Consider the following 71,670-nt stretch of genomic DNA (forward strand, 5'->3'; position numbering starts at 1 on the left):
TTCCTGGATGAAATACAGTGGGGCCTTGACTTACGAGTTTAATTCATTCCGAGACCGAGCTCGTTAAGGAGCTCGTTAACTCAAATTACTCTATCAACTCAATGCAAAAAATCGGCCGAGAGTCAGCTGGTATCTCAAAAAACTTGTTAGTCGGGATACCACCATTCCTGGATGAAATATCAGGCGGTTCCCTCAGCTTTTCTGGTCCCTTTCAATGAATAAGAACACCAGCCCAGGTTCATTCAAAGCTCCTGATTCTCATTCCAGGTGAGACAACTCCCAGCACCTTACATGGGCCTATCTGAGGCGTAGAAGCCTGAGGGGGGAGGGATCATGGTAAGCTCCTTCCATTTCTTTATTCTATGCTCATCCTTGACCTCTCAATGGAGCACATGTCCGTGCTAATTGTTTTCTCTCAGGTGTCACTTTGTGAGGTTTCTGGAGCCCCCTCCCCATCTTTGTTCTCTTGATTTGGGCCCTTCCAGCCAGGCAATCCCTCGAGCTCCTGGCTGACAGCAGTCCACCCCTCTGTTGGGGACACCTTTTGGACAGGGTACCTTTTAGGATCCCCCAAGTCCAGGTCCCTCCAAAGGACCCATGTCTGGTCCACAGGAAACCTGTGAATCGTTGTCCTGCCATTACCATGGTAGCCCTATCTGTACCTGCTGTAGACAGGGACAGTGCCGGGCTTGAGGCCATACTAGTTCCTCTATTGCCCAAACTCCAGGTAACATGTCAAGCCCTCCAAGGGTCTTCTTCTTTTTTTTTAATATATATATTTTTATTGATTTCAGAGAGGACGGGAGAAAGAGACAGACAAAAACATCCATGATGAGAGAAAATCATTGAGCTGTTGCCGCCTCCTACACACCCCCCACTGGGGATTGAGCTCACAACCCAGGCATGTGTCCTGACCAGCAATCGAACCGTGACCTCCTGGTTCATAGGTCGAAGTAGACCACTGGGCCATGCCGGCCAGCCGGGCTACTCTGTAATTTTTAAAAGTCTTTCCTAATTCCGAAGACTCAAACGGAAATCATCTATGAGACACAATAAATTTTCAGACTTAGAACTTCCACCTGAATGGGTTATGTTCCTCTCCTTCCCCCCAACCCCTGTAAAAGAGAAACCGGAAATGAGTAGGTTATGCCCATAGGGTCCTAGGGAAACAGATCAGCCTTTGAATGTGCTCCCCTCTCCCGCTTCAGAGCGCCTTCCCTCGCCCCGTACGTGTCTGCACAGGCAGGTATTCACTCCTTCCTCTCGCCAGCAAACACCAGAAGTTGAAAAGTGTGGAAAGGAAGCTACTGCTGCCCAAATGCTGCTGGGAAAACAGTGACTGAAGAGAGCAAGCCCCACGACCTGTGACCATGGAGATGGTTTGTCATCAGCAAACCGAGGCCCTCGCCTTCCTTCCTTCTCTGGGCATCCAAGACATGGTTGGTTTAGAAACCCTGAGCCCACAGACTATTTTCCAGCAACAACTGCATAGCAACCGGATTAACGTGCTGTAAACTTAGCAGTCAACAGCTGCCCATGTCCTGCTTATCGAAGCCGGAGTTATGATAGCAGGACACGAGGCTGCTTTTTCCACCACGGGGCAGTCTCGATATCCTGAACTACTTTCTCCACTGAAACTGAAACACTGGATAAAATTTATAAGCATCTTCTTAAAAAAACACACTGCTCAGCTAACACACAGAGGCCAACATGAAGTGAACGCAGCAACTGTGGGGCGTAAGCAGGTGCCAAAGAGCCTCTTTGCCTGGAGGTACGGTTTCAACAGCTGCAAGGACTTGGGCCCATCAGGTGAAGCCTGAAATCGCACGAAGGCAGAGTCTTGGGAGACTGCAGCCCAGCCTGGCGCCCCTTGCAAGGGCCACACCCTCCAGGTCAGAGTCGACAGGACATAAACCCTCAGGCGGAAGAGGACAACAAGGAAGTGGGCATGTTTTCACCTTGGTGTTGGGGTAGCGGGGAAATCTTCCCTGGAAACTTGTGGCTACAAGCCAGCCTTTGAATGGGTCTGAATTAATAGTCCGAAGTAGTGCCTCCGAGATGATTTACAAAAAGCCAAGAAAATTCTCTCTGAGGGAATAAAACCTCAACTGAGGACTCAAAGAAGTGCCACAATTTTCCAAGGGGAAAAAGGAGCTCAGTTTTGAGAGAGAGGGAGAGAGAGGGAGAGAGAGAGAGAGAGAGAGAGAGAGAGAGAGAGAGAGATCACACAATACACAAGTAAACAAGACACTCAAATCAACAGGCAGAAAAGTCCACAGGCAACCAAACAGGTCACAGCGAGTTCAAATACTGGCATTAGGAGATATAGGGGAAAATTTTTTTACAACTTCTGCCTATTTTCTCCGGCCTCCAAAGGTAACCCCCCATCCGTGTTCTGACTCTGGGCCCCTTTCTATTTCCTCAGAAACTCTGCTCTTGCTTTTCTTCTTCTTCAACCTCTTTTTCTCCGTGGGCTCCTTCCCCAGGACTAGGAACACGTCCAAACCTTTCCCATGAGAGGAAGAAAAGACAGAAAAAAGGGAAAACTTGCTTCCCCCTCGTCTTGCTTCACCACTTGTGCAGCTAAGCTTCTTTAACTTTTTTCCCAACAAACGTGTAGATTTATTTTAGCTAAGCTTCCTTTAAAGATATGTATTTTTTACTAAGTTTAGACAGGGAGAGGAAGAGAGAGATAGAAGCATCAATGGTGAGAGAGAACCATCGATGGCGGGCATGTGCCCTGACCGGGAATACGAACCGCGACCTCCTGGCTCACCGGTTGATGCTCAGCCCCTGAGCCAGGCCGCTGGGCTTCCGTGAGCTTCTTTAAAGCCTCTGTCCCACCCCCCCTTAGCCCCGCCCATTACCCCTACAGTGGGGCCTTGACTTACGAGTTTAATTCGTTCCCTGACGGAGCTCGTAACTCAAATTACTCGTATGTCAAATCAATTTTCACCATTACAATGAATTGAAATGCCATTAATCCGTTCCGGACACCCAAAAAACGAAGTTTTGCAAAATAACTGCAAGCACAAATGAGAGCACAACACTGATGCTTCAACTAAGAGCTAACCGCTTAAAGTGAACGAGTGAGACACGTGATGCTGGGCTGAAGTTGTGGCGTTCGCTGTGACGTTCGCTGCGCCAACTAGCGGTGGGGTATCTGAAGCTGGCTCGTAACCCGAATTTTAGCTCGCAACTCAAAGCAAAAAATCGGCCGAGAGACGGCTCGTATCTCGAAAACCTCTTTAGTTGGGACACTCGTAAGTCAAGGCCCCACTGTACTCTGCCCTCCGCTTCTCACACCCCCTCCACCTCCCCACACTGCCCTGCCCAGGTGGTGGCTGTCGTAAATCACCGTAGGCTCACACTCACTCAGCCACCATCTCACCTGCTGTCACCAAGGGATTCGCACTGTGGCCATCCATTCCCTCCGTTTAGGAACTGATCCCTCCTTCAGCCGCCGTGACACCAGTTTCTTTGAATTTCCCTGGCCTCCCGTGAGTGTTATACCTCGTCAGGCCGCTTCTTAAACTGTTGCGGTTCTAACGTGTCTGCGCCCAACCCTTCTCACCTTCTCTCTGGCGGCAACAGAAGTTTGTTGCCACCAATCTCAGGTTGACAGGTGTCCCCAGTCCAAGGTGCGGGAAAGGAGAAACTTTATTCAGGTAAACAATTTGCAAACCTGAGAAACATGGGCGGAAACCCAGCGTGCGCTCACGGGAAACAAAGAACCTGCCGCGTTTTTATAAAGTTCCCGCCCTGGTTCCTGATTGGTCCATTTTTATGCAAATAAGAAATCCAAATTTACACATTCTGATTGGTCCAAAACGCAGTGTCCTGATTGGTTGCCTTTGTGTAATCGGACTGGTCATTATGGAGTGCTCTGATTGGTCAGTAAATATGCAAATTAGGATATTCCTGCACAGTTCCAATTGGGTGGGGCAGGTCTCAGTCCATTGGTGAAAATACAATGTGTGTGTGTGTGTGTGTGTGTGTGTGTGTGTGAAGTAGTTTTTCTCATAATTAATATTAAGGGAATTTATATATTCATTCGGGGATACACAAACTAGAAGGAAAAAACCCCAACCTCACCAACCTCATTAAGAGATGCATTTCCAGTAATATTTTACTTTTATGTTTAATGAGTATTTATTTAAATTATATTTGTTATTTTAATCAAGTGTGTACTCAGAATAATTTTAATTATAACAGTCTAGAAGAAATTAATTAACACAGAGCCTTATGGTCTCAGGAGGAGAATTTTAATTTATTTTAATAAACATAGTAATATTTGTTCAGACAACTATAAAAGGACATTCAAGAAAAATCTTTCAAGTGTAAAGATGCATTACTTTAGGATTACATTTCATGGAAAAAGGTTAGTGGAAATACAAGTTCAAGAAGAAAAGGAAAGATGCGAAAATTTCACCCTGTTAAAACGAATCTTGTCCAGGTATTTTTTTAAATGGGTGATGGTAGATAGCAGATCACGCTGGCACTTCGTTACTATTTGATACATTAAAATGAGTGATGTGACCATCTTCTTTTAAAATGTCAATATTTAAAAGACATCAGAAATGGCATCTTTTGCAAATACTCAAACTTATAATAAAGAAATTGATATGTTAAGTTAAAATATATGAAGATAAATACTGTACATTCCATTTATATGACATTTTAGAACAGGCAAAATTAATCTATAGTGAAAAAAATTAGAACAGTGGTTGCCTTTAGGAGGAGTAGGGGTCTTGATTGGTAAAGGGTACAATGAAACTTTTTGGGTGATAATAATGTTTTAAACCTTAATAGGGTTTGGGATTAGAAAATCAAAGCATTTATAAAAAATCCTCAAACAGCACACTTAAAATATGTACATTTTATTGAATTAAATTTTATCTCGGAAAAAAAAGAAAACCGCCCTAACCGGTTAGGCTCAGTGGATAGAGAGTTGGCCTGCGGACTGAAGGGTCCCAGGTTTGATTCTGGTCCAGGGCATGTACCTTGGCTGTGGGCACATCCCCAGGAGGGGGTGTGCAGGAGGCAGCTCATCGATGTTTCTAACTCTCTATCTCGCTCCCTTCCTCTCTGTAAAAAATCAATAAAATATATTATTTTAAAAAAGAAAACCTGTAAACAAATATTTGAACTCTACTTAATGTTATGCATGCTGAAGAGTTTAGGGGTAAAACATATTAATGTCTAAAATTTATTTGGAAATGCATTAAAAATAGATTGACAAATGGACAAATGTAGAGATAAGTAATGTAACTAAAGCAAAATGCTTACAGTAGAATATGGGTGATGAGTATATGGTGTTCACTGCTTAATTATTTCAACTTTTCTGTAAATTTAAAAATATTCACAATAAAATATTGGGGGGGGAAGCAAGAGGGGCCTATTTTTTCATAAGGATAATATACTTTTTCAAAACTCTTGTAAGGAATGTGTGGGCAAAAGTTTAAAGACCATTGGTTTCTATTATCTCCATTTGCTAATGAATCTTTAACCTAAACTTACAGTCCAAATCTCTCAGAATCCCAATCATATTCCCATCTGTCTCCTGGACCCTTCCATCTGGATTTCCCATCAGATCTAAAACTCAACAGATCTAAATATAAATTAAGTGTCTTCCTGTGTCAGTTAGAAATATCATCAGCTACAAGTAAGAATACCAGAGTCGAACAAAACAAGGGTTCTTTTCCTACAGAATAAGAAACCTGGAGGTAGGTGGATCTTGTTATTAGTTCAGCAGTTAGTTCAACAATCTCCTGGCTAGCAAGTCTGCAATTCCCTTGGCCTTTGCCCATAGTCACAAAATGTTCTATAGCTCCAGGCATCATGTCTGACTTCAAGATGGGGGGAAACAGGGAAGGGAGCAAAGCCAGTAACAATTGAACCTTTTATTCAGACACTTCCAGGTTTTCCAGAAGCCTCCCAGCAGAGCTCCACACAATCCCATTAATCCAGTGGTTCTCAACCTTCCTAATGCCGCGACCCTTTAATACAGTTCCTCATGTTGTGGTGACCCCCCACCATAAAATTATTTTCGTTGCTACTTCATGACTGTAATTTTGCTACTGTTATGAATCGTCATGTAAATATCTGATATGCAGGATGTACTTTCATTGTTACAAATTGAACATAACTAAAGCATAGTGATTAATCACAAAAACAATATGTAATTATATATTCCATATGTGTTTTCCGATGGTCTTAGGCGACCCCTGTGAAAGGGTCGTTCGACCCCCAAAGGGGTCGCGACCCACAGGTTGAGCAAACCGCTGCATTAATCAATGTGTCATATGGTGACCCCTAGGTGCAAAGGAGATCAGAAAGCACTTAGCTTTCCTATCCTCTACATTGGAGGTAGGATTGGGGGACAGGCGAGCCCACTTACAGTATTTGGAACAGTCTCCCCCAAACCCGCTCCATCTTCTGTATTCCATATCTCTGTTAATGGTTCCATGGTCTGCCTCATTATCCAAGTAAGAAACCCGGGGGTGATCCCTTCCTCTTTCCCCGTCTATTCCTCATCTCCACTCTACCTTGACCTTTCATCAGTCTTTTAGCTTTCAAATCTCAGCCTCCTTCCTACACCCACTGCCACTGTCTTGGTTCAGGATCTCATTTCTACCTAAACTGCTGGAATTAGTCTCAAGACTTAACTTTGAACCACTCCGGGGCCCCAGCTTGACTATTCGAAAAATAGAAATCTAACCATCTTCTCCCCTGCTGAGAGCTTGTCAGTGGCTTTGTATAACATCTGGTTCAAAGGCTAACTTCCTTATTATGTCATTTAATATAATTCCCTGCTTTCATAATAATGTGCTCTTGGAAATGTGTTAGTTAGGATAACTAGTCCTGTCAAGGGTCAGCTCCCCCAAGACACAACTTTGTGCATGGGGGTGGGGTGGGGGAGAAGCTGGGGAAGCTATACTCCAAATCTGTTATGCTGGGCAGGCAACCATCTATCTCTAATGCATGTGTGCTAAAATTGTAGTATGAAAGAACAACAGATTTATATGTTATAATAGGTGTTCTGTTCCCAGAGAGTGTAGAATCTGTAAATGGATTTTGTCCTAGAGACCTAAAATTCAACAATATATTTGAAATATAGTATCACTGTTGTTCATTCAGCTTAAAGATTTATTGAATGCCTACTATGTACTAGACACTACTCTTACATTTCGTTTTTCCCTTTATAATAGAACAGATGACAGATGTAGAACAATCCGTATTTGATTAAAGCTAAAGATTTAGCCTCTTTCTGCATACCCAATGCCTTTCATCTCTGTCTCTATTTCACTATTTGAAACCTATGCTTATTACCAGAATCGGCACTTTCATTGTTCTGTCTTCTACTCATTTTTCATAAATAAAATTCACTTTGGATGCTCAAACAAAATGTCCAAAGACACAGATGTAGGCAAAGATGGCAACATGGTAGAAAGTGATTTGTCGACAGATACAATATAGCAATGGCCAATATAGCACTTACTCTGAGCCAGGCCAATATTAACTCATTAATCTCCACAACTCTACCAGATTTGTACTATTCTCTCCATGTTGCAGATGAGGAAACTGGGGCCTGGAGATAGTTTTGTGCTTTTGCCAATTGGCTGAGAGTTGTGCCCTAGCATCTTCCTGGCTCACCTCTTTCTCTGCTCCACTTGGGCTGTCTACAGGCGGTCGTGTTTTCCCGGCCCGGTGCCATTTGCACGCTCTACCCTATATGCCTAGACTGCTCCTCCCCTCTGCTCAGACTCACTCTTCCGGACCAGAGCAGGCCCGCTCTCCGCAGCTAAACCTTCCCTGCCCGGTGCACTGAGACCAGCGCCTGGCTCGCCCTCCTCGCCCTGCAGTAATGATTTGCTTACAGATCTGTCTCCACCACCAGACACGGTGCTACCAGGCCCCGCTGTCTCCGCAGCGTCGAGTCCCCGGGCTTGCGGCTAGGCTGCCTGGCCTAGAACAGGCACTTAAAGTTTTGCTGGATTAATGCATAGGCTCCCTGGAGTTTACGCGTTCGCCTCGCCCCCACACTGTCTGGCACCGCATATCGTAGACACTTAGTCAACCAGGCAGGGTGGGAGCCTCATTTCCCCACCAGCAGCCTAACTTAATAAAACAAAGCAAAACAAACCCTCCCCCCTTAACTCCATCTCCACATCACAGTTAATCCCCGAGGGTTTGGGCCCGTTTCCAAGCCCTCCCATTGGTTGAATCCGGCCGGACCCGGGGAGTCTGACGCCCCCTCCGCAGGCCAGGCTGAGCAGGGAGGGGAGCAGCCACCCGGGCGGGACAGCCGCATCCCGCGCCTACCCCGGCTTCTTGCCTATTAAGGTAAGAGTCCTCGGGGACGCGGGAGGGGCCGTGGGAGAGTCCCCAGGAAACGGCCTCCGCGGCCAGTGTGCGCGTCTGGCCCCGGAGAACCGCAGCCTGCAGCCGGGGTGCCCGGGACAGGTCCTGCCAGCGTCTGGGCGGCCTCGGGTCCCACTGATCTCTCTACCCTAGGCCACCCCACCCCCCTAGGTTTCCATAGCCACCGGGACGCGTCCTGATCCTCAACCATCACCGCAGCCTCAAATGAGTCTCTGCGCAGGGCGCTGAGGAAGTGGGTCTCGGGTCCCCAGTGGTCGCTCCTTCCTGGCAGATGCTCAGATAACCACATGGCAGGGCGCCCGCGGGGCACGTCGCTCGGCACCGGGAGGGTAGGAGGCGGTCCCTCGTTCCGGGGAGAGCGGGGAGGTGCCCTTACTGGCCGCACGGTGCCCCCACCCCTCGCCAGCCTCACAGCTGGGGTCCTCCCGGGCCCTCTCGCGCCCCCTGCCGGGCTCCCGCCCCGCCCCCTGCAGGTCCGCCCCCTGCAGTCCCGCCCCCTGCAGACCCGCCCCTCCGCCCAAGGCCCCGCCCCCGCCCCGCGGGCCCCGCCTCCAGCCCCTGTGGCCCCGCCTCCTCCCGCCGGCTCCCGCTGCTCCGGGCGCTCCATCGCCGGCCTGGGGACTTGGGATCCCGCCGCCCGGCCGCAGCATGGGGCGCTTCCGCGGGGGCCTGCGCTGCATCAAGTACCTGCTGCTCGGCTTCAACCTGCTCTTCTGGGTGAGGCCCTGAGCCGAGGGGCCGGGCAGGGGCGGGCCGGGCAGGGGCGCGGGGCCGGGGTCCCTGGAGGATGGATCGCTGCGGGCGTCCGAGCCGGGCTCCAGGGGAAAGCGGGTTGTTCCGCACGGCAAATATGAGAAAAAGGCAGGCGGCGAGGGAGGGGCGGGATGGAGAAGGACAGAACGGAAAGATAGGGATTGGACAACGAGAAATGGTGAGAAGGGGAGACACCGTCGGCTCTTCCCTTTGAGGAACCTCTCCGCCGGGGTGTCCCTCTCGCAGCTGAGGACTCCAGGTGCGGGGACCTCGCTCTCCTCACCTCCTGGGGGCTCCCTCCCGCCGTGCGCACGCCCCCCTGGTCGCGCTCCTTCCCCCTGGAGCCTGGGCCCGGCCGGGGCGTTAGGAGCGCGGGGGGGGGGGGGGGGCTTAAATGGGGAGCTACCCCATCTGAGTGTGTGGTCTCACCACCTGGCGTGATGGTTTTGGCAGGAAATTGGGGGTAGGAGAGAAAAGGGTTTGGGGAAGGGGGAGAGGGTGGTCCTTTCCCTGAGCATTAGGGAGGGGTCCGGCTGGATGAGAGGAGGTGGTGATGCTCTCTGTGCAGGGGAGCAGCGGAAGGGAGGGGCCGCAGCATCGCCCCCAACCCCCAACCCGCAGCCTCTGCTACATACTAATGCTCCCAGGGATGATCTCATTCAACTTTGCATTGAATGAGCTACATGCCCGGGATTCGTGGTCCACAGAGAGAAGGGCCATGACCCCTGTCGCCTATATTATTGGAGCAAGACTATGGCTAGGCCATCCCTAGATCCCTGGCCACCCTATCTCAGGCCCTAAGGGACTGTGGGACAAGGTCTGAACATTGTCTGCTCCGCACATTCCCTCTTGGGCTTCCTGGAGAGAAGGTCGGCCAGGATAACTGCTCGGATAGACCCAGACCGAAAACACAGATCGTGCTTTGGGTGAAGAAGTTCTTAGGGGCAGGAGGGAGCAGCAGGGCCTGGGTGCTTTGAAACAACGGGGATGGGAGAGGTGGGGGAGGTGGGGGAGGTTCTAACTGCTCTGGGGAGGTTGTCTTCCCGTGCCTGCAGCTAATCAATTATTGAATGATGGGCTCTGCTCGTGTCTGCCAACCCATTAGCCCAGAAGCCTGGGTGACTCCAGCTACTCCAGCTCTCGGAGGCCATGTAGCCATCCTCAGCACCCTTCACCAGGGAAGGTGTGAAGGAGGTAGCCCGAAGACAGCCCCTGAGCTTTAAAAGACACATGGCTTTTGTACACCTGGGCGTCTGCACCCAGCGTACTACAGGGGAGGGGTAGTATTTCTACAGGCCCTTTTGCTGTGCTTTTGAATAGTCTGGCTTAATTTCCAAAGCTGTTCATGATCAATGTCGTGCTTCAATAACATCCTTCGCTCTCACTGCTTACAAATCGGAAAGGAGCTGTATGTGAGCCTGAGAAAGAATGCTTCAGCTGAGTTCGGTGCCTGTTTAGTGCTCGACGTTGAGCCAGCCTTCCCAGGGATGAGAGGAAGCGTTCTTGATTTTTTTTTTAGTGTGTCGGGGCAGTACTATGCACGTGGCGTCATTATTACCTTTAATCCTCACAACAGTCCTCATGTGCTTACTGTTGTTGTCCCCAGTTTTACAGATGAGGAAACAGGTTCAAATAGGTTGGCTTGCCCGAGGTCACACAGCCAGTGAGTGGTGACTCAAACTCAGCCTACTTGCTGCTCAGCCCTGTGGTACATTACACTCCTAACCTGCGGTTCTCCCAGTGGTTCCTGCAGCAGCAGCATCTCCTGGGAACTTGTCGGAAATACACATTCTCAACCCAGTCCCGGCTGCTGAAGCAGAAACTCGCGGGGAGGGATCCGTGAGCTCTTTTAACAAGACCTCCAGATCATTCGGATTCGTGCTCAAGTTTGAGAGCCACTCTGTTAAATAATCCTTAAACAAGCCTTATAAAGATAATTTATACATGTATACATAGATATGTAACTTATCTGTAATAATAAAAGCGTAATATGCTAATTAGACCGGATGTCCTTCTGGACGTCCTTCCAGACAACCTTCCAGATGAAGCCGAGGCTGCGAGGGAAGCCCAGGTCCCAGGTGCTGGCAGCCAGGGAAAGGAAGGCCTACTCTTGCATGAATTTCGTGCATCAGGCCTCTAGTAAATATATATAATTTATAAATATGAAACACTGTTCTCTAAGCTGCTAATCTAGTTGAGGACGGGAGACCGATGCCTATAGGACAACAACGAACAAAACGGACAGGATAAAGTCAAGTGAGTAATGTCACACTTCTGACCAGGAAGGCCATAAGGAGGGGAAGTAGGAAGACAGCGATGTCTGAGGGCCTGGTGGGGTCAGATACCAGCTTTCATGCCTGTGATCTAATGAAGGAGATCAGCACAAGGTCCACAGCAATAGTGAGGAGTCAGCACAGTTCTCCCGAAGAAGGGGGATGTCTAAGCTGAACCAAAGGGCTGGAGGCATGGAGGTGGGCAAGGAGGAGGGGGTGACACCGCCTCCAGCTGAGGAACAGAGTGAGGGAGGGTTGACCACCATCTGGCGAAGGGATCAGGCTCGAGTGCCGAGACCCCAGGCAGGGTGCGCTTGAGCAGTGTGCCTTCTGACTTCCAGCCCTGTCTCCTCATCTGCTCCGTTAGGGGAACGGGGCTGCTGAGAGGACTGAAAGGGAATGGGGACCGTATCTGAGCTCACCTTCCTCAGAGCCTGGCACAAAGTAAGTGCTCAAAACTGTGATTACCGAGTGCCTGGCACACAGAAGCGGCAGTAGAAGTTGGCTCTCTTTCCCTCCCTCCTCCGTGTGGGGGAAGAGTGTGTGCTTGCCAAGTGACTTGCAGCTCGTCTTCGCTTTAGGATAACCACACATCTTCAGTCTGTACTCGTGGACTTTCCCCACTGGAACTGAGAGCACGCTGAGAGCGGAGATTTTTTTTTTTTCTGTTCTGTTCACGGCTGTATCTCCATGTCTAGAAAAGTCCCCCGCACACAGGAGGCACTTGGTAAATGTCTGCAGCATGCATAAATGAGTTGCAGGTTAGAGAGCTCGGTACAAGTGGACTTCCCAATTTGCATGGATAATGGATTCTCGACTTTATCCAGAGGACTGAGGCCCTGTCTTACTGCTTATTACCGATTGGTTTGTTCTATGCTTGCACAGATTGAGCCCAGGAGGGGAAAATGGGGCCTTCCTGTCTCCTAATTCCATGGGGGGGTAGGGGACTGAGGGTCCTGGAACAGCAGCTGCCACAGGCAGCCTCCCACATCTGTACTCGCACAACCAGAGGCAAAGGGGCGAACTGGAACAGGTACCTAATGATTTAGGAAAAGGGATAAACTATCTAGATCTCTCCCTCCACGGTCACTGAGGGAACCTGATTCCAGAGAAGCCCCACCCCAGTTTCTGAAGTTGTTTTTTCCTGGTTAGAGGGGTTTGTGGGAGGTTTGGGGAAGGGGCGGGGGGCGGGGGACAGCTTTCCTGGAAGGAGAGGCTTCAGCTGGGACTCAGGGTCATGTGTGCACACACCCTTGGATGCTGTGTGCCTGCCCTTCTGAGGCATAAGGTCCCCGGTGACAGCACTCCTTTCCTGCCAGGAGCTCACCGGGAGGCGGCACCGAGGCCCCGGCGGGGTCTGCTTTGCGGATCTGAAATTTAACCAATCATTTGCACCCTCCTCAGGCAGGTTGGTTGAAGTTTCCTTAGACAGCGCTCCTGATTTTATAAGCATTCAACTAGACCCGGCCAGGGCTGGCCCAGCACTCCTGGCCCAGGGCCACTGGCTGTAATCACCATTGGATTTAAAAATAAATAAATAAATAAAGCCTAGCCATGAACCCCACTAAATTAATTTCTGTTATCATGGTTGGTGTCTAACATTAAAGAAACCCTTCGCAATACCTGTCGGGTCTAAATTTGGACGCTGTAATCAAATTGCATAGCATAGTTCCATGCCCTTCCCTGAAATCGCCTTTATTTTTTCCCCCGTTGCATAGCAATGTAAGTAACACACCGCAGCCCAGCCAGCCACACACGGTGGTTTAGAGAGAAACCTGGGCATGTTTATTCCTTCGTTTGTTGTTGTACGCTTAGCGTCTTCCTATCATTGTGCTTTCGAGCTGCTCAGGGTTACCCACCAACAGGAAGCGGGACTGTTCATTGTTGAAAGGCAGATGCCATATAAGGCTTGGGTGAAGTCGCTTTCTTTCCTTCTTACCATGATTGATGCAGCTTTGGGGTTTCGCTGGGTGATGCCTGACAGGTGCTGTTAGGAGAGACGGTGTCACGTGGCCTCGGGAGTGGAAAATGTTTGAATAGACGGCAGCTTACAGGGGTTGCCTCCTCCTCTTCCCCAAACTTCTTTCAAACTATAACTTCAGAGCTCCGGCCTGTTGAGAAAGACTGCTTTAAAAAAAAAAATACCTGAAGAAAGTATTCTTTGGGGTCCACCTAAAAGCTAGGCCATCCCAGGAGGCAGATAGGAATTTCCTGGGCCTTGTTGCGGGATAGTCTTTATTTCTGGTTTTTGTCAAGGTGGGAAGAGAGTGGGCTGGTGGCTTTACATTTTGGATATTTAATCCTCACAGTGACCCTCAGCTGTCACCCCCAGTTTACATGTGACAAAACAGGGGGGCTTGCTCAGGGACTCGGAACCAGCCAGGACGGAGCTGGGCTTGTGTGTGTGGCCAGACTCAGTGGTGGTAACCACTCCAAGGCTGCAGACTAAGGGGAGAGAAGCTCGAAGCTGTGATGAGCACGTGCATCTAGACCTGCACTGTCCAACATGGTGACTACGATCCTACTCACACGAGGCTGGCAAATTCAATTAGTATTCAAAGAAATCTAATATTCAGCTCCTAAGCCGCACTAGCCACATTTCAATGCTCAGTAACCAAGATGGCTAGTGGCTGCAGTACTGGGCAGCACAGAGAGAGAACACATGCATCCGTATCACTGGAGAAAGTTCTATCGGATAGCTCTTGCCTACATATAGTTATTCTTTCTCTCATAACTTATTTTCCCTGTTTTTCTTTTATTTGGGTCTTGTAAACACTAAAACCAAAGAGAGAGAGAGAGGAAACCGTGCCTGGAGGGGGCACTGGCACAGCGAGGAGGTTTAGGACACTCAGGGATTTCCGTGTGTCATGGGAAGAGTGTGGAGCGAACCTCAGAATTAGTAGAGGAAGCAGCGGAGGGCCAGGCTGTTGGTGCCTTGGGAGTGGTGTTTCGTCTCTTGAGTCAGGTTCCGTTTCGGTTTGAATGTAACATTAGCAAGCCTGCCAGCATAATAACACTAAGCGCTGGGCGCTCGCCGCTCTACGTCTGTAATGTGAACTCGTTTAATCTCGTGGGGAGGCACTATTACTACCTTCACTTTGCAGTCGAGGAAGCTGAGGGTGAGAGAGGTTAAGTGACTTGCCCAAGATCACAGACTAGTACATGGCAGAGCCCGATTGGAACCATAGAGCAGGAGGCCGTGGAGCCCCTGTGGTCATCCCTCCAGCTGCTCAACACCACAGCTTGGTGCATGCGCGTGTTTTTGTTAAGATCCTGTGTAAGGGCGTCGCTATTCAGTGTGAACACTCAGAAGAGGTAAAATTTCTAGAAGAGCAGTTGGCAAATGTTCCAAAGAGTGTGCCAAGCCCTCCCCTCCCCATCATAGTGGTGATTGGGAAGGAGTCAGCTGATAAGCTGGAGAGTCAGGCAGGGCTGGCCAAGTCCCGCTGTGGGCAGGGGCAGGGGCTTTGGAAGCTGCTGCCACTCACCCAGGAAGCCCCTTGCTCTCCCTGTGCACCCTCCAATCTGTCCAGTCCCCTGTAAATGCCCGGCCCTCCCTGCCTTCATGCCCGCAGTGGTTTCTGGTAAAATTGCTGTTAAGAACAATCTCTTTGGAACACCAAACTAGCCTTTCATGATTTCTACTGGATTCCATCCAAGCTAACATTTTAATAAATAAAGTGCTGTGGCTTGTCCGAGTCTAACCTGAGTTCTGCTGAAACATTTGATTCTCCCATTGCCTCTCTGTAACAACTAAAATTGGGTGATGATCTTTGTCATTGACTGATATTTAAGAATCCTGTTTATCTGCTCAAAGAGTAGTTCTTGCAGACTTTTTCTTTAATCCTTACCCAAGGATATGTTTTACTGCTGAGAGAGAGAGAGAGAGAGAGAGAGAGAGAGAGAGAGAGAAACATCTGTGTCAAAGAGAAACATCAATCAGCTGCCTCCCTTACGCTCCCCAACTGGGGATCGAACCCACAACCTAGGTATGTGCCCTTACTGGGAATCAAACCAGCAACCTCTTGGTGTACAATATGACACTCCAAACAACTGAGCCACCTGGCCAGGGCTCTCGAGCTATCTTGAAAGATATTAGGCTATTAAGTAAATATTGTTTAATGTCCTGTCTTTGTTGACATAAAGCTCCATAGAGATGAGATGTCGCAGTAGTCAGTGTAGCCCTCAGGTAACTGTTTACTCAGTGGCTGAGCCTGGGACAAGAGCCAGCTGGATGCTGCAAGGAAGAAGTCCAGAGAACACAGAAAACCATTGTTGTCCTCCGGGAGCTCATCTCCTGGGTGAGGGAAGGCAGATGTCACGTGTAAGCCACTTGGGTGACCTGGCGGGTTAGGTTTTAGTTCCCTGTGTATTTGATGTTCACTTGATAAAGCCATCTGCTCCCTGGAACCACTAGCCCATGGTCTGTGACATTTATTTTGCTGTTTAAAGGAAACTATGCAGCTATCATCTTTCTCCCAATTCTTACTGGCCCCTCCTTCCCCTCCTCCTCTCCCTATATTTCTCTAGAGAAAGCGCATTACTAGTATGTGTAACCATGGAATAAATACAACACACTTTCCACTATTTATATTTATCAGCCTCATCATTCACAGCAAGCTTTTCATCAGGTTAGTTTCCTCCCCTGAGCGTGGTATCCCCCCAGCACCTCTCTACTGTCTCCTGGCAATGCCACTTGATCCACGCAGGTTACTTCATAACAACCGAAACAGAAGAAGGTATGTTTAGCACAAATACATAACCCGAAGTTCTCTCCAAGATGCATAAAACTCTCGGTGTGGTCGTGGTTTGGAGTGCGGAACCCTTCCATCAGTGCACAGAATTAAGCACGGATTGATTTAAAAACAGAGCCTTACCTGAAGGAGGTCTTTCAGGAATTCCTTAGCATGCGCTGTTCCTAGGAAATTATGAGGAGGAAAGTCCTAGGGGAAATCAGAACCACGGGTATCTTACGATTAGCCATCTCCTCACCCCTGCCAGGGTCCGGCCCCCAGTTCCACCTCACCTGGTCCTGACGTTGAGACAAGGGCAGCCAGGGTCCTCGGGGTGCTTGTGCACGGATGTCCTGTGGCATTGGGCTCCTGTGTTTCTTGACAAAACCCTCAATTCTGAGAACGTGCCGTCTGAATCCTTGCCTTGGCTTTCACTGGGATGAAAGCGTTGGGAGCTGGCTTTCCTCTTGGAGGAAATTAGCATCGTCTTCCAGACCACATGCGCCTCTGCCGTCCGCCTGCTGAAGGGCGAGACCACTGCCCTGTGTGTCAGGCTGGTGTGCAGTCATGTCAGGAAGCGTGAGTGCTCGTCACGTGACTCCATCCGGGGTGAGAATTGCCAAGAGCACATATCAGGTTAAAAGCCTTTAATGGCAGCTGTGGGGTTGAAGTGTCATTTCCAACTCTGTGTGACTTCATCCCAAAGAAGAGAAATGCAAATGAGTTGGGTCCTGTATATACATGGCGTTCACCCTGCAGAAGCCAGAATCCAGTATGGCCTTTGTCCATTCTTACATCTGAGTGGAGTGTGCGTGTTGCTATAATGGTGTTAAATGCTCATATGCTCCTGCCTGTAAAAGGCATGTATAAAGTTACTCTTTGTGTCCATGTATGATGCGAAGCACACATCCCCGCAGGTTTAGGAAACATAGAACTGACACACGTGCTCTAGTTTTGTCTTGTTTTTCTGTGGGGAAGTGTTTGCTGTGTATATTCCAGTGTGTTCACACTGCCTTCCGAGGTGTCTGCACAGTGTTGGTGCAAATGAATTTGAAAACAGTACTTGGCCAGGTATTCCCTGGAAGGGCTGTGAGGGAGGTCCTGTCAGCCTGCCAGAGCTTTCCCTTCGGCTCCTCACTGTGTCTGGCATCAGGCGACCCTCCTAATGGTTCCCACAAAGGGAGTGGCTCCCATCTCCCCTCCAGGCTCAGCCATGGGCTCTCCAAGCTGGTAGCAAGCTAAGTAGAAGCCATGAGCCACGGTGGCCCCAACTCGCCTCTGAAGTCCCAGGCTCTAACCTCCCTCAGACTCCTCCCTCCCCAACACAGTGTTCCAGGTAAGGAAGCGAAGTCCTTACTCACACTGTCCACTCCTCCCTCCAGCCCTTCCCTGCTCAGGGACTTCTAAGTCACTCTTCCAGATGTAAATCAAAATGGAATGGCTTGTGCGGAGCACTGGTTGTCCCTGGACAGTGAGAGCTCACTGCCTGGTGTACTGCATTGGTTAGTTTTGCGGTTACCTTCCCTGTTAGGGTGAGTCCTGTCCTTTTCATTGCTTCCCTAATGCCTAGCACCGTCCCTGGCCAGGACCATAGCTGATCCCCTAAAAGACGAGGAGGAAGTGAGAGGCGATGTGGCTGGGGACAAGAGAAGGAAAGGGACTAGAGGAGGTCGCCCCGTGTTCCTTATTTGTTCTGACATTGGCTGGGGTGCAGTGTTGTGGCGGAGACTGAAAGGAAAGGAAGTATGGGTGGGGGCTGGGGCTTTGTTCTAGGAAGGTTAAAACATAGGATTCCAGGGGGCTGCAGGCTTCTGGCACATCACTCAATGAACCTCTTCCAGGATGGGGGACCCACAGAGCGATGGGACTCCATGACAGTGGACTCGCTCACTGTGTTCCTGGCTGGGCTAGACTTGGTGTGATTTTTTTTCAAGCAATTTCTAGTAGAGCTACCCAAGCCCAGCGAACACAGTCATTCAAGAGCCTTACAGGAACGGGGAGTTTAAAAGGACCCTTTTGGCGACATGGTCTCTGTCGATGCCACTTTCCAGAGCAGTGATCGCTGTCCTGAGCAGCCTCGGGCCTGGCCGGTCGTCCCCAGTGTCCCTGCCGGCGAGCAGCGGCGGGCGGGAGGATTCCCTCCACACAGTGATGACATTCAGCTAAGCCACAGTTTCCTTGACTCAGGAGGAAACCCGTGTGGTTTGGGGTTTGGGGGGGCGTGGATGAGCAAAGTGCAGATATTTTCTCATTGTCCCGTGGCTTTAAATTGCAACCTCTCTTTTCATTTTCCATTATGCATCAAACACATCTGTGCCAGTCGTGGACAAATGTATTCCATCTGGGGGGATGATCCAGACAGCCATAAATTAGAGTCTGTGTATGGAGTTGCCAAAAATGTGGCCGCGGGGTAGGGTGTCCCTGGGACCAGTCCCCTCCCCCACAGTCTGCTGGGTGGCTGCAGGCCTTGGCCTGACGCCTCTGTCAATAGATTTCACTTTGTGTTTGGAAACTCTTTCCATCAAGTCGCCACGGAGGCGAGGCGGGCAGGGGTGCCTCCAAGGCTCTGCTGGGCACATCCACCCCTCGGCCTCGGGTGCTCCTAGGACGAGGCTTTCCCAAGGCATCACTCTCTCTCCCGCACCTGAAACAGCAATGACCTTGAAGCTGGTTTCCTCCCAAACTAAAGCGCGACCTAAGAGAAACTCTCCCCCTTTGTCTTGATTGAGCAAACTACCACATTATACGTTTAAAAACCACAACATTTTAAAACTTAGAAGCGGACTAGGTGCTTACTGCAGAAGACTTAGAAAATAGAGCGAAAAGAAAAAGTCACCTGCAGTCCAACCCTTCAAAGATAGAGATTATTACTGTTTTAGCTTGATTTCTTCCAATATTTTTCCATGCGATGTTACCCTTTTTTTAAATAAAAATAAAATCCTTTCAAGCTGGTGGAGCCCAGTGCCTGGGTCTGCCCTCACATTATCCAATTAGTGCTTAACTCAGCGCTGGAAACTCTTAGAGACTCCAGCTGGTCGAGCCGCCCTCTAACTCCTCCTCGCTGAAGTCACGCCACGCTTCTGAGGACCCGGCCACCGAGGGAGCTGGCCCAGAGGGGACAGAGCGCGAAGGAAAGATCCTCAGATTAAGCCCAGCCAGCTGGCCCCAAGGTGGTGCCGGTCTTACAAATAGCCCCCCGGATAGAAGGATCCTGTGGACAAAAGGCCCTGCCGGCCCCTGACTTTGATATTATTTTTCCTTATTAAACCTCGACCTCGCTGACCACGTCCTTGTGTCTCCCTGTGGGGGAGGGACAGCCTCTAACAGCCTCTACCCTGTTCCCAGGTGAGAGGCCAGGGCAGCCCAACGCTAACTGGAGGGGTTGGCAGAACCAGGGCTACTTTTACATCTCAGCACCCTTGCCCCGGGTGCCTTGAGTCCCGAAGGTGCCCAGCGAACGTCTGTGGGTAGATTGATCCGATGACATTCCAGATGGGTGTGTGTGGACAAGGGGGCGCGGGGCTGGAGCCTGCCGGGGCATTGGGGACCGTCCCAGCTTCGGTGGGGAGCCCCACGAGGCCCTCAGAGTGGCCACAGGGAGCAGGCGATGACCCTGCCAGCTGCCAGCCTGCCCGCCGCTGCCCGCGCCAGCCACTCAGCCTCTCCATGAGCCGCACCGCACGGCACACAGACCAGGCTTTTTCAGAAAATTATTTTTTCCTTTCTCACTTTCCATGGAAACTCAAAATAGCAACCAAAAAAAAAAAAAAACGGTCAAGCCCCTCCCAGCCTGCAGGGCCGTGACCGTGACCGAGGAGGCCCCAGGGGAGGGGAGGGGGGTTCAGATGCCTCTGAATCAGCTCTCTCACTGGGCACTGCGCGCCCATGGGGAGTGGGCAGGTCGGAGGTGGTGTGTTTGCTTCCAAATTAGAGAAGCGTGTTTCCCCCGGGTCTTGGAGTTCATCCTGCTCTTGGTGACCCAGGTCTGAAACACTGCCCCCTCTCTGTGTGGCTTGGTCAGGAGGTCCAGAGTGCCCTTAAGGGACAGGGGGGCAGGCACCGGTGCCTTCCAGGGGGCCGGTACTGGAAAGTTCTTGCTGAGCCACCTCCAGGCTGCCCAGGGCTGGGTATGCCCATGACCCTAGGGCAGCCTGCAGAATGGGGGAAACTCCAGTTCCAGCGCCACATCAGGGACCCGGGGGCTCTAAGCACTTCATGTCACCTCCTCTGTGAAACGGGAAGGATGTGGCCTTCCAGCCCCCAGCACCCTGGCCACCGCTCGCTCCTGGGTGCACGCGCGTCCCTCACCTTCTTTATAAAGCTCTCCTGCTTGCTTTTCAGCTGGCGGGGTCGGCCGTCATCGCCTTTGGACTATGGTTTCGGTTCGGAGGCAGCATGAAGGATTTCTCGTCAGGGGACAAGTCCCCAGAGTACTTCTACGTGGGTGAGTGACGTGCTTCCCTAAGCTTTAGCCAGGGCTGCCCCAGAGGCCTGGGGAGACCGTCCTGGACTCCTGGCGAGGGGAAGGGACAGAGGGAAAGAGAAAGGAGAAGCCACGCCCTGAAGACTGCACCTGGGCCTGCGGTGGGCAGTGCGGTCACATGGTTCACCCCTCTGCTCTCCAAAATCCAGGAAGACCAGTGGGAGGACTGGCCCAGGGTCCTTCTCTCAGCCACTTCAGGAAAAGCAGCCCAGAATGTAACTACAATTCATTTCCAAAGAATTTGGACCTCCCTTCTGCCCCAGTGAAGTGGGTATCCACGCTCCATTACTCACTCGGCCATCTGGAGGGATGGGCCCTGCAGGGTCAGGGTTCTACTTCGTGGTCTTGTATTCTAAATTGTCTATGACAAAAACAGAACTCAAAATGAAGAGACAGCTTTGGGCAGGGTTTGGAGGTGCTAATGTCAGTCCTTCTGTGACTAGGGACTGCAGAGAACGGGGTGGGGGTAGGCAGGAGAGAGGATAGGAGAGGGAGGGTGGGGAGAGAGGGCAGGGCTGTCCTGGGAAGGAGGCCTCAGTGGGAGAGGAGCAACCGCTCAGCTCCCTGCAGCTGTAGGAACAGGGTGAGGGGCATGGGGTAGGGTGTAGTTTCCCATTCACAGACAACGTGCTAAGCGGGCTGAGCTGAGCCTCCCCCTGGGTTTAGAGCTCCCTCTCTCTCTCTCTCTCTCTCTCTCTCTCTCTCTCTCTCTCTCTTTTCTCTCTCTCTCTCTCTCTCTCTCTCCTTCCTGGACTCTAGGTTTCACACACCTGAGACCATTGTCGGTGCAGGTGATGGCCCTATGCCGCCGCCCCTTTAAGCTCCACGCCAGCGCAGAGTGCACTTCGGTGGCATGTGGTGCCTCTGTGCTTGGGTGAGGCCGGTTTGTGTGCCCCAAACCCCAAGAAGAGCAGGGCTGCTTCCAGGGAGGGACCACGTCCAGGCCCCTCGCAGAGCCAGGGACGTCCTCACGAAGGGCCGCTCCCAACTGTGTTCCCCCCTCTTCCATTGCCCTTCCCACCCCACCCCTCCTCTGAGGAGAGCAACCAGGCTCATGAGGGCACTCTTAAGGGAAAGTAACAGCAAACCTACTAAAAGATGGACAGCGATAAGGAATCCCACGCCTCATCAAGTCTTAGATGCAGCCTTTTTGTAAACACCCAATTATTTTCAGTTCCACTAAGAAAAGAAGAAACGCTGCCATTGTGACTAACAGGCCATGAAACATGCATCCTAATTTCAGAAAGGTTAAAATGTAAAATGGATGGAATGTGGGGAAAGAAACATGGGGGTGGGGACATTCCAGATTTAGCTCAGGGTTCGACACAGTCATCAAGGACACAGGTATTTCTCATCTCTCTACTCGCCACCCTCGGGCCCTCACAGGTCCCCTCGGATTGTAAGACAGCTGCTGTGGCTCCAAGCATCGGATCCTCATACAGCAGCATCCAAAGGAGAGGAAAGGAAGTTTCACCTCATGCGGCCCTTCTCAGGAATGAATCAAACCTTTGTCAGGAGTCCCCAGAAGGCTTCTCCCTGCAGCTTGGGCCAGAACGGCACGGTGTGTTCATGCCTAAACCGTCACGGCCAAGAAGAGAATGAATGACGAATGGGAGTCCCCCTGGGCCTGGAAAGGGGCCCGGGCTCCCCAGAGGGCCTCTGACACTTACACTAAATCCGATTCTGTTACAAGGAAGAAGCGGAGGAATCTGCCATCTGGCTTAACACGGAAACGCTCCTCTTTTCCACCCACACGGTTTCCAGGTGGTACCCACGCTTCCATCCGAAAGCTAGCCTGCACCTTTAGCATATTCTCTCTTCCCGGAGGAAGTCCTGGCTCTGAAGCCCTCAGAAGGGTTCCCCTCGCCCGGAGCAGACCCCAACCCCCAGATGAAGCTCCGCCTGCACCACCTCCAGGGACACACGGGCAGGCAGGGGAGGGGAGAAGAGATGCAGTCCCCTCATTTTCTGATATTCCAGGACCCATTTATTTCATAACTTGTCCTGCGATTTCTAACTCCATTTTAGCATAAACATAACTCAGTGCCCGCTGGATTGACCACAGCGAGGTGCAATCCACTTTTCAGGGGATTCCTGCCTCTCCAGACGTATGTGACATATACAATGACCAGACAAGACTCTCTAGCGGGTGTGAAGTGCAGTGGGTGATACAGAGGCTACCACTGAATTAAGCCTGAGAGAGAACGCTGCACTGGCGGGATGAGCCTCGGGGTAGAGGGGCGCTTGACCGGGGCCCTGGAGGACGGATAGGCTCCAGGGAGCCTGAGTTCGGGAGAGCCCGATTCAGGACGCTGAGTCAGCATCGCAAATAAACGGCAGGCAGCCGCCATCCTTTCCCTCCTGGTTGGCGGTTCTGGCTGATGGTTCAGGATACACTTATAGGGGAGTCTTCTTAACCTAGCTCCTCCCAACCATTCACAATAGTTGCTTAGGGGGACATCATTTTCCCTCCCTGCTCTGAATTCAGTTACTTGATGTTCTAACATGAGGTCAGTCCCAATAAGACAGTGGGAGTCCTTTGCTCCTAAAATCCAGGCATGTTGGCATTCAGGGTATTAGCATTCAGCCTGTCTGCTCTTCACGTGCTATTGGGTTTGCACCGCAGCCCTGTTTATCTCAGAGTCCTCAGGTGTGACTGCCAGGACTTTCCAGCCAAAGCCCTCAGGTAGATGGGGAGGAGTCCCCTCAGTCAGAACCCACACCTGGGTAGCATCTACCAGTTCAGTTGCAGTCATACATTCTCCTTCGGGTTGTTTGAATAACTAACCACCTAACACCAGTCACCACACCACCATATTGGAGGTTGAAAGACGTCATCACTGTTATGTGATTTCTGAGCTTGACCTGGAAATTTCAGCCACAGTAAAGAAAACTCTATTTTTGTTATTATTTTTTGTTAATCCTCACCCAATGAAAAAATATCCATTGATTTTTAGAGTGGGAGAGAGGGGGGAGAGAGAGAAAAAAAAACCCACATCAATGTGGAGAGAGACACATCAATTGGTTGCCTTCCACACCTGCCCAGGCCAGAGCTGGGGATCGAGCCCACAACCCAGGTACATGCCCTTGACTGGGAATAGAACCCTCGACCCCTCAGTGTGAGGGCCGATGCTCTAACCACTGAGTCACTGGCTAGGGCAAGAAAAGCCTTTTTAAAAGGCCACAAAGACCTAGGTGATGTGAAAAATGTAAAAGAATTCATCTCCCTTTCAACGATGATAAAATCTGGCTGTTAAAATGTCTCCGTGGTTAGTTTAAATTTGGGATTTCATAAGGTATTTGGTTTTAGGCATACGTGGTTATGCATTCAAGCAGGGGTGCCTCTATTCTTTCTGTTTTCTGTAGGCTCCTCTGTTTGGAAAAAATGGAATCTATCCATGGGGACATCAACCAGCATCTAGAATCCTGGGCTCTGTGGTCACACAAAAGTGTGAGGACACTGGACTTGCCCCATGTAACTTGCATCTATTTGAAAAGACTCTCAGATGTGACAATTTAACTATAATAGGAACTACTGTGTGACTGAATGCCAGCGAAGTGGTGTTTGCAGAGGGTGCACCAGGTCACTCCAGGCTGGCGAGGCAGGAAGGAACAGAGTTATGTTTAAAAAACCAGACTGTCATCACGGGAGAGGATGAAGAATGAGGACTGCAGAGGCATTGGGGCAAGAGGACAAGGCATGTCTGCAGGAAGTGATTAGCCAGCCCTGCTGGGCAGGGGAGTCTCAGTGGAGTGTAGAGGGCTGGGGCATGGTGGGAGGTAAGATTACAGATGTTGGGGAGGGACGGAGGGCAAGTATAGAGGGCTGTGAGTGTTCGGGTTAGTTAATCTGGTAGGGAGTAGAAGACTAATTTAGGGCTCGGGGGAGGTCTGATCAAACTGCAATTTTAAAGAGATTCTTTGGGCAGCAATGGAATGAGGAGAGTCACAGGACTGAAAAGAACAAGCTAGATTGAATAGAGAGGGTATAGGGGGGCATAAATGGTGATGGAAGGAGACTTGACTTGAGGTGGTGAACACACAATACAATATACAGATGATGTGTTATAGAATTGTATACTTGAAATCTATAAAGTTTATGAACCAGTGTCACCCCAATAAACTCAATAAAGAACATGCTAGATTATTGATACAGTCAGACATAAGGGCATAACCCATGATGGTTGCAGTAGGAATTGTGAAGAAAGGAACAGAAAACAATAAACATTATCAAACATTACTAAGCATTATTAAACAACTAGAGGCCCAATGCACGACATTTGTGCACTGCGGGGGGGGGGGGCGGGGGAGGGTTCCTCAGCCCAGCCTAAGCCCTCTCACAGTCGGGGACCCCTTGGAGGATGTCCGCCTGCTGGCTTAGGCCCACTCCCTACGGCAGTATGACATCCCCTGAGGGGTCCTTAGCGTTGCTGCGGAGGTGGGAGAGGCTACCGCCACTGCTGCTACGCTCACCAGTCATGAGCCTGGCTTCTGGCTGAGTGGCGCTCCCCCTGAGGGAGCGCACTGACCACCAGGGGGCAGCTCCTGCATTGAGTGTCTGCCCCCTGGTGTCAGTGCGCATCATAGTGACCAGTCATTCGGTTGATTTACATATTAGCCTTTTATTACATAGGCTATTATCAAACATCATTAAATTCAGGGACAGAAGGAATCAAAAGAACAAATGATACCAGTAATGGAAACAAGGCCAGGAGTAATAGTCATGATTTTTAGATGGGAACCTGGATTACAGAACTAAGGGGTCCTGCTTAGTCAGAGAGGGTGGGTGTGTGAAGCGGGGGAGGGGAGAATCTACCTCAGTCCAGGGAGCAGCCTCGGTCTCTCTGCTCCAGAAACAAAGAGCTAGTAGCTCCCAGGTGTAGATGTGGGGCCAACACAAGAAAACCTTTCTCATGAAGCTGAGCAGACTTCCACAGATGAAAGTGAACTCACCTCCACAGCGGTATGTAATACACCACTCCCGTGGCTAAATCGGAATGGGGCGTGTATCCATTCAGGAGAGCCCTGTGCTGCGTAGGAAGGTCAACGAGCTCTATGCAAACATTCTCATCGTTTTTTCTAACCTAAAGCAATGCGGCTGTTCGAGATGCAAGACACGGCATATCTTTAGGGACATATCTTTAAGGACTCTTTTCACTGCAAATCCCAGAAACAACGCAAACCATCTTGAGCAAAGCAGAAATGTCTTGGCTCACATAACAGAAGTCCGGGATTAGCATGGTCTCGGGGCCACGAGTGATGTAACTGAATCCAGTCTGTAGCCAGCTCTTAGCCATGCTTTCCTTCGGCGCCATCTGGGCAGGTTTCCTCCCACAGGCAACAAAGGGGCTGCCCGCAGCTCCAGGTACATCTCCCAAGCAACTCTGGCAGTGGAAAGCCAACCAAAGTCCTGAGCCCCCCCTCTCCTTGGCAGTCTTCCCAAGGGACCCTGAGCCCCTTCCCAAGCCAGACGTTGTGGCCAGCTGGTCGGGATGGGCTGTTGGCGGAAGCCTGGGCTTCTCACCTGCCTGGGAGCTGAGGCATCCGCCCTCTCCGACCTCAGAGTCAAGGATGTTGGGTTCTCTGCTGGAGAAGATGAGGAAGTGAATTCTGGGGGAAACAGCAGTCCACACTGCAGGGCCAGAATCCCTCTTGCTTATTCTTGGTGGCTGGGGACAGGTGGTGGGTTTGCCCACCCCCGGTTCTTCTTCGTCAGCCACACCTCCCCTCCGCACGTCAGCCCCTGAGTGGCTGGTGGTGGTGAAGACACCTGTGGTCAATGCTCGGGGCTCAAGGAGCTGGGTTATCGTAGAATCCTAGCACCAGCAGAACCAGGAAACGAAGGACCAGATGGGGAAGCAGCAGGGGCTGGCAATAGCCATGGTTCTCCAGCTCTTCCTGGAGGGCTCAGCCCACAGCCAGGTCTGCTGACACCCAGGCCTGCACTCATTCCTGTGAAATCAGGGATCTTTTCTCTGCTTCAAATACTCCTTATAATGTAAAGCCACTGAGCAATATACATGTTCATAGAAATCATTATGTCTTTCCTCAATAAATAATTTTCAAACAGGAAAGATCCCTGCTCTCTAGCAATAAAACGAGAAGAAAAATATGCCAGGATACCATATAAGGACTTGCAGAGCCAAGAGTGTGAGGTTATCGGGCTTTTAAAAGAAGCAGGCTCGGTTTTTGGAAAACCGCTTCATGTCACAGGGTACTGGTCTGTGTATTTTCTTTTCAGAAGAGGTTCCAGAACAACCAACCCATTGAGCTCTTATCACCCCTCTGTTGAAGAGTGTTTGGGACAGGCTGGCACAGTCAAGTGGCTCTTAAAGAAATAGGGCCTCACAGCCTCGAGTCCCTCTAGAGAAACCTCGAGAAGACACGTGGTCTGGCTCCCTGCTTCTGGGCGGGTGACTGCCACACATTGTAGGAGAAACCCTTCCATCTTTGGGGGGATGCTTTTCTTCCTGGGATCCTTGGTCCTTCCTCCCTAGTGATGGAAAGAAGGTCCTTTCTTGGGATAAAGATCTGGACAAGCTCTCGCTGCCAGGATCCAGCCTGAGGGGAGTGCACCAGGGTCATGAGGGAGTGAGGTAGACTGACTGCCGCCTGCTGCCTCTTCTCAAGGACCTGTGAGTCCGGGCCCAGGCCTGGCAGCCAATCCCCGGTGCCTGTATCCACCGGTGCCAGCGTGGAGAAGGAATCTAGCAAAAGTGGAGTTGGCGGCAGGAACGGTTGGAATGACCTGGTGTTTCCTAGACCCTCTCCATTTCTTCTTTTTCGTCTTTCAGTGAACTCGCCTTCCAAATTCCACCAGCTGCCCTCTGGCTTGCTGTTAGTTTGTGTCTGGGGCTGCCTCTTGGAGGGACAGACCCCTCAGGGCCCAGGATTCTCCTGGGAGCAGTCCCCGTGGCCTGAAGGCTGCAGAGACTGTGGGCTCGAGCACATGCAGTCATGCCTGAGCCGAGGACGCTCGCAGGTTGGCTGCACGGAGGGGTTGCCCACAGACAGCAGCCGCTGGGCTCTCCAGGATCCTGGCCGACTGGGGCTGCCGCTCCCTGTCGAATTCCGTCGTGGAGCCTGGCTTGGATTGCGGCTGGATGTGTACAGACTGTGTTCCAGGCTGCCTGCTGAGGGGCTGGCTTGCCTTTTAAACACTGACTCACTCTGGTTGTTGTTTTTCACTTCTGCTTCTGGGTTCTCAGTTGTACCCGAGTGTCGTGGAGCTGCATAACAGAGATGAGCTGTAGCTGACGTGGCTGAGATCATTTCTCCAAAGCATCTAAGAAGAGAGTGGATCGTATGGCCATATCGCAGATAACAAAACTGAGGAACAAGGGGCTTTCCCAAAAGCCAGTTGGCAGCCCTGGATCTCTGGCTCCCCAGCTCTGTACTTTTCCAGGAAAACCCCACAAGTAATCTAGAACAGCTCTCCCCTCCCCCACCGCCCCCCCCCCCACTCCCAGTGCTTTTCCCAAGCAAGAAGAAAAAGAACCCTCCTGCACTTACAGATTGCAAAATTAATGGATTTCGAGCTAAGAGAGTCCCCGTTCTGAGTTCCTATTGGAAGGAGTTCGGGTGTGCACTTTGGAGCTGAGCCCTGGCTCAGGCCAGGTTTGCCCCTCACTAGCTGTGCACTCTGAGGAAAATCACTTACCTTCTCTGAGTCTCAGATTCCTCAGCTGTGCAATATAAATACTTCATAGGGCAGTGTGAGTAGATGATTTAACAGATTTAATACCTGATCTGTCATAGCCCTGAATAAATATTTGCTGTGGTTATTACTGGAATGAGGGCAGGCTGCAGAGAGAGCCAACCTGCGGACGCATAAGAGAACACGAGACGAAAGGAGGGGTTAGACACCAGGTAGTCAGAACAGGAGAGTGGCTGATGTCACTGCTTGTCTTCTCAAGCAGCAGGTTCCTGTTGACTGCACTGTCCAGGCCCAGGCTCTGGGAAGTGGGTTGAATGACTCTGTGACTGACACGTTAGAACAGTGCTCAGTAACTGATGGCTGCTGTTCCTTAGAGAGAACCCAAGATTTCACCTTCCCCATGAACTAAGTCCCATCCAATATTCCAGACACACCTATAATTATGTGCGTCCAGGGCAAGCTGGCAGAGAGGGAGGGAGAGTTGCAGAGGCATAGAAAAATATTTTTAGATGAAAAATAGTCATTAGCCAGCTATGAAAACCATCTGCTGCCACAAAGCCACTGTAATTAATGACCGTGCCACGCACCATCCAGCCCCTGAAGGGGGGGCCATTGTAAAGCCACCCGGACGGACGCAGACAGGGCTTTGAAGAGGGCGCTGTGTCTCCCCTCCGTGTTAACTGAAAAGAAGAATCTGAGACCTAAGAACCAAGTGAGGGTGTGGTCAGGGCATTTCTGGCAGCATGTCACCTGGGGATCACGCATCTGGAGGCCCAGCTGTGATAAAAATGCAATTTCAACGTGGTTTCTCTTCTTTCCAAGTCCAGGGGAATAGGCCTCGGGAAGCCTGGGGAATTGGGAAATAGGTCAGACACTCGTCACACAGGCTGCTGCGGGAGGGAGAGGGCTCTGCAGAAACCATCTTGGAATTAAAATGTGACAATTAATGTATTCATTCAACAGCTATTTTTGGAGCCAGATCAGAAGAGAATAGGGTAGCCTGGGAAGCCACAGCGGTGTGCTGAGTATTAACAACTAGATCAGCAGGCCCAAGGGACCTTGCCACTTGTTGAGTTTCTCCTGATCTTCCCTTCAGCTCCAACAACCAGGGCTCCTTGGCGCTGGGCTGAGTCAGGGGCCCAGTACACACAGAGGTTTGCTAAGGAGAGGCCTCCGGGACTGGGGCTGCTGGGGCAGCGTCAGGGTGTTTTGCTGTGAGTTCTGGGACTCTGACAGCCGAACATATGAGTACAAATAATATTGTACAAATAAGCACATTTTCTCAGGGAGCTCATGATTCCAGAAGGGCAAGGACCCTGCCCGAGGGACCAGCGAGCTTGTTGCCAGTGGGGGCAGCTCTGTCCTCCTCAGGCCCTGGGGCCTCTGTCTGCTGCACTGGGGCCTTTTCTCAGGGAATGCAGCCATGTCCTCAGCTACTTGACCTTGGGAGAGCCCAGCCCTGTGTGGCTTCTTGGACATCTGCTGGGATGTTTTTCCAGCGTGTGTCTCTTAAGTCACGATGAGCGATGGCAGACAGCCAGTACAGGACTTCAGATCTGGTTTGCTCTCTCTTACTCTTCACACCCAACAGCACTGACTGAGATTTCTGCCATGTACTAGGCATATTCTAGGTCAGATGAATAAGGTTTAACACCTACAGAGAAAGACACATATGAGAACCTGCAAATACACAAAATGGAAAAGAGCAGGTGGGGTTCGAGCCCAGTGAATTCCCATGTGGCTGGAGTGCAAGATGGATAAGGATCAGGGGGTGGGGGGCCTAGGCTGTGGCCCCAAGCAGAACCTGTGGACTGTGTCTTGCAGTGGGGAGGCAATGAACGGTTGTAAGCAGGAAACGGATACAATGAGGTGGTCCGCCCATGAGACATTCTGTGAGGAAACTGACTAGGCGGTGTGGTGGCTGCCCTGAGCCTGTGTGGGTGGGGTAGGAACCTCCTCCAGCCTGTGTGTCCTGCCTGGAGCCCTCTTGCTCCCCTGACCCCCATGAGTAAAAGAGAAATGTAACACTTGCCTTACCTATGGGGGTGTTTTGAGGAGTCAATGAGATGATAGAAACAAAAACGCTTTGAAACTTAAATTTTTAAAAACAATAAGGTGTTTAGGCAGTGGGACCAACAATAGTATTACTAGTATTTAAATATGGAATCATTTCTCTCGTTATCACATCCATTCCTCATTCAATCACTCCTTTAGAGGGAAGGAGAGAGGAGGAAGTGGCAAAGCTCCTACCTAGGACTGCAGAGCAAAGGGCTTCCCTGGCCCAGAAAAGGGCCCGAGAACAGTGCGTGCCTGGCAGGAAGCAGAGCAGCCATCGCGTCGGGGAACAGATCGGTCAGTGCCCACAAACACTGTCAGCACCCAGAGGGGCCCCCGGAGGGACCCTGCAGGCCAGGCTCAGGGTTTCCCCATGGGTGTGGCACCCAGCTCCCCACCCTTGCTGTGAATGGGAGTGGTTTCCAGGTGACTCATATGAATAAAATGCAAAAAAATAACATAGTGGTGATCGGCATTTTTCTAAGCGAGTCAAGTGCCAGGCCTGGTATTGTGTTCTAACTTATCTCAGGATCAGAGGAGGAAATAAGAAAAGACTTGGCTTCGTTTCTCTCAGAACAAGAACATCTCTGCCCTTTTCTTCCCCTGTGAGAACAACTGTTCCTGTGGCCCGACTTCGGTAGTAAGTGGAATTCCCGCTGAATTAAGGCTGCTATTATGCTGCAGAGGCAGGGTAGGAAAATGGCCATGAGATGGATATTTTTATCCCAGCTCGATGATCTCAGGCAAATTGCTTAACCTTTTGGAGCCCAGTTCCTCTGTCTAAAAAAAAAATGGAGATAATAATGGTATCGCTTCGTGAAGATTAAATGAATAAATCAGTGCCTGGAGAAAATGAGCCCCTAATAAAGGTAGCTGATGTTATATTAATAGCAGCATTATTTGCTGTACTAGTATGTTACCTTCTCACCTCCTCAGTGGTTGTTCTTGTAACACAACCTCCCATAGGTCCAGTGTATATGGTGTTGCCCTCCAAAGTTTAAAATTCACACAAAACCTATTGCCTGATCGCTGTGTCCTCCCTCCTCTCCTTAACCAAAGCCCCCTCTTGTGTCCCATCCTCTGCCTGCTTCCCCATCTGTGCCTGGGCAGATGTCAGCCCCCTTTCCCTCCCAGACACCGTGTCCTCATGGCCTCTCAGGAGATGGAGACAGCCATTAATTCCAGAGTCCCGTGAGCAGCAAAGGGCTCCTAGGGTGGTGTGTGGGGGGGTCCCCGCTCTGGTACTGACTCCTGACTGCTTCTGACTCAGTGTCATCAATTTCACACCAATGGTAGCAACACCCACTCCCCAAGGCTGATGGGAATCTGGAAGATGAGGTGCCTGGCATACAGGAGGCCTGTGGGAGGATTGAGAGCAGGGCAGGGGTAGTGGAGCTGGGACAGACCAGCCAGCTTCCACTCCTTGCCGAGCAGGCCCCTCACCTTGGTAAGCTTGGCTTTCTTTGTTCATGGGGGACAATAGGAGCCCTACCTCTCAAGATCCTTGTGCCGCTTAAATCAGGTGAGTGAAGACTCAGCAAGCTTTCCACAAGTGTCACCCACTGTATTATTAACAGCCAGTGTCCTGCCCTGCAGCCACTGGAGCAGTGGTGGCAGGACCGTGCAGGGAGCACGTGCTGGGATCAGCGTTCCGTCCACCCTCTTCCCACAGGGCTCTACGTGCTGGTGGGAGCAGGGGCCCTGATGATGGCCGTGGGCTTCTTCGGGTGCTGCGGAGCCATGCGGGAGTCACAGTGTGTGCTCGGATCTGTAAGTGGGCGCCAGGGGGGAGAGGGGAGGGAATTGATCTGCAGGGAGCCCCACATCTGGCCTCCAAGCCAGCTCTTTCCCTGACCCACTGAGACCTTGGCAATCACCCCTCTCCCTGAGTCTCGTTCCTCCATCGCTTGCATAAGAACAATATTATCTTTGTCCTGGCCTCAAGTGGAAAGTCTGGGCGGAGGGGGGGGGGGGGGGGGATGAGGTCATTAGTGTAAAGATGTTTGGGGAGGAAAAGTGTCTAGTAATTAAAAGGGGCAATTATGATTGTTCTTTAAAAAAATACTGTTTCATAGCAAGTGAGGCAGCTAACAGGTTCCAATAGCCAGGGAAGGGCTGTTATCTACAGGAAAAGCATTGCCATTTGAGAGCGATACCTTCACCAGACACCCCTCTTGTGGCTCATTTTAACAAGCAGCCTGTGTCTTTTAAAACATGGAATAATTGCTGTTAACTGCTACGCAGCCAATGCCAGCGTGACCTATGAGAAGCAGGGAGAAGGGAGAAGCCGGGCAGGAAGAGAAGTGTTTCTATTTCTCCACAAGGCGTCAGACACAGCAGGTGTATTAGGCCACTTGTCCTTGCTCATTGCAGTCGTTGATTTTTGCGATGTAAAATGTCTAACTCATTTCCTTACCCTCCATTCTCTCTCTTTCCCCTGCCAAGCATCTCTCTCTCTCTTGCTCATCACTGAGCTTAGTTAGATCAGAGCAGACCTAATAGGCTGGAACAGAAATCTGTCCAGGGCACCTCCACCTCCACCGCCACCTCCTCAAACAAGCTTCCAGACTGCATCTCAGGTCACACCTTCCCCAAAGCCAGGCCCCACCAGTCCCTCTCTGCTGCCTCTCTTATGTTTTTACAGAACCTCTTTTGTCCACCGAGTGCTCACTGAACACAGGTGGTGGGATTTCTATATCGCTATCTGAAATTATCTTACTCAACTTTTATTGCTTTACTCATTTATCATCTCTTCTCCTTTCTAATATGAGGTCCATGATAGCAGAGGCATGAGGATCTTAGTTATGCACCACTGCACACCCAGCACCAAGGACAGTGCCTGGCACAGAATAAATGCTCAATAAACAATTGCTACATGATGAAGTAATGAATGAACGAACGAATGAACTACAAGGGTACTACAGAGCAAATGCTTCTTGCTATATCAATTCAAAGAAATAACCTTGCCTAATGGTTTTCAAGTGGAACTAGAATCAAAGAGGCTAGATACATTGAACAGTTACTGAATTAGTGAAGTTAGTATCTTCTCTTTGCAGTTTTTCACCTGCCTGCTGGTGATATTTGCTGCTGAAGTAACCACTGGAGTGTTTGCTTTCATAGGCAAGGATGTAGTAAGTAAAACCGACTTACAGTTTCTTTTCATAATGGTTAAAGTGTTCTTGTTATGGCAAAGGAAATGAGGACAGTGATACCCACAGTGATATTACAAAACCAAATAATCCCCACAAATATTGTTTACGCAGAACTCTTTAAGCTGGAAGTATTGTTTGGAACTGAGCATATGAGTGTGCGGCACATATGTGCACACATTTTTGGGGGGAGATAGGTCATAGCTTTCATTAGATTTATAAAGGGGTCTATGATTTTTTTTAAAGGATCAATAGTATAAGATTATCCTGTTTGAAATGGAATAGGGGTCAGATTGCAGACATGAGGAAGAGGGTTCGGGGAGAATGTGGTCAGATTTCAGACATGAGGAAGAGGGTTCGGGGAGAATGTGCATTCTCATCCCTTGTGACCATCATTTGTCCTTAGGGCTTGGCCTGGACAGGGGCCAGGACACCCTCAAAAACTAACGCTGACCTCTGTGAGCCAGTGAAGCCAGTTTATTTAGATTTGTGCTCAGACTGTGGGTGTCCAGAACAGGCTATCGGGAGAACCCACAGAGGAAGTGGCCTTTCAGGAGATTAAAACACACTGTGGTAAAGAGAGGAGTGAAAAGGGACAGGAACAAGAATGGAATCTTAAGTTTACTATATTTCACATAAACTCACGGGCTGTCACTATGGTGTTTATGAAATTATTTTAGATTTAAAAAAATGGTAAACATGTATAATAAATAAATATCACCTTGTTTGGAATTTTCCTAAGGTCGCTGGTTATGTTAGTAAGTAAAGGAATTGGTCTTATGATTTTTTGAGATTTCTGTGGATTTGGGATCCCAGGCCTTCATACTAGAAAAATTGTTCTCTGAATTTTGTGTGATATTTGAATGCTGACAGGTTTCCCTGGTCATAAACCTTTGAAACCGTGTCATGAAAAGATTTGAGTACTTTTACCAGTGGGGTACCAAGCAGCATAGGTCCTGACCTGGCCATGCATCACAATCACCTGAGCGGCCTGGCATCCAGTTGATGCTGATGTCCATTCAGGTTCGAGACCCTCCACTGTAAGAAATCTTTCTAGTCTATGAAAATTATTCTTGATTAGTCTATCTTTCCATCTTCAAAAGTTGCTTAGAAACTCCAGAATCTATCATCTGTTCCATATATGCAGCATTATCTTAAAAATACAGGTAAACATATGGAAAGGTCGTATTTTTGAAGGGCAAGGAAGAGGGGGTATTCCTTGATGAAAGGAGAACGTTTGAAACTTCCCACTCACCATCCCCTCGGTTTTCCTGGCATTTTTCAGGCTATCCGACATGTTCAGACCATGTATGAAGAGGCTTATAACGATTACCTTAAAGACAGGGGAAGGGGAAATGGGACTCTCATTACCTTCCACTCAGCAGTAAGTAACTTTACTTCTTCCTTAAAATCGCATCTTCTAAAGATGACGCGCGAGCCAGGTTCTCTCTGATCATCTGGATTAAAAATAAGATGCATGTGATATTGCATATGTTTTATAAATTACATGTTATAATATATATGTATATATATGTGTACATGTATTCCTATGTGCATATATATATACATATATATACATATACTAATAGTGTAAGTTTACTGTTGGAAAACATCCATAAAGAATTTTCCTATATCTAGAGTTTCTTACTAAATATTTCTTCATGCTATTTTCCCAACCTAAAAAGATGTTCAGGAATTCATATCATAGTATATACATTATTTGCATATTTATTCATTATTTGCCATGATACTTAAGCAAGCAGCTTTAATTCACAAAGACTGGCAAATATAATAGCAAAAAACTATATTTTTTATGTTTTCCAGAGCTGTTGTAAATTTTATTTGGCTTTTATATAGTGGGTTCTACTATATAATTAGGTTGTATAGGCCTAATTTTTAAAACACTTAGAAAGAAATAAAACTTTCTTTTTGGTAAACTTCAATCAATAAATAAACAAGAGTAAATCCAATGAGGCCAAGTGCAGTAGCAACACTGTATTTCTGCCCTCATGGGAGCCAAGTTCACATGCATAGAATCCGGTAAAACAGCAGTTCTCAACCTGTGGGTTGCGACCCCTTTGGCGGTCGAACGACCCTTTCACAGGGGTTGCCTAAGACCATCCTGCATATCAGATATTTACATGACGATTCATAACAGTAGCAACATTACAGTTATGAAGTAGCAACGAAAATAATTTTATGGTTGGGTCACAACATGAGGAACTGTATTTAAAGGGCCAGATGGTTGAGAACCACTGCGGTAGAGGAAGAGGCCCAACACAGAGTTCATGAGAGGAAGTCAGGACATGTGCCCCAAAGAGACAAAAGAGCACAAATAAGAATGCCCAGAGCCCTAGCTGGTTTGGCTCAGTGGATAGAGCGTCGGCCTGCAGACTGAAGGGTCCCAGGTTCAATTCCGGTCAAGGGCATGTACCTTGGTTGCGGGCGACATCCCCAGTAGGAGGTGTGCAGGAAGCAGCTGATCGATGTTTCTCTCTCATCGATGTTTCTAACTCTCTATCCCTCTCCCTTCCTCTCTGTAAAAAATCAATAAAATAGATATTTAAAAAAAAAAAGAATGCCCAGAAAGCAGCCCAAATACACATCAGCTTCTCTCCAAGGGTGGCATTGTGGTGTAACAGAGACAACCATGACCTTCAGGTCAGAAAAGGTCATTCTTAGCTGCAGCTCAGCCTCTGGACAGCTCTGTGACCTGGAGCAAGTTCCTTGTCTCCCTGATACTTGGCTCCCTCGTTTGTAAACTAAAGGGGCACCTGATACAGCGGGTTCCTTTTCTTCTGGGAAGACCTGCCTCCGTGCCCAGCTCAGGGCTACATGCCGTCATGAAGGGAGGCTCACAGAGTCCTGTGGACCTAACCACTGTGACACAGAGACGAGCGATGCCTCTGGGCCAGGTGTTTTCAGGTAGCCCAGTTCTTGTCTGTCACGGGAATGACCTGGAAGGTGCCCAGATTTATCCTGTTCAGCCTCCCCTCCCCCAGGACCTGCCTGCACACAGGTTCCTTTGTCTTTGAAGGGCCAGCCCCACGGCAGGACACCTGTGTGCTGGCCAGTCTCAAGCCCTGATCTTTTAGCCCCTGGAGTTTACTGTGGCCACTCTTCTGCTCCGTCCCAGACTGTCCCCAGTGAATGAGCCCTTCCCGAAGCTCATAAAACTTCAGCTACTCGGCAGGTTAAATTACCCCCAGGCTGAGAGAAAAAAATCTGAAGGCCCACCTCCTGTCTAAAAAACAGCAGTTCGCACAGACACTGAAATTAACTTCGTGCCCTATTTGGGTTGTCTTGAGTCACTTCCCATCATAAAACTCAGCCAACTTTAGAGAAGTCACTTTCTTGTTCTGCCTGCACAATTATGGGGCTCCGCTCTTTCCAGGGTGCGGTGACGGGGCCTCGTCGCTGCTGTGCTGCTGCCGCACCCGGTCCTTAGCAATGGCGCCCAGAGTGCAGCTGCTGCTCCCCATCCCGGTCCTAAAGCTCTTTTCTGACTCTAGTTTCAGTGCTGCGGAAAAGAAAGTTCTGAACAGGTCCAACCCACATGCCCAAAGGAGCTCCTGGGACACAAGGTAAGCGTGTCAGCAGGGTCCTCTCTGCCTGGAGTGGAAGACGGCCTCTGCCTCTGGGTGGAGACTCATTCTCGGAGGCCCTCTCCCTGTGCCTTCCGGGCCTTGGCTTTATTCTTTGTGACGTAAGGGGAGCAGTGCGGAGTCCCAGTCTCCCGGGACCCTGGGGAATGATGCAGATTCTCTGGCATTAATTAAGCTCACCAGGGCCCTAGCCAGTTTGGCTCAGTGGATGGAGTGTTGGCCCAAGGACTGAAGGGTCCCAGGTTTGATTCCTATCAAGGGCATGTACCTCAGTTGCAGGCTCAATCCCCAGGCCTGAGCATGTGCAGGAGGCAACCAAATTGATGTGTCTCTCACATCGATGTTTCTCTCTCTGTGTCTCTCTCCCTCCTTCTCACTCTCTCTAAAAATCAATGGAAAAATATCCTCGGGTGAGGATTAACAACAACAAAAATTTCAGCTCACCAGGGCCAGAGGTACACACCCAAGGTGCTACCCTCGCCTCTCCATGGGAGGCCCAGCGCTGATATATGCTTCACTGTTAAGTGCTGTGTCAGAACTATGCCAGGTTCTGAAAACTCTTTGAAAAACACGTGGTCCCTTTCACGCTGTACTCGCTACCTGCCCTTCAGTCACTTAGTAGCCCTCTCAGTTATCAGATCGACCGTCACAGTGTCACAGTTCAAGTCACCCTTATTTTACTCAATAACGGCCCCAAATGGCAAGAGTAGTGATGCTGGCAATTCAGGTATGCCAAAGAGAAACTGTAAAGTGCTTCCTCTAAGTGCAAAGGAATGTATGTGTAGGGAAAACGTAGTATATACAGGGTTTGGTACTATCTGCGGTTTCGGGCTTCCACTGGGGGTCTTGGGATGTATCCCCCATGGGTAAGGGGGGACTACTGTACCATCAGTTGTTATTCCTCTTTTTTTCCACAACAGAACTGCATTGATGAAATTGAGACCATAATCAGTGTTAAGCTCCAGCTCATCGGAATTGTCGGTATTGGAATTGCAGGTCTCACGGTGAGAAAGTGCCAGAACATACCTTCTTGCCCTCTAAGAAGCCTTGCACCTTTGCATCTTATTTCTCTTCAAGTGTGATGGCAGTATCTTAGGAGAGATGTCTTCTAAAAGACAAAGACATTTGTTGACAGGGCATCTATGAACAAAGCTAATTAAATACATTAAAACTAAGTTCTCTAAAATATGATACAAATACCATAACCTAATGTTGACCTTGAGTTTATCATTGTAATAACTTCCAATTTTAAAGCCACCATGCCTAAATTAGACAAGTGATTTTTAATTCTGGGTCTTTTCCTACTATTAGAAATTTACAATAACATCAGGCCAACCCCTCTCATCTGTGATTCACAGGGTCAGCACAGTGTGATGATTAACAGTGTGAGCTTTGGCATCACACTGTCTGGCTTCAGCTCCTAGATTCACTACCTATAAGCCCTTGGGAATCACGGCAAAGTTGCTTAATTTCTCTAGGCCTCACTTTCCTCACCTGAAAAGAAGGATTTTAATTTTCTGATCTCATAAGATTGTTGTGAGGTTTAAGTGGGATAATACATATAGAGTGTTATTAGAAATGAATTCATATAGTGTCTGGAACATAGCACTCAATAAATGTTGGCTCTTTATACAGCCTGTGTGTTCCCAAACCCAGAATCCAGGCGAAGGGAACAGCGTTATGTGCAAGTGTGGGGCGTAGTGCCTCCAGGCACCTGCAGGTGGCTCGGTACTTCTAAAGTACAAAAGAAGAGTGTGCAAGGATTGATAGGGACAGAAGGGTATCGTAGGAGTAGCAAGCAAGAGATGATAAGGAGAGGGTCTGAGGGTCTACATAATTGAAGTCTTTGTGTGTCCTTTTCAGAGATTGGGTAGAAAGAGGGGCGCCACCAGGGTTAGAAGGACCTGTGATGATAAAGTTGAAGGGAAGCAAGACTGGAGTCAGGTGGGGCCAGTATAGAGGTGATTTTTATTGTCCAGGGGTCACGTGCTAATAGCTAATGCTAAGGTAGTACTCACCCTCTAACCCTCTATTGCAAAGAAATCAATGAATTGACAGTTCTCAGGGGACACACAAGCATCTTTCCTCTTTTCTGCATTTAGAGTGGGGCAGTGGGTGAATATACTATGCTGAGGACTATCAGTCCAGGAACACCTCTTAGGCCTGCCCCACCTGCTCTGGGGCTAGCCTGATTACCATCCTGAGGCAGAATATTTGAAAACATTCTGTATAATAGAAGTATCAGATAGACCCTCCTCACAATTCTACAATCTCGATGAATCAGCATCTATGAGTCACCCCTGACTCATGACAGTGGCAGGATGAGGCTGGTAAAGTTTCTTTCTGGGGGTATCTCTTTAGAGTACAGCCCACGTGAGGTAGGGGTTGCGTCCAACCTTACAACCATAGTCCAGGGGGAATGCCCTCTGTTGGCCATCTTGAATCAATAGACTGAGTCTCCTTTAATATTTTCTTCCTAAGGTAAGAGTTGCACAGTGTAGTCAGTTAACCAAATGTCCATTAGGTGTCTCCCCTGCCACACACTGGAACTGAGTTCTGTCAGCCAGAAGCTTGGAGCCCTGCCTGAGCTTGGAGGTCATTCCCTTACTTAAGTCTACTCCCACCCTTCTGAAATAACTGATAAACACGTCTTCTTTAACTTAACATTTACAGATCCTAGTATGATGTAGGTCAGGATTGAGGAGAGAATCAGAGAGTTGTGGCACTGGTTTCTTTAAACAAACACTGACAATAGTTTATAAACATTGTACACACGGAGCACATTCCTCAGGCTCTGCAGAATTGTAGGTGAAATGATTGAGAACAAGGGGATCTTTTGGCATCCTTCTATTCAAACTGTATACGTGGCTACTGGTCTTGCCAAGTAATTGGCTTCTCCAAGAAGTATCCAAGATGTAGAAGACATCAGTAATACCATACTGAAACACCTCAAACCATAGCTCAAACACCTTAGTTTATGATTTGGTAAAACAATTGGGTTAAATAGTGAAGCATCATTTATACTTAAAAATGAATTGGAAATGAAGAGACGGTCCACTTTTTAATATGCTGTCACTGGTACAAAAATTTGAAGCATTTTCAACAATAGAAAACTATTTAGACCACAAGCATATTTAAACAACTAGTGATTATAAACACTTTTCAAAGTAAATATATGAGATTAACCTGAAATATAAAATTCCCAAACCAGTAGTGTATTATTAGTCTTTTACAATTAAAAGCTGTCCTAGAGGCTAGAAATAGAGCCCTTTTCTTAAAGCAGAGTCTTGCTATATTTTTAACAATAATAAAATAGCAATGCATTTTAAGCATAGTTAATATGGACGTCTTTAACTGGTAGTCATAATTAAGTAAATACCATTTATAACCAGTAATTATTGGTTGTATTATGTTAACTTGAGTTAGACGCACAGTTTGCTGACCTTTGCATCAATTTTTATCATTTGAAAGTCATTAATAAGTGCTTTCTTCTGTTTCAGATCTTCGGCATGATATTCAGCATGGTCCTTTGTTGCGCGATACGAAACTCACGAGATGTGATATGAAGCTACTTCTACGTGAAAATTTCAATCTAGAGCTTTCATAAATGTCACAGGAGCTGTCTCCTGGCTCGTTTTTAATATTCAAAGGACATTAGGATCTAAAATAATTTGCTGTCGATTGTACATTTGCACATGTATGTATGCTTGGCTCGTAGTGATTTACCCCTCGAGTGAATGCCTATGTATGTTGACTGAGAGCATGTTCGTGTGTGACCTATGTGCTTCCGGTATATGCATTATACAGAATGAAATCAGTTTGCTGGGAATTCCTGATTCTTGTTACATAGTGAAAGGAACAACCTGTTTATCTCTCAGAAAAAGGTCAAAAGCTTTGAGAAACTTAAACACTTGGCTATGCATAAAAAAGTAATAATGGATCGGTTTCTCAGAGTCTAGCCACAGAAAGTTAGGTACAGAGAATCCAGGGATTTCTAGTTAACAGAAGCAATAAGCTATGGGAATGGAGAGATCACAGTGTAGTGCTAAAATTGACTATGTCTGAGGAGAGTGTAAGGGTTCCTGGGATTTTTTTATATACATACTCTCCCCTGAATACAGTAAACCACAGTTTTAGAACTAAATACATCTGTAAAACTAAATATAGCATGGAAAATCTAATTTGAATAAGTCATACTTTCCTAGTATTTAAAAACCTCCCTCTGGAAAGAGTGGTCACACAGACAATCATGTGTCCTATAAAAGCAAGTGTTTTAAGGACTAAAAAAAAACAAAAAACTTTTAACTACTTTTTAAGAAAATATTTTTGTCCTCCTATAAAGATGTTTAAATATCGCTTTATTACTTTTTTTCTGACGCTGCTTTGAACTACTGCAACCCTCACATCCACAAAAAAGTTTTTATCTCCAGATTGTATTTCTCCATATGCAAGGCTAGGAAGACTAAAGTAAGATACTTGGCAGTTGGACATTGTGGGAAAGAGAACTTTTACTGGCACTGTATCTTTAAAATACCTCATAACTTGAGTTTACATATTTTCCTATTTTTCTTATTTATTCATCTAGAGAATTCTTCATCGATTAAGAACTACAGTTTTCACCATTTAAAATGAATAAAACAAAATCCTAAGTTACATATTATATCATGAGTGTCCTTGGCCAATCCAACATAAACAAAGAAAAGCATCTTCTCCCGGTTGTGTGCACACAACAGAGTCAACCTAAGGAAACAAAAACATGTCCACACACAGCAGAAATCTGGTTAGTCCAATGCACATCCCCCATAAAAATAAAATTTTCATGTTCTTCTATGGTCTTGATGCTTCATTTTAAGAACATAAACCCAAATTTAGGATCTAAATTGATATATTTGTCCATTTTTAACAACTCGGTACATTTAGTAAATAAATCCTAGAGTTTTGTTTTTTTTAATTATTGCATTTTTTAAAGCCACCCCAAAGTGAAAGTACTGGGGACTTTGGAAATGCCTGAGTAAGGTTGTGCTCGTGTGAGAAAGCAAGTCTTTGGGTGTGCTCTTCCAGGAAACTTTTACAAATCATTTTAATGAGAAGGCTTAACCGTCTGAAATAATCTCACTCCCATAGAGAACCACATTTCCTCTCTGCCATACTTACTACTGCTACTAGGCTTTTCTAGAAAAAAGTCAGATTGGAAACGAGCTAAAAATGAATTGCACATAGCTACTTTTCTGTTTCCCACTAACAAAAATATTATTTAAGAAAATCAATTCATGAAGTAACGGTTTGAATCCCAGTCATTGAGAAATACAACCTTCTTGGTGGAGAACAAACAGTCCATCTCTCTTGGTGGCTTCAGTTCATCCGTCTGCTTGAAGACAAAAAACAGGCCCAAGTGCACACTCAGGTTTCTTCCAGCTCAGACTCAGCTTGGATTCAACAAAAGGAAGTTTCATTGTATATCTGAATAATCAACCTTCAAAAAGACCACACCGGTTAAGAGTAATGTGCCATATATAATTAATGTGCCATAAATGATTAATATGTATCTCTTGAATATATATACATATATAACTTGAATATATGTATACATGTGTATATATGTGCATGCATATACACATGTGTACATATATGGGCACACACACATACATATATAAAAGTTTGGTTATGTCTGTTTACCTGAACTATTCTGAGGTCAGGCCCAAACATATTCTTAAGCGCCTGGTGCCAAAGCACTGAATTAAAACTTCTTGAAATATTTTAAGTTGTTTCAAATTAAATTTTCTATGTACTAGAATTGCTTGTTTGGTTTATCTTAAAATCCTATTATATCTCTATACACACCTTCACACAACTTATCCAAAGGTCCAACTACCAATCCACCCAAACAATATGATGAACAAAGGAAATAGTGGTAACCCTCAAGAGTGGTAACTGTTGGGAGCTGGACTTAAAAGCAACACCCCAAGGACTTTTGTTGCATATAGTTATATTTTAATTAATATTGTTTCACCCAATTTATACCTTTTCCCCAGAATAGCTCCTTTGTTGTCCATGGTTTAATCTGTAAAATTGCACACTTGTTACAGGGTCCAACGTGGTCCCCCATGCAGTCATCAATGGTAGTTGCTCTCCTTTCCCTGCGAAGAACACTAATAGGTTTGCTTGGTGAGAATGAGGCTTGTGGGAAGATGGCAGTGAAGGAGACAACATATTTTCCCTTCTGAAGTAGGTTTATCAAAGATTAAAAGAGGCACCCTCTGTATCGTGGGTAAAACGTGGTTTCCATGGCTCCAAGGACAGCAATTGGAAATTCAGGAGGTACACCCCAACTTTCCTGATTCACGGCTCCTTTGACATCTGCTTTGATCACCAGCCCCTCATTTTCAGCAACCCCATTTCCCCATCCCTAGGAGGAAGCACTCATGGGCCCTGGAAACTAGCCAATTAATGACATCATCTTAGTTTAGACTCATCAAAAGTGAATTTGTGTTAATGTATATTTTAAGAAAGACAAAGGTTTTCTATTTTCTTTCAACATGACTCATTATCTTTTCCTATAAAATATAGCTGTAAGGTATCATATGTAGGTATCCTTTCAGAGGTAAAAAAGACTACACCAATGCAAAATGCATCATTTTATTGATGTCCTCATTCTAACAATGAAAGCTAAATGCATTCCAAGAATCCACTATTCAGATGACTATGTCCTTGGTACATGGAAGCATGAAGATTAGAAGTAATATACCCTGAATGTTGCAAAGCATGCCCGGGCAGTGTGGCTCAGTGGTTGAGCATTGACCTATGAACAAGGAGGTCATGGTTTGATTCCTGGTCAGGGCATATGCCCAAGTTATGGGCTTGATCCCCAGTAGGGGGTGTGCAGGAGGCAGCTGATCAATGATTCTCTCTCATCATTGATGTTTCTCTCCCTCTTCCTTCCTTGCTCTGAAATCAATAAAAACATTTTTTAAAATCAAACAAAATGTGGCAAAGCAAAGTAAGTGCTGATTTCATAATGTTTTTAGCTAATGCGCCAGAAACCCTTCCAAAGCTTTGGTAATTTTTTCCTATATAATTTCTGTTGGCTTTACTTATATTAAATAAAAGATTTAAATTGAAAGAAGTAGCCAACAAAGTGCTTCGTATACCTGGCAATTAATGAATATTACTTATTGTTTTAATTATGTTGTCAGGGAGAGTTTTGTTAAATATAAATCAAACATACATAATCATGTGTAACTGAAGATACTTCTACAAATACCTATTTGAACACATTCATTTGCTTAATTAATGAATAGCTTTTGATATATTTCTCAATTCTATTTTAATTCAAAGGCTTGGTATTAATAGCCCCAGCCCAAGTTCCTGGGCCTGCTCTGCCTTCTAAGATGCAACCCACTCTAATGTTAGAATTCTTTTCCTTTACTTTGTTTTTGGGCTACTATTTTGTACATTTGGAAAAAAACTATAACAACACTGATATGCTGAGATGAACAAGACAATCTCTACCCTCAAGAAGCTTAGAGTGGGAAAGAGCTGGCAAGTTTCCTTCTCATAAGGTAAGTGCTTTGATGATCATTAACCCAAAGTCGACCCACTCAACCTTGGGGAGGATGGTCATGGGCGAGAGGTTTCCTAAATTTTGAGGTCTCTAAACTGAGCCCTGAAGAACTCAAAGAAGAGACATGGATGCTAAGGAAGGCAAACATGTCAGGAGGGAGGAAAGCAACAGAAGAAGTGACACAGGGTCATTTTCAAAGATAAATACTAATTAACTGGATAAAAGAGTAGGTAAGAACCAACATTGAACAATAGGGCTAGAGAAGAAGCTACCTCAATAAAAGAAATGTTATTGCACTTAGACTTGCTGCTCAAAAAAGAGAGAGAGGCAATTTCTATGTAAAAGAGAACTTTTATTACTTGAATTTCCCGTTATCAAGAAGCATATGCTGTTACCTGTCAATATATCCATCCTGGTACATTCTCTTACTCCTGAAGAGCTTGGCCATTAGAAAAGCAGATTGCTGCTGCACTCATCCCAAATCCATTTAGTTGTGAAAGAACTCTTTATATTTCATAGTCCAATGAGGAATAAGAGGGATTTTTTTAAAGCACTGATCTCAAACTTCCTCTGCCAAGAATTGACTCCTTTAAACTTTAGGTTGAATTTAAAGACCACTTCAGAAGATATTCCAAAGTTTCCATCTTTATCTCATTACACAAGCAATGATCCTTCACTTTCCCATTTCTAAGCTCTCTCTTCATTCTGTCTCTTAAACCCAAAGAATACCAATATCCTCCAAAACAGCATTTCCATATGTCCAAGTTTCTGGATCCAGTTGAAGCAAATTGTTGGTCATTCCAATCCCTAAGCTCTCTCCTAAGGATTCTTTATCTTGGACAACTCCGCTTTCAAGTACAGTTTAACATAATTTGTATGTGCATCTATCACAAATGGATTGTGCCTTTCATGGAAGGGAATAAGGTGTCTCTGATGTGTCTCGAGTTCTGTGGTCCATAATGGCACAGGCCCAGCGCACCCCATGATGTCTAGCCTCCTCCCTTTGGATTGAGGAAGCCCATTTAAGTAGAGTCTTCTGAGCTGGACTATTTACAAGTGGCCTCCCTAAACCTCCCAGTCTTTCCACAGTTAAGTTCTTGGAAAATATTTTTCAGATTCCATGAAAATCATATGTGATTAATGCCAATTGGGTTTGAACATTAGGTTTTTTACTCATTAATCAAATATCTGTATTTGATAGACAGTTTCCAGAGGGAATGTTATATTTCTGCAGCTTTAAGTGTCTATGCTATCAAGTGACACAAGAACCCAAAGCTCTGAAATCGTATTTGGAGACCATGCTAATATCAATTTCAGATATTAAGATAAAAATAATTCATCAATTCCTGACTTTGTATATAAGTGTACAAGCATTCCCTCCTCCATTGGAAGAGCATGGGCTTGGTACTAGTCCACCTACACCACCACACCACCTCCACGGGCACTGTCAGCATGTAGGTATTTGCAAGATACCCAGCTGAATGCAACCAGTGACTGTGGAATATAGCAAAGCCAACTGGCCCTCCTAACAACTGATTTTCACCCTGATGGTAGTAGCAGTTTGGATGGAGAGAAATGGGCAGGTACGGGATAAATCATCTTTTTGAGGTCAAGTCTGCAGGGCACTAGATCTGCCTCACTTCATGCATCTAATTAAAACCAAACCCTCACAAAATAGTACCTACAAAAGGAAAAGGAAAATAAGCAGCGCCTTACCAAGTACATTTGCCAGAAAATAGTGTTTCAATCGTGATCAATATTTAGGTTAGAATTTAGGATGATTCTACTCTATTAAAATCCCTTAGCAATTTCCCCCAGTCCCTAAAATCTTTCATAATCATATTAGGTTTTCATGACATCAAAAGCCAAAACAGTACAAGTTGCTTTTGGTATAAATGTTAGAAACTGTCTCTTATTACTTGAAAGACTACAAAGGATTTAGATGTTCACATGTAAAATGATCGTGGCCTCTTTTCCAGGCTTTCGGGGTATAACTTTCATAAGTCAGTTAGCCCACAGAGAAATTAAATTAAATTAAAGAGAATAGTTCTGTAAATAGAATGCACTGTTAATGCGTTTTGGTGACGTTTTATCCTGTGCATTTGAATGAATAGGATAAAGTACCATATTGCAGATTTCACATATTCCTCACGCTCCACCTCCATTCCAGTCCTTTGGAAGTTGATATTAGCATGGTCTCCAAATATTAATCTGGGGCTTTGGGTTCTCATGTCACTTGATAACGTGGACACTTAAAGCTGCAGGATTATAACATCCCCTCTGATAACTGTATATCAAATACAGATACTTGATTAATGAGTAAAGAATCTAATGTTCAAACCTAACTAGCACCTAACGCCATGTGTTCCTTCAGCTTCCCACATTACCCATTCCTTATAACTGTAGCATTCTAACATTCATTTTCTGTGTCAAGACAAAATTCATGGCCCTCTGTTAAAAGAGCTTGCTCAAGGTTGGCTTTCATTAGTATTTCATGTTCCTGTTCTCCATTTACCCTGCACTCCACCCTTCCGTGTGGAAATCATCCTTCAGTCACCTTTTCTTCTAACGCCCCTCAGGTCTCTCATGCATGCATAAGTACAGGGATGGACGAACCAGCACTCAACATATACACAATGTATTGTGAAATATATTGATATATTTTTAGCTTTATTCCAGGAAAACACATTTAACTGCATTGCACATTACAGTCTATTGAAGTTAGATAGAAACTCCCACCAAATAGGACTGCTGAGGTTTGGTACAGTAGTTTGTCTTGGTGATCTCATGTACACAGTCACTATAGTCAGTATTGCACTTGCCACACTTACAGCTTACAGCTATAGGGAAGGAGAAATAAGGACTAACATGGCGTGGGCATCCTGGTATCTCTACAGTCTTGTATATGAAGTCTCCATATGTACAAACATCCTGGGACAGGGCATATTTGGGAAGAAACTGCTTGCCATTGATATCCTGAGGAGAGAACAGAAAAAGGAGCATAGTATAATAGCACTTTAAGATGCCCATAGTCAATGGCAACAAATAAAAATCAACTCACTTATGTTTCTTTGTCACTAATAGGATTCCTCAGTCCCATTCCCCAATACCCACTCAACACATCCTCACTGAATCCCAAAGAGACAAATGTGGTACACACTCCCTTTTATCCTTAATCATGGAAAGGTGATAAGGCTTAAACAAAGTTTGGAAGTAAACTGTTTTAAAATTATCTATACCCACTGTGTTGAGTATAAACATATAGAAACCTGTGCCCTCTACCTCTAAGGAGCCAATTACCATTAGATTTGGAAAATGAGGTTGTGATTTATCTCATTTCCTTTCTGCATAGATATGGACAAAGTCTAGGTTTACCTAATGTACAGCTAAAAGAAGTAAGATGAACTACATACCCGTGTCATACAATATCCGGCACAGATGGTGGTGTTGATGGTTAGGCAATAATCACACTCTTTCCTTTCAACATGCATCATATACTCAGTTGGAATACAAAAAGACGTTGCTTGCCCACACAGAAGGCCAAAAAGCATGGATATCAGGAAGATAGCAGTCATGCTAAATCGAAGATAAAATTAAAGAATCTATTAGGTGTATCCTTTAGGATATTCAGAAGAGACATTTGGAAAGAGCCAAAAATATGTATATTTTAATACCATGCCTATATTGTCCTAGGATCTATATTAGGTGTTTTTACATAATTAATACCCGCAGTAATTTTTCTTTATACACTGAAGTGTTGCTCTGATTCACATACCCCACAGTGAATGGCAAGCCTGAAGCACCACAGCAGGAAAGTGGCAGAGACACATGTGCCAACTAAGTGTACAACAATTCATTCAATGAAAACAATCCAAATACCTGCCTCTATGACTGGAAGAAGTGAATGAACAGTTAGGCTTCAGTAAGGGCTTTCCCAGAACTCTAGTTTTCAAAAAAACTTTGGTTAAAAGGCCAACAAATGGGTCATAATAAGAAAGGCAAAGAAACCAAGAAAATGCATAACCAAAACATTAGTACCATCTCAATACAAATAATATTGCATATAATTTTACCCATTGCCTGTCAAGGAAGACAAGATGAAGCGGAAGACAAGATGAAGCTACAGAAAATCCAGAAAACATTAACATAAAATTAGGAGCTAACCCAGAAATCTAGATACTCTCTTTCTCCATCCTTAGGATATTCCTCTAATGTTGAAAAAAGTAGACTTGGACACATAAAAAATTATGTTACTCAGAAGATGTATGAAATTCATTATCTTAAAAAGATTTCAGACGCAGCCCTGGCCGGATGGCTCAGTTGGTTGGAGCATCATCCCATTCACCAAAAGGTTGCTGGTTTGATTGCCGGTCAGGCCTCATGCGCAGGTTGTCGTCTCAGTCCTCAGTAGGAGACATGCAGGAGACAGCCAATCAATGTTTCATTCTCACATTAGTGTTTCTCCCTCTCCCTTCCTCTTTCTCTAAAAATCAAGAAAAATATATTTTGGGGGGAAAAATTCAAATGCAAAAATTATAGGTTGACACTGAGAATAACAATCAAGGTGGCAGATACATTGTGGGCTAGCCAGGAGAGTCAAATATGTTTGGCTGCATAGAAGATACCAGAGGGTCCATGTGCCTCAGTCAGAAGAAGAACAAGTATCTCAAGAGTGCCTGTCTGCTGAAAGAATTTGTTCAATATCAATTGGCATCATAATGAGCTGGATAATGTTGGCATAATTATTTTAGTTCTGCTACTGAGAGCAGGTAACCCAGACTTTTGAATGTAAATTGGTCACTTCAGAGATTAAGAAGATTATTTTACCTTACAAATATAGTACAGTTAGCTAGGTATATTTGCATTTTTTCCTTCTTAAGTATTACTGTGAGAAAAGAAAATATTCATCTTAGTGAAGCAGATATCTTTGAACACAAACTTGTTTGCTTTTTCTATTAAATATGGCATAATTCAGTAAACATTTTATTCTATCAAAAATGTATCAAGATTTTCTCATATCTGTCCATTATATCCCAATACTATCTGTAAGCTGTATATACTAAAATTTCCATCAACTGAAATCTTAGAGACTCAGCCACAGTTAACCAGAATTCATCTTTAATTAACTTTTTAAGAGAAAACTAAAACCCCATTCAACAAATTACCAAGGATAAACATTTCTGCACTCCTATTCCCAGAATGAGAATTGCAGAAAAATTAGATAAGCATATATTGAGCATGTGAACCAGGCACTGAGAGATACAAAATGCGTAAGCTATCTATGGTCCTTGAACTCAGGGCTGACAGTCTAATAATGGAGGAGATAAGTATGAACAAACACTAATAATAAAAATACATATTGTTCTAAGTGCTCTGAAAGAGTCCAAATTATGACTCTGAAACCCCCAAATGATATAGACAAGGAAGTAAGCTAACCCATTAAGAAGGGTTTTCTAGTGAACCCTTTTATTTATTTTTTTCAATCTTTAATTTCTTTATTGATTAAGGTATTACATATGTGTCTAGTGAACGCTTTTAAATAAAATGTTGCATATTCAAGCTTTCCTTGGAGGTTTGTTGGTATTTCAATTAGGGACAGAAAATATAAGAACTCGTTGCTCATGGAATCTGGTTTTCTCAAATGCTTCACAAATGTGAGCTCCCTCGATGGTAGAATTGGTTCCCTTATTTTAGAGCCACAGACTTGGAGGATCCTCTGCAGAATCTTAAAAATATCAACTGAGAACATTATATAAAGTACTCACCTGTCCTGATCATATGGTTCTTGCCTGACTAGCCAGCCAGCCAGCTACTGGATTTTTGCCATAGGAAATCATTAACTTCACGTTTTAACTTTTAGCTCTATGATGCTATGTAAAATAGATGTGTGGCAACCTAGTGGTGAGAATATTGGTCCTGGATTAAGGAACACAATTGTATTTTAAGAATTCCCATGAATCTATGAGAAATTGACTTAAATATTTAATTGGTCTGGGCCTTATTTCCCCAACTGCAAAACAGAAAGAAAAGAAAAAAAAGTACACCTGACCTTTTTTAAAATTGTAGAATAAACAAAAACTATTTTGGAACTTTTACCCATTGTCATTCATTCTGGACACTAGACATTTTTTCAAAGTTACTCTTATAAATATAAAACTCTAAACTAACAAAAGGAAATGTTAAAAGCACTGAATTATCAGCAAAGTATCTGTATAACTTTGTGGATGTAAAGAAAGTAAAAATTATCCTTTTTCCTTAACTGCAAATAAAATTCTACCTAAAAAAAACACCTTTCTAAGCCTCAGTTTCTTTATCTAGAAAAGCAAAGCTTAGAACCAGAAGATGATCAGGAAGTTCTTTTCAGTACAAAGAATGTGTGATTCTATGTGATAAATTAGTGTCAGACTCCTGGTCTAAGAGTTAGTGACCTAGAATTCTGCTTCCAAATTTCATTGTAATGTGTGTCACTGAGCAATTTAATAACTTTGTGCCCCTCATTTTTCCATATGCTCTATCCTAATCTCATTAAAAAAAAACATAACAATACATATGATGAATTTGGAATGCTACAGGAGACTATATAAATATATACATAAATATACATATATATATACATATATGCCACAATTTCTCTTTTATCACCAGATTCTTATCTTGGCAACTTAATTGCCTCTTTTAACATTATCACAAATTATTTATTGGGCTGCTAAACATAAGGCATGATTTAAGCCCTAATAAGATATGCTTTTTTCAGTGGCATACCCATATATGTCTATACTTCCAATGTTTTCCTTATTCTAATATATCTTCTTTCTTTTGCCCCTTATTCCACTTTTTCTTTCCTTTTTTTTTCTCTCACTACCTTCATTCTCAATAAGCACATTTCTCTCTGCTCTGCCAATTTCCTCCACCAATTTTTTTCTCTCCAAATCCCTTACTACATTATGAAAAGAATCAACTGCCCACCCTATAAACAATCCAGGAACTTAACTAAAGCAACATATTATTCTAGAGAGTAAAATGTACTATAAGGCAGGTGTGTGCACGGGACACTATCCAAGGTGGTGTAGCTATTAAATAACTGAAATAAGACACAGTAAATTACACCTACAGATATTCAAAATTGAATTCACTCTTAAGTTTTCCCAGAAGTATATCATCAAAGATAACCATTCGTAATTGACATAATTTAATAACATACTATACAATTGATAAAATTATTTCAATTGAAATGTAAATAGGAAGAGAAAGCCATGAACATCAATCAGGGAATTAACCTCTTCGAGTTAATAGAATTTTTTCCTCATTTTTATATATGTAGTTCACTCAACATTGAACTATTTTGGAGCAATAATTAAAATTCTTAGACCACTGGGGGTAGGGGAGGCCAGGGGATTGTCAAGGGGGGGGGGGAGGAGACATATGTAACACTTTTTGTAATACTTTAAGCAATAAAACAATAAAAAAAATTCTTAGAGCCAATCCAAATTATCACTCAACATTTGCCATTTTTTAATAAGTGCTAAAATGGTGAAAGTGGGAAAAGAACATTTCATTTTGCAAAGCCTTCTCAGTGTAGACACCTACCTTACTTTGTTCTGCATTGGTGAGCTGATGCTGTAGTGACTCAGACCAAAACCTCTTGGTTCATTTTATACCCTTTGGGATAAGTCCTCTCTGATCTTCTTGTTTATATAATTGCGTTTGAATTACTGCTTCCTTATCTGAAAAACATCTATTGAAAATTCATACTGAACCCCAAATAAAATGTGTTTAGATAAACAGGGCTTCCTCTGGAAACTGACATTATTGCAGCATAAATTTCCCTTTCTCCTATTTCAAAATAAAATTACCCTTTAAAATACATCCTTTATTAATATTTACTAATATAACAAAGGATACACACAGAAGGAGAAAAAAACCTTAACATCATCTAAGTAAGATATGGAAATGAAAATTTATTTAGGGCTTGAGTGCCCCAAATTTCACGTAAGTGCTCATTTAGATGTAAATAAAATTACTGCTTATCTACCAAGCAAAGACAACTTTTTATAGAAATCCAGGACAATTGGCACACGTTTCTGAGTAAAACAAAAATAATAATAAGTTTACGTGTGACACGAACTGAAAGTAAAAAGATGGAAAAAGATATTTCATGCAAATGTTAACAAAAAAGAGTTGGGGTGGCAATACTTATAGCAGACAAAATAGACTTTAAAACAAAGACTTACAAGAAACAAAGAAGGACATTATCCTATATAATAAAACCCTAATATGCAAATAGACTGATTGGTGGAATAATCAGTCGCTATGATATGCACTGACCACCAGGGGGCAGATGATCAACCCAGGAGCTGCCCCCTAGTGGTTAGTGCACTCCCACAGGGGGAGCGCCACTCAGCCAGAAGCCAGGCTGATGGCTGGCAAGTGCAGCCAAAGTGGTGGGAGCCTCTCCCACCTCTGCTGCAGGCAGGTAGTAAGGAGCCAAGGGTCCCAGACTGCAAGAGGGCGCACGCCGGGCTGAGGGAACATTCCCCCCTCCCCCGCAACCCAGTGCACAAAATTTCATGCACGGGGCCTCTAGTATAATGATAAAGGGATCAAACCAAGAGGATATAGCCCTTGTAAATATTTCTGCACTCAGCATAAAAGCACCTAAATATATAAAGCAAATCTTGATGGACATAAAGGGAGAGATTAAGAGTAACACAGTCAGAGTAGGGAATTTTAACATCCCATTGACATCAATGGATAGATCTTCTAAACAGAAAATCAACAAGGAAACAGCAGCCTTAAATGACACACTAGATCTGATTAATTTCATTGATGTCTTCAGAGCAAATATACATTCTTCCCAAGTACACATGGAACATTTTCCAGGATGGACCACATGTTAGGACACAAAACAAGTCTCAACAAATTTAAGAAGATTAAAATCAGATCAAGCATGCCTGGCTGGTGTGGCTCAGTGGTGGAGTGTCCACCTACGAACCAGGAGGTCATGATTTGATTCCCGGTCCAGGCTGCGGGCTCGATCCCGGTGTGGGGCGTACAGAAGGCAGCCCATCAATGATTTTCTCTTATCTATGTTTCTATCTTTCTCTCCCTCTCCCTTCCTCCCTGAAATCAATAAAAATATTTTTTAAAAGAAATCACATCAAGCATATTCTCTGACCACAGTAGAAATAATCAATTACAAGAAAAACTAAAAAATACACACACGGAGGTTAAATAACATGATACTAAACAAGAATGGGTTAACAGTGTTATCAAGGAATAAATGAAAAGATACTTTGAGACAAAAAAAAAATGAAAACACAACAACCCAAAATCTTTGGGACACAGCAAAAGCAGTCCTAAAAAGGAAATTCATAAAATTTACATGTGAAATAACAATCATTTAAGTAAAGACCAAATATGATAGGATATTAAACTGGTCTGAGATCAAATCCTGGCTCTTGCATTTAATAGCTATATGACATTGGCATGCTTGAGCTCTCTTTACTTCAGTTTCTTCATTTATTTATTGTTTATGTAGAGCACTTAACACCATGTCTGGCATATAGTAAGTCTTCAACAACTGATAGCTAATTTATAATAATTCAACATTTATTTACTTAGCAAATATTTAGTCACAGTGCCTCGTACATAGTGGGCAGTCACTATATTTGTTGAATGTATAAATGGCTAAGGAAGTGTATGAATAATTATTAAATTTTTAAAACCACATTTTTCCATCTCCATAGCTATAACTCAAGTTTACCTCCTCAATCCATTTGCCTCACTGTAATAAAATAAGCCTATAGTTCAACGAGAATTTCCCATTATACTCAGAAAAAAAGTCAAAACTTCTTAGTATCATTTATAAAGTCCTTCATATCTCTAATTTCATCTTTCCCCAGCTCCCACCCCTCCCCTTAACTTCTCCATCCTTTCTCCACTTTCTATGTTCTTCAGCCTAACTGAACTGAGTTCCTCAAATTAGTCAGACACTCTCTTCCCTCTAAGTCTTTTCATATGCCATTCCCTGTGTAACATCTGCCTGACCCCCCCCCCCACTCCATGCTTCATCTCCCCTAACTCCTACTCATCCTTCATGACTTAACTGAGAAAGCACCCTTTCTGCAAAACCTTCTCCGAGTCCCCCAGGCCTCTCTTGTGGTTAGTTGTTTAATAGAATTAGGAAAAATATATAGAACATCTAGCACATGGCAGATGATCAATAAATCATAGATGTTATTATAGATTATTGACAACCCCATAAGTCTTCACTTGTCCTCATCTTTATAATTAATGAAAGTTAATGAAAAAAATGAGGCCTGGTATAGGCAAGTCTACCTGGAGGGGGAATGAAGAGGTTAGGGCAGAATCTGGAAGACATACCAGGAATAGCCATTTCAGGGGCCCCCAAATCTTGGGAATGTGAGCTAATATGTAGTAAGAGAAGAAATCGAAAAAGAGTAAAGTGAAAATGAGGATGCCAAACTTGTTTCATGTGATTTCACGCAAGATGATAAAAGTACAGAAACTGTGGGAATGTTAGATGCTTGTTTCTAATGGAAATAGTGCCTCTGTTGTATAAAGTATTGATTCATGTACTCAGTTTCTTGCAGATTTATGTACATATCCCTGGGAAATATATATACACATAATAGGTAACTGACATACTCTTGGCCTACTACTAAAAGAATTGTAAAAAATATCATGCATTTGGGTAATAATTTTCTTTTCAAAGGGGCTCTAATATATATGATCTCATACTGTTAAGAGAATTCAGGCAGATTGAACTTTCATTTCCAGACTGGATTTACTCTCCCATCTCAAATAACTATAAACAGGACAAAATACACGAAACAATGGTTCTACACACATGAAAGGTTAAGCAAGATAGGAAAGTGATCCCAAAGAGACAGAAAACAGGCAAAGGAACTACAGCTTACTGCTGGAAGAAAGTTTCTCATGCAGGGATGGGTATCAAAGGCAGAGGCAAGAAGTGTCCCCCAAACTGAGGAGATGGGCTTGGGAGTCCATGGAGTTCAAGGCACTTGGGGTTCACAGGGAAACATATTACAGAGGAGAGAAATGCAGAGAGAGAGAATTCTGGAGATCTGCAGATAATCTCTTTGAATATCCAGCTGAAAACTGGTAAACTCATGCATGTGAAGAAACTAGATGAGGCTGGGGAAAGAAATACCTGAAAGGATTAATAAGAGCAGTCTTGGGACTCACACAGAAATAGGCATAGTACTTGGTCCAACTAACAACAGTGGAAAATTTCCTAATTCATGGGAAATTAGGTAGTATACTTAGAAGGGTTTTGCCTCAATTGTGGGGGGAAATTAGGCCTAGACTAAATGCTGCTTGACCCTGTCTAACAAATCTTTAAAGCAAGACCCAAAAGGATTAACTATTTGCAAACAACAGAACTAACTCAGAGAACAAAGTTGAAGAATATTTATAGGGATACAATATCGTTTATGCATTGTTTTCCTAAAACTCTCAACAAAGTCTATGTAGAGGAAATGTACCACAACACAATAATGGCCATATATGACAACCCACAGTTAACATCATACTCAATGGTGAAAAGATGGAAGCTTTTCCTCTAAGATCAGGAACAAGATAAGGATCCCCAATATGGCTACTTTTATTCAACATAGTATTACAAGACCTAGCCAAAGAAATTAGGCAGGAATAGAATTAAAAGGGATCCAAATCAGAAAGGAAGAAGTAAAATTATCAGTTTGCAGATTACATACTATATATACAGGGGTTGGCACAAGTAGTTTTACATTTGTTCAAATGGTAATAATATGTAGTAATAATACAAGAATAAACTGTGTTTTATGTACTCACAACTGTAAGCCTACTTTTTTTCAACCAAAATACCATTATAATAAATGAATTCAGTTAAAGTTGCAGGATATAAAATTAATATACAAAAATCTATGGTGTTTCTATACACCAACCCTGAACTATCAGAAACAGAAATTAAGAAACAATCTCCTTTATTATAGCAGCCCTAGGAAAATAATATATGCAGTTTATTGTATGTCAAACCTCAACAAAGCTGTTCTTAAAAATCCAGTAGCTAGAAATGATCTGTACCTATTACTCTGACTTCATGTCATACCACAGTCTCTTTCCACCTTTTATTTACTATGTTCCTTTGAATATTTTAAACCTGTTCTTGCAACAGGGTTTTCACATGTGCTATTTGTTCATGATGAAGACCTCTTTCACCAGATCTTCAAATGGCTTCATCATCTCAGCTTAAAAATGACTTCCTCAGAACAGCTTCCCTTGACCATTAAATCTGCCCCTGACACTTTTTATCCCACTATCTCATTCATTCCTTTTTCATAGCACTTACAACTTTCTAATATTGTATTATTTGTTTACATGTTTATTCTGTTTTTTCCCTTCCAACTAGAATGTAGGCCCCATAAATAGTAAAATCAGACTATTTCACATACTAGATGTTCAATCAGTACTTATTAAATGCGTAAATAAGTGGAAATGAAGGTGCTATTTCCAGAGTTTATAATTAGATACAAAGAGACATTATTAACTGCTCTAATATTCTATAGTTACAATGAAGCCATACTAAAATCAAAGTTTCCCGATGGCCTTTTTATTGCATTAAAACTGTAACTCATTTTTTTCTTTTTTTAAAATATATTTTATTGATTTTTTACAGAGAGGAAGGGAGAGGGATAGTTAGAAACATCGATGAGAGAGAAACATCGATCAGCTGCCTCCTGCACACCCCCTACTGGGGATGTGCCCGCAACCAAGGTACATGCCCTTGACCAGAATCGAACCTGGGACCCTTCAGTCCGCAAGCCGAGGCTCTATCCACTGAGCCAAACCGGTTAGGGCGATGACTCATTTTTAAAAGGAAAATAAAGCCTCAATATTCAATTAGCTAAACAGAGGAATGGCATTGGGAGTTAGAAACATCAATGAGAGAGAAACATCCATCAGCTGCCTCCTGCACACCTCCTACTGGGGATGTGCCCGCAACCAAGGTACATGCCCTTGGCCGGAATCGAACCTCGGATCCTTCAGTCCGCAGGCCGACGCTCTATCTACTGAGCCAAACCGGTCAGGGCGATGACTCATTTTTAAAAGGAAAATAAAGCCTCAATATTCAATTAGCTAAACAGAGGAATGGCATTGGCTATGAATGAGATTTATTAATATTTACCCTCCTTCAAAGAGTGAGTGTGGTAGCTTGCAAGATGCTCTACTTCTGTGAAATTCTAAAATCTCGTGCAACAGATACTTTTTAAAAAAATCAGTTTACCCATCTGAAGTCTAAATTATCTGTAGGAGTCACATTAGAATAATCTGCCATTTGAAACAAAATCTATTTATCTAAACTCCTTTCAATTTTTTTCTTAAACAATACAGATAATTGATAGTAAGTAGAGTTGGACCTAATGTGCATATTAATCATTGTATTATCTTGAAGCTCTCAAGTGGAGAGACAAAACTAATTTAATATGTATAAAATTATGTCAATTTACTTCTCCCTTTGATAAGTTAAAGCCCCCAATACGCCACATTCATATGAATTTACAAAAGCTTTCTCCATTTCAAAACGTTTTTAAGTTGGGATCATATATAAATGTTAATAGGAATTGCTAACATATTCTGTAATAAAACTCAGTGTTACAAAAGATCAGTATCAAGTATTCTTTCCTGTATATAAAACTTACTTCTCTATCCCTTAGTATATCATTCACTCTATTTTTCTTTCTTTATATAACCTCTTGGTAATTAGATATTATTTCTCTGGCTGAATAATATGAGCAGTATTAACTGTACTCACAATAACACGTGTAACCACTTCTCAGCAACTAATCAACAATGTTATTAATCTCACCAAAAATTATTTTAAGTTTTCTCATCTTTGTTTAGTACACCTTTTACTTTAAAAGAATCACAGTATTGTTATATGTAAAAATCAACAAAGAATTCTGTTAGTAAATATTAATTTACTAATTAATTATTTCTTGGAAGCCAAGAAATAATAAACTAATACTAGTAATGCAGTGAACTTCCTTCGCTATGTGTGTTAAAAAAACAAATGAAGTGAAAGAAGCTAGACTCAAAAGATCACGTATAGCCCTAGCTGGTTGGCTCAGTGGATAGAGCGTTGGCCCGTGGACTGAAGGGTCCGGGTTCAATTCCCAGTCAAGGATATGTACTTCGGTTGCAGAAGCCTCCCTGGCCCAAGCCCTGGTTGGGGCTCATGCAGGATGCAAGTAATGGATGTGTTTCTCTCACATGGATATTTCTTTCCCTCTCTCTTCTACTTTCTCTAAAAAATCAATGGAAAAATATCCTTGGGTGAGGATTAAAAAACAAAAAGATCACGTATAGTCTGATTCCACTAATTTGATTCCACTAATTTGAAATATACAGAATAGGTAAGGCCATGGAGTCAGAAAGCAAACTAGTAGTTTATCAGGGACTGGGGGAAGTAGGAAATAAGGGAAAATAACTTAATGAGTACAAGGTTTCCCTTGGGGATGAGGAAAATTATTTGAAACTAGATAAAGGTAGTGTTTGCACAACATTGTGGACATATTAAATACCAGAAAAATGTTCGCTTTAAAGTGCTTAATTTTATTATATGAATTTCACCTAACTTTAAAACAATGACAATTGACAACTTAAAGCAAAAATAACAATGTATTGTGGGATTTATAACATATGTAGAAGTAAACTGTATGTCAAGAAGTAAACTGTATGTCAAGAAAAGACAGAAATGGGAAATAGAAATATATTTCTGTATGGTTCTTACACTATATGTGAAGTGCCATAATAGTATTTGAGGTAAACTATGTATATGGCAAATCCTAGAACAACCACTAAAAATGAAAGTATAGCTAAAAAGCCCATAGTGTCAAAAGAATGAGAAGACACAGACTGGAGAAAATGTTTGTAAAAGACATATCAGATAAGGATTGTTATCCAAAATATACAAAGAACTCTTAAAACTTAACAACCTGATTTAAGAACGGACAAAAGGCTGAAGCGATCTCACCAAAGAAGACATACAGATGGCAAATAAGCTTATGAAAAGATATTCCACATCATATGTCAGCAGAGAAATGAAAATCAAAACAATAAGATCCCACTATATGCCTACTATAATAAACTCATGCCTGCATATGTAAAAATACAACTAAATACATTACATCTATTATCAATCTATCATGGAGGGGGGGAAAAGGATACCCTCTATGTTCTTCTCAAAGGTTACTAGGAGAGGGGAATTTGATGGAGGGGGACTCTGATGTGTATGGAGAAAAGAGAGTGGGTAAGGGAGAAAGCAAAAGGGGAAAAAAGAGGGCATTAAGATTTTAAATGATTACATTTATGTGTTGATGTAAATTATGTATATGCATACAGAATTTAAGTCATTTTTAAAACTATCTTTTCCCTTTCTTTTTTATTGCTTTTATAGGCCTCAAATTACTGATGTTCAAATGATCTTTTCAGTTACCTCCAACTCTAAACTCTGATTTCATAACTTAAATAATGTTAAGTCTTATCTGTCTCCTGTTTGCCATTTCCTATTTCTAACCCACAGTTGACCTGCCCTGATTAAAGTTCTTGATGTACTACTAAAGCCTGTGGACTATTAATTATACTCAATTCAGGTTGCCTGAATTATGAATAATTTATTTCTAACCTTTATATCAACCAAAGCAACTTGCTCTTTGACATCATTAATTTTTACATTTACATGAAGGAGACATTTTAGGAGTAGAATGATAAAGTTATGGATATTTTGCTTAGGACAGGTGTTAGATCTAATCTAAAAGTTTGGAACTTAAACTTCCAATCTAAGAAACTTTCCCTTCTCTCACCTGGACTACTTCAATAACTTTAAACATGCTGTTGGCTCCCAAATTTATACCATTACCCTGGAATTGTCTCTAAACCAACTTACCATCTCTATTTGGATGTCCAATATACATTTCAAACCTAACATGTCCAAAACTACAGCTCAAGCAAAAATATTGAAGCTATCCTTGGTCCTTTCTCTTTCTTATCACATCTCACATCTAATTTTCAAAATGAATCCAGAAGTTGACCACTTTATTCCCCTGCTGCTATCACCCTTGTTCAAGTCACTTACCATCTCTCATATGCATTATTAAACCCGTTTTCTGTTTGTCTTTGTCCCCTTTTCATAATGTTTTCAACACAGTGGTCAAAAAGAAAGATCCATATGCTAAAACGTGAGTCAGATCATGGCTCTTCTTTGCTCAAAAAAATCTACTGATTTCACATCTTATTCAGAGTAAAGCCAAAGCTCTTAAAAGTGGCTTACAAGCACTACATAATCTGCACGCCCATCCTGTTCATTATCAAGCCTTTTCTCCTTCTACTCTTCCTTTTGCACATTATCCTCCAGCCATAGTGGCCTCCTTGCTGCTTCCCAGATATATCAGGCACCGCCCCCCTCCCCGCCACCTCTGGGCCTTTGTATTTCCTGTTTCTTTTGCCAAAAATATTTACCCCAGATAGCCACAGACATGTTATTCAACTGTCATTTTAGTGAGGGCCACCCTACATAAAATTTCAACCCCTTTCATGCTCCCTAATACTCTGCCCTGTCTCATTCCTCCTTAGCAATTACCATTAACTAATATACTATGTTTCATTTATTTATTCTGTTTATTGTCTATTTTCCTCACTAAAATGTAAGCTCTAGAAGAACAGAGGGTTTATTTTGTTTTGCTCATGGTTGTACCCCAGTATCTAGAACAGCAGTTCTCAACCTGTGGGTCGAGACCCCTTTGGCGGTCAAACGACCCTTTCACAGGGGTCGCCTAAGACCATCCTGCATATCAGATATTTACATTACAATTCATAACAGTAGCAACATTACAGTTATAAAGTAGCAACGAAAATAATTTTATGGTTGGGTCACAACGTGAGGAACTGTATTTAAAGGGCCAGAAGGTTGAGAACCACTGGTCTAGAACTATGCTTCATCCTTAGGTAGACAATCCATAAATATTCAACAATGAATGTTGGATAAGTGAAGTAATTTAGGAAGTTATACTGGTACAGCCTTTTCCAGCAACTAAAAAAATTATCAATTTTATAAACTAGGTAAAGTTGCTTCAGAACTGTAAACTTTGGATAAAATGAGCTCAAGATTTTAAAAATTAATAGTATTATCAAAATTTTAATGATTAGCTGTCTAGAATGAGACTTATTAATATTTTACCCTCCTCAAAGAGTGAGTGTGGTAGCTTACAAAATGCTCTACTTCCGTGAAATCTTGTGCAACAGATACTTTTTTAAAAATCAATTTATCCATCTGAAGTCTGAATTATCTGTAGGAGTCACATTAGAATAATCTGCCATTTGAAACAAAATCTGTTTATTAAACTCCTTTCAATTTTTTCTTAAACAATACAGATAATTGATAGTAAGTAGAGTTACTATCTACAGAATCAAGGAGAAGCATTTATTTGCATTCAAAATATTTTAATAGTCAAGAATTAAAAGTAAATCTCAATAGTCTATTCCTAGCATTCAATGGCTAACTTTATAATTTGAAAACTTAGCCAAAACAGTTTTCATGAATACCAAAAAAAGGTAAAAACAAAATATAATCATCTAATTATCTGAATACAATGACAATTTTTCAGATAACATGTAGTTATTTCACATTTACACAAAAATATAAAGAAAGAAATAATATATGCAAACATTAAAAAGCCTCAATTACAGAAAAAAATTGGCTCTTTATAAAGTGAGAAAAAGTTAACTATGAATTTTGTTATTAGCCTCCTTAATCACACTGATTTTCTGAAATTAAACAAATAGCCTTTCTGCTTCCTTTAGTTTTTTTCTCCTATCCACTTTAGCAATCACAGCCCAACGGTCATCCCGCATTTTCCTCATAGCTCCGAATTTCGGCGCAGATCCAAGGGCTGTTAGAGATGAAGGGGTCTGAATTCAAAATAAAATCATAATATGTTTAATTAAAAAATTAAAGTCCAGCTTTTGAAATGTGCTTTCTGAAATAAATTTGTAAGTTACCTTTTTTGGTGTTCTGACACAAAAATGAGAAGTTGTTGAAGAATAATTCTTGCCTAGCTTTTTCAATGTCTCTTCCTCTGAAACCATGGTCTTAAAGAAAAATACAAAAATATAACTTGGGTATTGCCATCATAAATATTACATTATTAAAATTTTGTCTACATACCACATATGAAGGGGAGGAGGAGGGAAAGATGAAGGAGGAGGGAGGAAGAAAGAAGAGGGAAGAGAGAGGAAAAAGAAAAAAAGAGACAAAAAAGAATACTAAAGAAAGAAGACTATGACAAAATAGCCTCATTCTGCCAAAGACCTAAATTTTGATCCTATTAACTATATTCCTGAAAGGTTATGTAAAATACAAGATGCGTGTGAATAGTATTTTTCTAACTTCTATTTCACTTTCAGAGGCTTTTTATTACCACTTTCTCCTCCCCTTACTCCCAGCCTATTTACTCAACCCACACTTAAGTCCTATACAGGAAGCATTTATAATCACATAAAAATTAAAGTATCAGTTATCAATTTATGAGTATTGTAATCCTCCCAAATAATAATAGCTAACACTTATTTAGTACTTTCTTTATGTCAGGCACTGTTTTAAGCACTTTGCATATTTTAATTAGTTTTAATACAATTTTGTGAAGTAGGTATACTATTATCCTCATTTTAAATAGGGGAGGAACTGAGACACAAATATTAAGTAACTTGCTCAAGATTATATAACTAGTTAGAGGTGGAACCAGGATTCAAATCCAGGTAGGCTAGCTCCATTCACTGAGCCAAACTGGCTAGGGCTAACCTTTCTTTTTTGAAAAGAAAAGAAAATGCAGTAAAAGCTCCTTTATAACACTGTTGGAAAACAATATGGTTAATTATTTCAAATGCAACTATGTTATATCAAGTATTTCAAAATGCAATGTTTTCTAAAATTTAGAAAAATTATTTGAACCCTAATTTCTTTAAATTCTGTAAAAGCATAGGATTCTGTTATAGTAAAGTTCTACTGTATTTAGTATTGATAAATAATAGGATATTTCTTTATCAAGAAATAAAGTACACAATAATGTAAACAAATAATAAATACTGATTATTTGCAATGTGTTTACCAGAAGATCAGCAGATTCTGAACTATCTGAATTAATATCAAACTCAAAGACCATTTTTCTCTTTTTAGTATTCTCTTCAATGGGTGCATTCTTGTTTTCTCTTGGCTGAATTTTTAGTTTCGTTGGTGTCTTCACAGTATATGCCTACCCAAAAAGAAAAACAACACATTATCCCATCAAATAAAACATACGTTATTAACAAAGGCAAGTTGAGTCTTTAGTAATCAATAACTCTCCATTATTGTTGGCATGTTTATGAAGTATAAATTTTGAATAAGAATTTAATTTAGATGTTCTTGGTAATAAAACTTTTATAACTTTCTTCAAAAAAATATACAATAGTGAACTTTCTCTTTCCCTTGAACTTACTGAAGAAGATATTAGAGGGTGAAGAGGGAGAGAGTAAAAGGAAGAGAAAGAAACACTAGTTTTAACAATCACCGATCTTAAGAGGGGCTTTAATTTTTCTAGCAATTATTAAAACCAAACAATTGAGTGAGCATTGCTCTCTCAACAAAAATCCTTATTTATAAGAAAATAAGTTTGCCAGTTTTTTGTTGGTAAAGTAATTCACATTAGTCAATGTTTGTTATTCCATATTGCCCTGTAAGTTTTATAATTTTTAAAAGTATCTTTAAAGAGTAAGGTCAGCGAAATCAGCAAAAATGGCAAAGAAGCTCCGAAAATTCGCTCTCTCACAAAGCAAAGAAAATACTGATGAAAAATGGTGTCAGCTTTTTCAGAACTCTTAGAATTAATCAAAGCTTGCCATAACCTAGAGATATTTTCCATTAACTTTTCCTTGTCCCATCCTCTGTCCTCCAGCTCTATGTTAACCTTGAAAAAATAACAGCCCACATTCGTGGTTCAGCCTGGCAGCCTTAGAAGAGCAGAACAGAATTAGGGGTTCTTTCAAAGCTGTATTCCCAAAGGGCTGTCCTTATTTGACTTGTGTGGTGGTTCTCTGGAAGTCCTCACTTACAAGGCAGTTTGTTTTTGACCTGACTCAGAGCTCACACAGTACAAAAAAAAACTTTCAACTTGGTGTGTGTAGCATTTCTCAAAAACAATTACAGGCAAGTGTTTTAACTTTGCAGCTCACTAAGACAAGGACTATCAGTTGGGGTAAATGATAGATTACACAAAAATTTAGGAGTACAGCTTATAAATGAGATGTCCAAAGGGTGTTTGAAAAGCTCTGGCATACTCCTGAAAATATAGAAAGCTATGCACATGCATAGGGCTGTGAGTAAGCACAGTAAAGACCTGAAAAGGCCCTAAGCTTTTACCTCTGTCAGATCTTGAGGGTCTGCACAAGCAGGAATTGAAGGCTAAGACTGAGTTGTCAACTATCTAGCGGAGTGTTAAAGGCATGCCCTAACAAATAGTCCATGGCAAAGTTTGGGAGATTTGTTGGTACAAGTTTTTAAGGAGCTATCTGTTCAAACATTAGTTGAACATAAAGCTAACCAAGTAGAGACTTCAATGGCACTAAAATAATACAAACTTTACAGGATTAGTTTAGAAAGGTCATTAAACAAACAGTAACAACTATGACAAGCAGAAGCAACAACAAACCCAGTGGAGAAGGTAGAATCTGATTCCCAGAGCTCACATTATATTATTTTTAATTTTCAGATTTCAAGAAAAAAATGAGACATGAAAAAAACAAAAACCATGAAATTATGGCCCTTACATGGGAGAATGAGGGAACAATCAACAGAATCTGTCTCTAAGGAAGCCTAGTCATTGGACTTTGTCGATATAAATGTTATTTTTTAAAAAATTTTCTTTATTTTTAATGTTGACACTATTACAAATATCTTCCTATTTTCCCTACTTGGCTGCCTCCACCTAGCTACTGCCTCCCCTTCCCTCTGGCCATCACCATACTGTTGTTGGTGGGTTTTGCATATATGGGTTTTGCATATATGTCCTTTGGCTAATCCCTTCACCTTCCTTTCATCCAGTTCCCTCTTAGGACTGCTTTCATTGTGTTCCATAGGTTTTGGACTGTTGTGTATTCATTTTCATTTGTCTCAAGATAATTTCTGATTTCTTCCTTGGTCTCATTTTTTACTATGCATCTTTTCCATTTGGCTGTTCCTGAGTTGTGTCCTTTATAATGAACTGGAAATAGTGAGTAATTTCCTTAGTTCTGAGAGTCATGCTAGCAAATTGAGGAGGTGGTTATAGGAAGCCCCAATTTATAGCCAGCTGGTCAGTAGTACAAATGATGGCAAGCCAAGACTGTGACTGCCATCTGAAGTGGGAGCCTTGTGGGGTTGAGCCCTTAATCTGGGGGGTCTACATTAAGTCCAGATAGTTAGTGTCAGAATTGAATCAAATTATAGGACACCCAGTTAGTGTCTGGAGAGTTAGAGAACTGAACTATAAGAAACACACACATACATTTTGTATCAGAGTAAAAACAACTCAGGCAGTATCTATTAAGATGGAATGCATTATGCATAAGCCTATAACCCTTACATGGGCAATTTCACTCCTGGAGACATAGCCAACCTACATGTTAAGTACTAGAATGCATACATGTTAAGTACTAGAATTTTTATAGCAACACTATACATAAAATCCAATCCGGACACTACCCAAATGTCTATTAACAATACAATAGATAAACTGTGGTGCAGACACACAATGAAATACTATATAGAAATAAAAATAATATACAACTTCAAGCAACAATATGGATGAACCCACAAATATAATATTAAGTGAAAAAAAGCAAAAAATTTATAGTTCTATTTATAGAAAATGCAAAAAGAGGTAATACATCTAATATTGGAAGTTGGAACTGTGTAGGAAATTACCTCAATTGCCTAGAATTAAATTTCAGAAGATATTTCCATCTCATTATAGTACTGAAGTTTTATATTAATACTTTTATCTAACCTGTACTCATGTATAGATTATTAAAAGTTTTAAAATGTAACTGATTATTCAGTATTTGATCAATCATTGTCTTTTTTAATTAAAATGTATATTTCTAATCATATTTTATAAAGCTGAGAGAATTGGTTGCATGTTTATTTTCCTGAAGTTATTTTTAAGATAAAGTTTCATAATGGCAAGTAAACTTTGCACATCTATGTAGTCTGGTAAGTACTGTCACATTTGAAAATCATGTATATTGTAACTGGTTTTATACAAAATACTGAATAGTAGAAATTGTATAATTATAATCATGTAATTAAAAGTATTACTGAAAAAACAGTTGGCCTTGGGGGAGGGCTAGTAACTGGAAGAGGGAATAAGAAGCTCTTCTGAGGTGATAACATTTCATGTTTTAATCTGAGTGGTGGTTATAAGGTTATGTTTGGTTTTGTAAAAATTCATCAAGTTGTATAATTAAGATCTATGTGTTCTTCTTGCATATATTTCAATTAAAAGTTCTTTATTTTTATTTTTTTTCAGATTTAAAAATATTTTATGGTTATATATCTAAACAGATGCCTATAACCTGAATGCTCACCTCAGGCTTCTGCATTCCTATCAAAAAGGAGCTGCCAATTAAAAGTTTTTTAAAGTAAGGTCATTCTTTAATAGAAATCTTTTCATATTCTGAATATAGTAGTAACTAAAAAATAGCTTTATATAAAAGCTTCTCTAAGCTATGTAAATTAATTTTCATAGCTTCTGAGTTGGATAATCTACAGTAATAAAAGCATAATACGCTAATTAGACCAGACAGCCAGACGACCTTCCGGACAAAGCCAGGGCTGTGAGAGCCGAGGCAAGCTGCTGCGGCTGCAAGAGCCAAGCCCCTTGCACAAATTTCGTGCATTGGGCCTCTAGTGTATATATAACAGCATATGAGTGGAACTCTTCCTTTTGCTCTGGAATTGTTTACAGGGGCACACAGCTGAGGGGGAAAGTGCTAGTAACAGATATTCTAAACAAAGTGACCTATAATTAAGGCCAGGTCCTTCTCTGGGGCTTACTACAAAGTGTTTTATGTAAAAGCAAGCCCCACAATCACCAAACTTCCTTATTCCCAGTTATATTAAGGAAATTGGGAGAGAAAGACATGGTATTTTAGCTTAGAGGGGTAGAGACAGGTGGAGAAACTTTTCCCACATCAGGGACCTATGCATTGGTGAATGCTAGAAAGTTATGAAAGCTGCCAAGATGCCATTAAGTTGTGGGCAGTGACAGAAAAAAATCAAACACATTTCATGTTGGTATCACAAAAAATTGAAACTTTTACGAAATTGGCTTTATATCTACTAACATGTCTGATACTAGATATGTGGTATATAACACCAAACTGTCTTTTTTAATTAAAAAGTTACTACTTCTTTTGAAATTTTACCAACCAACCTTTGGTAATGGCTCAGATAAAGTACTTTTGGCAGGTGTCCTCAGATTGTCTTTTTTTTCTTTGGGTTTTCCATAATCAGCTGATGTGAAGTTTCGAGATATATTTTGTGAAGGAGCTACTTTAGGATCAAATTTCCGATAACTGGTTGTAAGTGTTTCCGATAAAGATGTCTGTATTTTCTGTATTAGACAATAGAAATGAATAAAATAGTTAAATGTCATTTTAATTACAATGTAGCAACTAGTAGAAATAACACAGGAATAAACTAAAATTTACCCCCAAATTTATTATTGACTAGATAACTTTGAATAAATGACATACTGATTAAATTAAATAATTAATTCATTTTTGGTCACTTCATTTTCCTATTTAAGATGAAAATGGTATCTGCCCCTTCCTGTCTTCAGAGAGCGGCTATGAAAACAAAGACGATATCTCAACTCTATCTGATCGAAAACTGAGGATTCTATAAAGAAAAATCTCTATTCCTGGTGGCAAAATGCCTTAATCCGTGGTTCATTCTAATAGTCTAAAAACTAGAGGGTAATTTATTCTCATTTCCATTTATTCTCTTTTATGCTTTCATATCTTCTCTTATCTATTAATAAATGTCAGTTTTTTCCTATCCACCAACCTCACTCCCCTCAAAAAAAGGGGGGAACAAAAATTATGATAATAAAGAACTAGAGAAATTGTCAGAAAAAATGTAAAGTAGCTATTTGTTTCAACTCTGAAAATAAACAAAATGCAAATTTACTCTAAATACTTAGATATTATTTCAACTCAATTTATTTGGTTCCCTTTCTCTCTACCTTTATATATCTTTCCCTCAGCACCTGACATAGCTTTCCAGTAAAAGCTAGTAACAATAGCTGCTTTAGCGGAACCCTACATGAACCTCATGCCTATTACTTTCTATTTTACCATTTTTGTTGGTCACCATCACATCCATGAATACAATCAAGGCAACAACCACTTATAAGAAAGAATGAAGCGCACACACAACAACCAAAAGGTGGGGGAGGCTACACTTTCAAAAGGTTGGTGGTTGAATCTGCAGTGAGATAGATCATTACTCAAATTAGGAGGGTACAGGGTACAGAGTGCAGGACTATGACATGACCACAAGTACTATAAAAAACACTGAACTAGAAGTCAAGTATGCTCTTTTCTACAGGAACTTTTACTACTGTGCTAGGTGATTTTAACTAAGTCACTAAGTATCTCCAGACTTAAATTTATCCATTTATATAATCAAGGAGCTAAGTAAGGTGACTTGTAGGTTTCCTGACTAGTCCTAGTGATCTCACTTTTATAGTCATTTTTCCAGTAGGTATGAATCTTAGTAATATTTTTTCACAGTTGCACTTCTGCATTCTTTTTCCTAAACATTTATACATCATAGTTGATAGCACAATTTTAATGAAAACAAAGTTATTCTTCTTCATCAGTAGTCTCCAAAATGTAACTGCTTTCATGGACAAATGTTTCTCCCCAAAAAGGACTGATAATGGCAACTACACCACCATGTGGCCATGTCTGAGAATTAACATTTCCTGGATAGCCTGGTAGCCTAAAAGAAAATGCAACTGCCCCTCCTCATTCTAGAATACTGAAATAACCCTCTTCGTAATACATCATGGAAATGTATGCACGTTCCTACAAGTTACCTTCTTTTCTAAATGTTATACTTCCAGTGATGCATATATTCAGAACATTCATGATTTTCTCTGTTGTACTTTTTAAGCACTTATATGGCATTTCCTGTGTGCTGAGCACTATTTTAAGTGCTTTACAAATACTACTTCACTTAATCCTCATAACAACTTTAGGAAATAGCTACTATTATTACCCCTTTATAAATGAGAATACTGAGGCATGAGAAAGTTAAGTAACTTGCCCAAATTCAGACATGTTTGATAAACCTAATGATTATTATATAAAGACTTCTGATATTTCCATAATTTTGGAATAAAATATAGAAAATAAAAGCATATTTAAATTATTTATTTTTCATTTTCTCATTATTTGCCATATATATCCAGACCCCAAGATACAATATAAGGCATTTACTAATCTATTTGATAACAGATATAAATAATAGGCATATATTACTGGAATTATACATGAGTCAAAACAACTTTATAACAATATGGGATATATACCTGCATAGTATGAATACATTCTATATTTGGAAATAAATATTAGAGTTTAACCAATTTATTTATCTTTGTCTGACACTTCCCTTAGACCATTACCTAATCCTGCTGGCTAATTTTAATATGACAATAATTTCTCCAAATATTTTTTCAAGTGCCTACCACAATATTTGGAACATATGAAGCATTCAATATTCACCCACAGGTATAATATTTCTTTCCTTCTCTTTCTTTGAACCCAAATATAACAAAATTGTTGTATCCAGCAGTTGCCAACCTTTCAGACCTCATGGACCACCAGTGGTCCATGGACCACTGGTTGGCGACTGCTGGATACCTAAAACTCAACTGTTGTCAACTACTGTCACTTTCAGTTTATAGTCAAAAGCAACCTCTGTGGGGACTTAGGACTGATTATATCACTGTGTAGAAAGAATGTTTAATCATTAAAACTTGCATTTAGAATTCTGTAATGTGTGAGAAACTGAGGGGTATCGCTCTTCCACATACCTGGTGCTTCCTTCCATGTGTAGAAAGCAACACTAGGGTAACATTCCTAACCTCTTTCTCCTTAGGGGAAGAACAATGACTTAATGGGACTAGTGAATTTGAAAGGAGAAACTGGGCAAATATAGTTCAAACCCTTCCTTACTCTTGGGTACCAGAGGAAGCACACATTCTGCTCTCCTCCCCTTTATGCCATGTTTTACAAAAGCAGCCATTTTTAAGTGGATAACTTGTTCCAGTTCAGATCTACCGTGACAAAGTAGACAAATATTTCTAATTTGGGATTTCAAGATTAAGAAATCCCCTTACCTTCAAATATAAGCTACATTCTCCAATATTACTTATCAATAATAAAGATATTATTTTGGTTTTCATTGTCTTTCTCAATTGGTTAAGAAAAGCAGGATGTCATTTATTTAGCCCTCTCAAACCCCAAACTAGACATAATCTAAATATAAGCTTTAGAATTTTTAATGAAAATATTTTGCCTCTAACAGAAAATTCTCAAGAAACACAAATGTACCTAATTTAAGATAATACTGTAATAAAAATTATAGAAGGTTGATAACTTCTCTAAATCTCCAAGTGACAACCGCTTTAAAGTTTTTAGCAAATGCTTTTTAATAATAGCAAGAAACAATTTAGAAAATAAAATTGTGTGATATATTTTAAATGTTTTTTTCCTACTTATGAACAAAAAAATTTTCTAAGTAAATGTTAGAAAATGAATTGGTTATAAAGAAAACTAAAAATTATATAAAACTCTTACCTTGTCAGTTTTTTCTTTGAGAGTAACTGTGTTTTCTTTTGCCTGTCTTTTG

General features: G+C 43.1%; 3 protein-coding genes and 1 long non-coding RNA gene across 4 annotated transcripts in view; 1 reads left to right on the plus strand and 3 right to left on the minus strand.

The window, feature by feature from the left end:
• The first annotated feature begins 8,976 nt into the window (after positions 1–8,976).
• Positions 8,977–41,748, plus strand: TSPAN2 (tetraspanin 2). The gene is made up of 8 exons (XM_006092470.3): positions 8,977–9,102; positions 20,486–20,588; positions 32,012–32,109; positions 33,396–33,470; positions 34,774–34,872; positions 37,001–37,072; positions 38,014–38,097; positions 40,594–41,748. Exons 1-8 carry the CDS (start codon positions 9,034–9,036, stop codon positions 40,657–40,659), a joined length of 666 nt encoding a protein of 221 aa, XP_006092532.1. The 5' UTR covers positions 8,977–9,033; the 3' UTR covers positions 40,660–41,748.
• On the minus strand, positions 13,091–16,702 carry LOC106697762. Its single transcript, XR_001348967.2, has 3 exons — positions 16,438–16,702; positions 16,289–16,354; positions 13,091–13,522 (listed from the first exon to the last, which is right to left on the minus strand). It is a non-coding gene; the product is annotated as an uncharacterized LOC106697762 (long non-coding RNA).
• Positions 41,749–47,286: 5,538 nt separating the features above from the next.
• On the minus strand, positions 47,287–52,275 carry TSHB (thyroid stimulating hormone beta). The gene is made up of 3 exons (XM_006092474.3): positions 52,242–52,275; positions 48,068–48,230; positions 47,287–47,630 (listed from the first exon to the last, which is right to left on the minus strand). The coding sequence occupies exons 1-3, from the start codon at positions 52,256–52,258 to the stop codon at positions 47,376–47,378; spliced, it is 435 nt and encodes a 144-aa protein (XP_006092536.1). The 5' UTR covers positions 52,259–52,275; the 3' UTR covers positions 47,287–47,375.
• Positions 52,276–62,418: 10,143 nt separating this feature from the next.
• SYCP1 (synaptonemal complex protein 1) overlaps positions 62,419–71,670 on the minus strand; it is a 63,807-nt gene continuing 54,555 nt past the window's right edge. The window contains exons 29-33 of the mRNA XM_023757020.1: positions 71,619–71,670; positions 68,183–68,362; positions 63,842–63,985; positions 62,736–62,825; positions 62,419–62,645 (exon numbers count right to left, since the gene is read on the minus strand). The exon at positions 71,619–71,670 is cut by the window's right edge and continues 8 nt beyond it. Of these exons, the coding sequence (XP_023612788.1) occupies positions 62,508–62,645; positions 62,736–62,825; positions 63,842–63,985; positions 68,183–68,362; positions 71,619–71,670 (604 nt within the window). The 3' untranslated portion in view covers positions 62,419–62,507. The remainder of the gene's footprint in view (positions 62,646–62,735; positions 62,826–63,841; positions 63,986–68,182; positions 68,363–71,618) is intronic.

Source organism: Myotis lucifugus, unplaced genomic scaffold (assembly GCF_000147115.1).
Source record: "Myotis lucifugus unplaced genomic scaffold, Myoluc2.0 scaffold_101, whole genome shotgun sequence".
NCBI classification, from domain to species: Eukaryota; Metazoa; Chordata; class Mammalia; order Chiroptera; family Vespertilionidae; genus Myotis; species Myotis lucifugus.

Excerpts from the sequence above, each read along its gene's own strand:
- TSPAN2 (XM_006092470.3), top strand. The coding sequence starts at position 9,034 with ATGGGGCGCTTCCGCGGGGGCCTGCGCTGCATCAAGTACCTGCTGCTC. Across the intron at positions 9,103-20,485 it reads GCTTCAACCTGCTCTTCTGG|CTGGCGGGGTCGGCCGTCAT; the intron begins GTGAGGCCCTGA and ends CTTGCTTTTCAG. Across the intron at positions 37,073-38,013 it reads AGGAGCTCCTGGGACACAAG|AACTGCATTGATGAAATTGA; the intron begins GTAAGCGTGTCA and ends TTTCCACAACAG.
- TSHB (XM_006092474.3), bottom strand. Across the intron at positions 47,631-48,067 it reads CCGGATATTGTATGACACGG|GATATCAATGGCAAGCAGTT; the intron begins GTATGTAGTTCA and ends TTCTCTCCTCAG.